This window comes from Protopterus annectens, chromosome 3.part0 (genome assembly GCF_019279795.1).
Source record: "Protopterus annectens isolate FY-2018-M chromosome 3.part0, PAN1.0, whole genome shotgun sequence".
In the NCBI taxonomy this organism is placed as follows: domain Eukaryota; kingdom Metazoa; phylum Chordata; order Ceratodontiformes; family Protopteridae; genus Protopterus; species Protopterus annectens.
This window is the reverse complement of record NC_056731.1, coordinates 757,270,450-757,342,538: the sequence shown is the minus strand read 5'-3', so window position 1 is coordinate 757,342,538 and position 72,089 is coordinate 757,270,450.

Sequence of the window (72,089 nt, the reverse complement as noted above, 5' to 3'; positions counted from 1 at the left end):
GACTGTGACTGAGGTTGGTGACTGTTAGAGGAGTAAGATGGGGGCAGTGTAGATGTGGTTTTGGGGAGAGAAGAGGGGCCAGGGTTGGGATGGATATCTTCAGAACAAAGTAGGTTTTTAGTGAGGAGAGAGTGTGTAGTAGATGCTAGATGGAGTTTGTATAGTATATACACACACACACACACACACACACACACACACACACACACGCACACACATATATATATATATATATATATATATATATATATATATATATTTATATATGTGGATCCCTATCAGTTGATCGAGTTTTCAGAAACTCAAAATTCATATGGTCGAGACCATATGATCGAGTTTTTGAAAACCTGAGGCTTTTGAAAAGTGATCGCAGTACAGAGAAGATCTGGAAATTTCCCCTTTTCTTCACTGTAGTGCGATCTCTGAGTTGGTATATATAATTTTCAAGGGTCATAAGGGGTGTAGGGGGGCTTGCCTCCCTGCAGAAATGTAAAAAATTAGATTTTTGTGGGTTTTTTTGATGTTTGAGTTTTCAGAAACATTATCATATGGTGTCATCTGTATGAATTTCAAGTTTCTGAAAACTCAGTCATCTGACATATATATATATATATATATGGTTCTACCTGACTTCGTCGACAGCGCAGAAGACCGACAGCGGAATTCGGAGCTCCAGAAGACCGAAAACGAAGAAGACCGACGCGAATCGCGAGTTGCAGAACATCGACAATGCAGAAGACCGACACGACGGATGACAACACCAACGCCGAGGATGCCGACATGGGGAAAGGCTGTGTGAGTATGCGGTAGTGACGGACGTTAGGGTGCGAGGCAGGTAAGTGTGGAGATTGACGGTCTGTGGGGATAGGGGTGGGTTAAGTGAGTTAGGGTTAGGGAGCGATAGGGGTGGGTTAAGTGAGTTAGGGTTAGGAGGCGATAGGGGTGGGTTAAGTGAGTTAGCATTAGGAGCGATAGGGCGGGTTAAGTGAGTTAGGGTTAGGAGCGGGTAGGTAAGTGTGCGATAGTGACGGACCTTAGGGTTAGGGTAAGGTTTAGTGTGGGCTTGTAAGGATTTTGGTGTGCTTGTGTTGTGTGTGTGGTTTGTGGAATGGGGATGTGTTTTGTTTTTAATAATTGTTATTGTGGTGTGTGCAGTGTATGGGGTTTCGTGTTTGTGTACCGTCGGTTATTTCGTTGTCGGTTATGTGTGGTTTCGTGTTTATGGACTGTCGAATATGTGGTGTCGGTGATGTGGTTGTCGGTGTTGTGTGGTTTCGGCTATGTCAGGTAGAACCATATATATATATATATATGTGTGTGTGTGTGTGTGTGTGTGTGTATATATATATATATATATATATATACTAAAGATTTATTTGTTGAAAGAATACTTATTCTGTAGCTAACTCAAACTAGTCCAAGCCCTATCTCAGTTACTCTGTGTTGAACTGCTGAACTGCTTTAATTGTTTCTTGCCGTGGAGTTTGGGTTACTAATTAAGGCTCTTAAACTGCTTAATGTTGAACTCTTTATCCAAGATACGACATGAACACATGACTTCTAGCCATGAAAGTCTACTGTAACCGATCTACAGCTTCATTTTGTGTATTTTACTTCATTCTGAAGAATTCATAATAAGTCTTATTTTTACAGCATTGTGAAATTCATTTTCATTTCATCGGTTTTGATGCTTGTCTTTTTTTATAATGAAACGCATTAGTAGTTATAATCTTGGATTACAGCATCTCTTTGTCTTACCAAGTTGTTATTATTCTTTCTTGTTCAAGGCTCTGAGACACAGAGAGGACTTCCTTAGTGAATATATTGCGTTTCAATATTACGCTCATGCTCCTTCCCTGGTTTTTCTATATTTGGCATCATGACTTACTACATTTTCCTTCTCTTTAAATATGGATCTCCAGCACCAAGCCTATAAGACACATGCAGACCACAAAACACACTCAATACAGCCATGAAGCTTTTCTGGGCTTAATTACTTCATTAGAGTAAAAAAAAAAAAAAAAAAGAATTCCAAATGCTGTCTCTGTGGCTTTGAGCACCGACTGCAGCTTGGGTGTGGATTCTTGCATTGCTACATTTATGTAGGAGTGTTTTTACTAATTTTATTGAAGGTTTTGTGCTTTTGTTAGATGGCCCTTGAACTTTTCCAGCTCCAGACAGGAATGACATCATGTCTGGGAAGATATTAGGATATTTTTATACAATGCAGTACAGTAATGTTTTGCTTTTTTTAGTTGCAAGAGAGAGAAAAATAAAACTATATTCAGGATTAATGAATTACTACTGGATTGGTTTTGTGGAAATTAAAGTAGTTGTCTCAGGCAAGAAAAAAGGGTCCTATTTTAGATTAAATGTGTAAAATTGAAGTACATGTTACAGGTAAGTAAAAAAACATGATTTTAATGGAGTTTTATTTGTACTGAGCAAATAAATTAACTGTAGTGAAGTATTATTGACAAAGGATAGTCCCTTTCATTTAATCCTTTGATTTCATAACATATAATACTTTCTGTTTTACCCTGTATCCCTTTCTACTATCCTAATTACTCTTTCTCCCACACTTCTCCTCTATCTATATTCTCAGTCTAATTCCAGATTTCATTTACTTTTCCCCATCGCAGTTATTTTCTTCTGACTGCCTTACCATGATTTAACCTTACCTACACATTCTCACCTGCTTTAACTACTGTCTGCATGCATACTAACACATTTGTACATATGCACATACATGTGTTCTTTTTACTTCATTTTAGTAAACAGAATTCCTGTCTAGTTATATAATCATGTGATTCTGTTTTGTCAGTATAGCATCTCATCTAAAATTTTAACTCTGCATTGCGTTTAATCTGCATACTTACTCATTTAATATGATGGAGCTTTTCTTCCCGGGCCTTCACTGAAAAAGTGTTTTTTACCCAGTCAGAATTTCCTGGTAAACAAATTTCAGTAAGTAAGTAAATAATTCGAAGATTTTTTCCACTATACTGCATTTGTTCATAATGTCTGACTGCAGTTAAGAAAGAAAAAAAAATCTGTTAAATTACAGTGACCTTATTTTAAGTTGAATGCTATTTACTTGCCACCAGTGAATTTATAGAAGATGAATTGTATTTTATTTTATTTTAGTTTTTGGGGGAGGAGTTGTGGTGGTTATTAAAGTAGGAAAATGAAGAAAAACTGGAGCTAGTTTTCTATATATTGTTATGTTCTACAGGTCCACTTGGTTTGCGGAGATTGCCAGAGTGGTTTACAGGACTTAAAATTATTGCTTCTTGGAAGGTTTTTGTATATATGCATGTTTGTGTCTCACTATGTCATACAGGGCATTTAGAGACAGCCATCTCTGAGAATGTTTGGGGTTCTCAAAGAGCAGCAAAGAAACATTGGACTACCTGTACAGGCGATTGTATAGCAACGATGAATGTACTAATTGGTTCTCTGAGAGAGTTGCTGATGCTTGGAATAGACTACTACCACATTATATTAAAGCAACTCTGGTATCAATATTTTTAAGAACAGTTTGGAAATATATTTATGGGATAACTGTTTTAGTGTACTGGCATGTTAGAAGGGCATTATTGCCCTGTCTGAAATATTTCTATATACGTACGTACACATGTATGGAGCTTATCATAACAAGTCAATTGGTAATGTTCTAAGTTTTCTGTCCTACATTCACTGTGCAGTGGAATGCTTGTGGTACTCAAAGAAGACATTAAACATTCATGAAACCTTTGGCTGTGGAGACTGCCAGATTGTCTGCAACTGTATGGGACCCCACAAAGGCTATAGTTCCTTGTCAGTTGTCAGGGAAAAATAGGAATTTTCATTTCATGACTACATAGCTTGCAGTCTTAAAGCACAATGCCAGGTATAATTAATTAACATGATAACGTATCCCCCACACACACAGTTAAACAGCTGCCTGCTGTTACTAGGCCTTACTGTCCCATCTTTTTCCACTGTCTTCCTGTTATTTTTTTTGTTTTTGTTAACTGACTCAGCTATGATATTTGTGGCGTTGCAGTAAGGTTTGCTTCTTTGTAAAATTTGACTAATTGGATAATAAGACTTTTGCATCTTCCCAGAGGCACAGCTGTATGGGGGAGTGCAGTTACTTTTATATCTGATTTATTGGCAATAGTGAAACTAAGTCTTCCCTGTCCAAGTCTGCTCCGCTACTGGCATATTTTCAATAACTGGAAGTCAGCCCCTTAACATTGCCAGACTTCATATCACTGAGTTACATAGCTAGTCATGTTTTATCCAAGTATAGTTTGCCAGTTTAATTTGCTACCGGATTAGAATGGAAGCAGACTGATACTATCTCAGAGCATGTCTACACACATATAAAGTTAAAATCCTATTCCCTTTGGAAATAAGCAGTGCATACACATGGTTGTGCTAGAAACTATGAGAAGATAATGTGCAATGCTCAGCTCTCACCTGTCAAGTGCCTTACTGGGAACATTCCTCATTCTGAGTCTTAATGAGTCAACGTACCTCACTGTTCCATGTTGAGAGGGTCTGTCACACAGTCAGTACCAGGATTTTTTTAACTATCTCTGCTAAATAACATTGAATCATATGAATTAATTTAATCAAAAGAGCATTTTATAAGTATAAAGTAAGACATTTTAAGTATACCGTGAGATTCCTAGTTAAAGCTGTTAGCAAGTTTTCACATTCTGCCCATTCATTCCACATTATGACAGGTAGTCTTCCTCATTTTGGAGATGAAAGGTTGAGAGCTGTGGTTCAGCTCAAAAGAAAACATGCATTCCACATGTATAGAAATTACAAAGGTATGTTAACCTTGATACCTCACTGTGAATAATAAAAATGCTAATCATTGAGAGTTAATTTATGGCATTTTATGAGTGTGGGATAATTAGAAACAGAAACCATGCTACAAGAAAGAAATATAATGGATATAATCTGAACCTTTTCTCAGTTTCATGCAGTCTCTGAGTCCCTCATGGTTTTGCCAGCAGAAGTTTGTCTTTGAATTACTTATAGAACTACTGAATAAGTAAATGCAGAAATTATACTAGAATTACTAAAACTGTAGGAGATGCGTAGTCTGACAAGTGGAGGATGGGTATCCCTCCAAACAGATGCATTTTCTCACTCAGGAATTCATACAAAAAGTAAGACATCCCTGAGAATGACTGAGTAAGAGTAAAGAGTGCTAATGGTGAGAAACAAATTCAGATTCTGCATAGAAGTCTAATTAGCAGCAACATTGCTAAATTAAAAAGAGTTCAAAGGTGACTAAATTAATGTAGAAATTAAAAGAGAATTGTGGGAAAATGCTGCTTGTATATGATGATCTACATCAGCATTAAACTGAGAAATTTGCAAAGGAGGTGCATACCTGTCTAATTTTTTTCTGTGTATGTTTGTGAGACTATGTGTGTTTGTGTGTGTGTGTGTGTGTGTGTGTGTGTGTGTGTGTGTGTGCGCGCGCGCGAGTGAGTGCGAGTGAGTGCGAGTGTGTGCGTGTGTGTGTGTGTATGTGTGTGCGTGTGTGTGTGTGTGCGTGTGTGTGTGTGTGTGTGTGTGAGTCACACCTTTCAACTGTCCAGATTTTCGCAGAATGTCCAGATTTTTGGCTCATAATTTTGGTCCATTCCTCATAACATTTGTGGTTTTCTAGTAAATCGTTGGGATGATCTGAGAATTTAGTTCACTAAATAATGACATACATTTAAGTTTCAGACTTCAAATCCTACAGAAAATGTATGTTAAACCAAACCCTGTTACTCTAGCAACTTTCTAAGTTTATCAGAGCAATATTTAAAATATGTCCCTATTTTTGGGCCTCTGCCCCCGATTTTGTTAGGCTTTGTACAGATTTCTTGCACTAAGAGGTTGAGAGGTATGGTGTGAGTGTGTGTAAACCCCTGAAGTGTACCTCACTATGAAGAATGTTCCTAATTTTGAGTCTTAAAATGACTATGTTCCTTGCAGTTCCACATTGAAAGGGTATGTCACACATTCACATCTAAGACTGTTTTAACTAACATCCATTACAGATAATACTGAATTATATTAATTAATTGAAATTGCTTTTTATACACTTTTTAAGGACTCTGTGAGCTTCCTAGCTGAAGTTGTTAGTAATAAATAATCCAAAACAGCTACTACTGTCTGTGTTGGCTTTCCAAACCCACTGGAGGTGATCATGCTCCCCTGGGACCAACAAATAAAACTAAGGAAGGAAAAGCCAGTTACATTGCAGATTCTGTCAAATTTTTGATTGGTTTGCAGTGGAATTCTTGTAAACGGACCCTTTTCTAAAAGATTCTATCTAAAAGATAAAAATAATAACGTGGGAAAATGTGACTGCTTCTTGATGCTGTCCGGTTTATTGAGTTTCCTTATGAGTACTTTTGTCCAGTAGACTTCATCAAGCTTTTATCGAATGAAATGTAAGAGCACATTCAATATATGATATTATGGTATATATGATGGTTTACCACTTTCTCAAGAATTTTGGTAAATGGGCTTAATATGCCTTCTGGTGTACAATTTTCTTCTTTGGAAGAATCCCTTCACCCAGTTTAGAAAATGTACTAAATCTGTATCTATGCTGCTCCTGTGGCAGTTCCAGGAATTTACAGAAGGGAGGGAGATGCAGAACAGAAAAATACACCAGAGGGGTGGGGTGGGAAGTAGAACACTGGGATTGGGGGTTAGTGTGGGTGTATTTCAGAAATGAGTGAGATTATATCACTGATGTTCACAGCATGCTGATCCCTGGGATTGTTATCAAGCATGATAAGTGGGTATAAGGCCACAAAAACCCTGATGACTGTCTCAGTTATGGTCCGTCTAAGTCATCTCTTTTACTGTTGGATGGGAAATGAATGAGCCAGTAGACTAAAATGAGCCTGATGATTGGCAAATCCCACAGCGTGAACAAAACAACAGCAACAACAAAAAACTAGGTACCATGTAGTACCATTGGAAGACATAGGAGTGGTAGTCATCCTAGTAAGTAAAAGTTGCTTGGTTTAGTTTCATAGTAACTAGCTAACTGAGCTGTTTGTCATTTAAAAAAAAATATCAGTCTCAGGAAACTTACAAAGTGCAAAACAATTACTTAACACACATGTTAAGTATTAAATCTAAGATTTTTCAAATATGCACCCATGTCTTACCCCATGCTGTGTACACCATAAAGTATAAATATGCAAGTTAACTTATCATAAGAGTTCATGTTTGAATAGATCACTGCAGCAGTAGCTTAAGATATATGACAACCAGCCAGCCTCTAAAGCCTTAGGGAAGCTTCCATGCTCCCTAGCAACTGAAGGGTTTGAGGAGAGCTGTATAAAATCAGTGGTTAAGGTGCCAAGCTTTTAGAGTTTTCTTATCTCATTGTAGGGCAGGTTATAGTTTTGCCTTTTAGGAATATACTTGGAAAAAATGGTAAGTAAAAATTTGCCGTTCCTAACAAAGAAACATGCCCAAAAAAGGGGAGATGGAGGGAGGGAGGGTGTCCCTACTGCAGCAGAGTTCTACTTGAACATCTGTTGTTACGGTAAGTTAGCTTACACAATTGCACTATGTTCGTCATTAGATCACGGTTCCAGTAATCTAAGATAGATGGGTATATTACCAAAACGTATAAAGATATGAAGGAAGAAGAAGAAGGATCAGAGTGTAGCAGCCCCTGGAGAATGGCCCAAGCAGAAGTTGTTCTGGACCTGGAAAAGGAGTCTAATTTGTAATGTTTTGTAAAGTTGTGCACAGAGGGCCAAGTTACTGCTACCAGAATACTTCTAGAGTCCACAAGTTTCCAAAAATCCACAAAAGAAGCCAAAGCCCTGGTAGAGTAGTTCCCGACTTTGCCAGGAAGTGACTTGTCATGGTGAGAATAGTAGAAAAATAATAGCATGAAACAACCATTTGGAAATTGTCTGTTTTGACATTGCTTGTCCATTTTCTTACTTTCATTGGAAATAAACAGTTGATCTGAACTTCTGAGGTCTTAGTCCTATCAATATAGTATCTGAGTTGCTTGTAGGCATCCAGAGTGTGTAAAATCCTTTCACCCTTATTTCTGGGATCTGGAAAAACAGGGAAATGAATAGCTTGATTCAAAATAAACTCTGAAACCACTTTAGGCATAAATGAGGGGACTATTTCTTAAATATAACCTTTCCTTACAGAATATGGGATAAGGTTGACTCACCATAAGAGCTTGTAACTCATATACTTTTTTACAGATGTCAGAAGAATGAGCAAATTGTTTTCTAATTTAAGAACTTCAAATCAGCCTGATGGGCTGGCTCAAATGGAGACAGTATAAATTTAACAAGCACAAAGTTGAGATTCCAAGAAGGAGCCACCTGTTTTCTAGGTTGACTGATATGCAGAACCCAGAATATGCAGATATCCAGATATGCAGAACTCAGTGGGGAGTCTTACTGGGGATCTGAAGAAAGAGGGAGAAACCAGCCCCAGACTGACTGTGGTCTCTGTGTGCTCTTAAGGGAAATTTCACTTGATGCAGTGAGCTGCATCTGGGAATACTGTGTGTGTACCTGCCATTCTCCCAATGTACATCCCCCACTGCTGCTAGTGGTGAGGATTGAGGCTCCTTGATTACTGGGCGAGAGGTGGGGCATTGCACCCTCTTGTAGGATGTTGACATCATTTGGAGATTCTAATACCACTCCCAGTTTGCAATCATCAGCAAACTTTGTCAGCCACAAACCTTTAGTTTTTGCTTGTACTTCAGAGAAATAGATTCCAAACAATGGAGGTCCCAGGACTGATCCCTGTGGAACATCACTGGTTACAGGTCTGTTGTTGGAGATGGATTCACACACACATACATGCACACACTCTCGCGTGTGCGTGCACACACACACACACACACACATACACACACACACACACACACACACACACACACACACACACACACACACACACACTCATGTGCCTTCTGTGTGGAGTCTGCACATTGTTCTTGTGTTTGCATAGGTTTTCATCAGGTACTCCAATTTCTTCCCCATCCCAAAGATGTGCTATTGGTGAAATGGCTTTCATCCAATACTGTATATGGTATGTGAGAATGTGTATATATCTATCTATCTATATATATATATATATATATATATATATATATATATATATATATATATATATATATATATCATGATGGTCTGGTTCTCACATAAAAGATTACTTCCTCTGTCTTGTGCCCAGTGAAAGCTGGAATTGACTGTACCTCTCATGACTCTCTGATGGATTACATGATTAAATGAAGAACAGTGAATGAATTAATGAATATATTATTAAAATTATATACTGTATTAAACTAATGTAGTCACTACTGAGGCTTGAAGACAGTAGCATCACAACTCTTCACCATAAATAACATAAATTAAAATTAGAACCTGTAGTTGCTGCCAGTTTTAAGTGGTCATTAATGCCGATAATTCAGTCTTAAAATTACATACAGCTGAATTTATAATGATTTATACAGGCACCCATCCCATTTTACACATTCAGAAAATGTTGTTAATATTCAGAAATAATTGTGGGGTAATATAACTGACAACAGGCACAACCATCACTTCTGCATTGAGTCTGCAATGCATGGAATGTGCCAAGAGTAAGTAAAGCACTAATATGGTAACGGGTGAAAATAGGACTTATGAGGGAGGATTCCAGTAGAAAGTGAGCCTCAATCAAAGCCCCCTTATCTCTGATGGTCAACATGCTCTCTGGTGCATCTTTGTCACTAACATACATTTTTCAACATTTTTGCAGGGAGAGCAATATCCCCTGTACCCCCTCACTCCTGCAAATTTCATATATATATATATACCAACTCCGAAATTGCACTACAGTGGGGAAAAGGGTAAATATCTCCATCCTCACCGTACTGCAATCTCTATTAACAAGCATTGAAAAAGGTAAATTTTTATTAAAGTTAAGTATTTAAATGTAGTACCTACATTTATGTACATTTATGTGTAGGTTGACAGATGAGATCAGACAGGAGGCCCCATGGACTATGATGTTTGCAGATGACATTGTGATCTGTAGTGAGAGTAGGGACCAGGTTGAGGAGACTCTGGAGAGGTGGAGATATGCTCTAGAGAGAAGAGGAATGAAGGTCAGCAGGACTAAGACAGAATATATGTGTGTAAATGAGAGGGAGGGTAGAGGAATGGTGAGGATGCAGGGAGTAGAGTTGGTAAAGGTAGACAAGTTTAAGTACTTGGGATCAACAGTTCAGAGTAATGGTGAATGTGGAAGAGAGGTGAAGAAGAGAGTACAGGCAGGGTGGAATGGGTGGAGAAGAGTGTCAGGAGTGATTTGTGACAGACGGTTATCAGTAAGAGTGAAAGGGAAGGTCTACAAGAGGGTAATGAGACCAGCTATATTATATGGGTTGGAGACAGTGGCATTGACAAAAAGGCAGGAGTCAGAGCTGGATGTGGCAGAGTTAAAGATGTTAAGATTTGCACTCGGTGTGACTAGGATGGATAGGATTAGGAATCAGTATATTAGAGGGTCAGCTCATGTTGGACAGTTTGGAGACAAAGCAAGAGAGACGAGATTGCATTGGTTTGGACATGTGCTGAGGAGGGATGATGGGTATATTGGGAAAAAGATGCTAAGGATGGAGCTGCCAGGTAAGAGGAATAGAGGAAGGCCTAAGATAAGGTTTATGGACGTGGTGAGAGAGGACATGCAGGCAGTTGGTGTGACAGAGCAAGATGCAGAGGATAGGAAGAAATGGAAAGAGATGATCCGCTGTGGCGACCCCTAACGGGAAAAGCCGAAAGATAATGATGATGATGATGATGTTTAAATGTAGTACCTGTTTTTGTATGTGTCTGCAATCTCCATTCAGAAGTTCTTGCTGATATTTGGCATGCGTAGTTGTGTTTCATTGTTTGTAGTTTTAGAAAAGTAAACTTCCTCTATTTTGACTTTCCCATCTTTTTGTCTTGATCATTTCAATTTTGGTTATGTGTTAATTCAATTTACTGAAGTGGATCCATATATATATATATATATATATATATATATATATATATATATATATATATATAAAATGCCTAAGTATAGCACTCTAATTAACTTGAAGCTATATGTATCTTAGTGAAACTAGATATGCACTAAAGAACACACTCAACAGAATTCCATTATATTTAAAAGAGACCATTGGAAAGTTATGCCATAAGTTAGCAAGTGCTGACCATAGTCTATAGAAGTGGTGAATGGGAATTACACCAGATTGTTTCAAGTTTTGGGTCTCAAAGGTAAGTTATTGATAAGGGACATGAAACCTAGGGAAACTGTGAAAAACATTTAAGAAGTGCTCATCAAAGAGATGTACTTTGGCCATTTGCTAGACAAGTGAGTTTAAAAGAACAGCCTGGCCCATCTAATTTCTAAATGCATCTCCATTAAATCTAAAGAAGTTTTAATTCCCCTTTACTTGTATCACATCAGACCCATGACTGAATATAATGCATCTTTTCACATGCATTTATCTAACTGTATTACTCAGCTTGAGAGACCTCAGAAATGCATAACTAAAACATCAGTGGCCTTAAAAATCATAGTTACCAGAACAGACTGACAACTCTTTCTCTCTGTATTCACTTTCATACAGATTCCTCCATGGAGATCTGTGTTTAGCCTTTCCAGACATGAAAGACCCAACCCTCTTGGACCTTGTATTTCTTCACAGAATAAATGGTACCTGAAATACCTGGTTAGAGGAACTAAACCTTCATCAGCAGATAAATATGACAGGCTGGCATGATAGATTTCCTATCACAACATTCTTCACCTCTGGAACAAACTTCCTCTACAAGCCAAGCAGAGTGGCATCCTTGCCACCTTCAGGTAAACCTAGATAATTGGATGGGCAGCCTCAAATTCTCACCAGTCTTTCTTTTTTTTTCCCCCAAACACCTTTATTAAATTATCACTTGTGACATAGGCAAATTCACATCCATATAAAATAATCAGACTATATTAACATAAACATTATATGTCACATATATTACTATATATCATATAACCTATGCAATATTACATAAATTATTCAATTCCTACTTTTTTAAACAAGAAACATCCTCATTAAACCATCACTTACTACACAAGCAATCATACATTTATATAAACAAACCACCCCGACACAATCCTAGTCGTAAGCATTTTGCATGATAAACCTGATAAACCATAATGACACACTCCCAAATGCAAACATTATACATCACTTATAATCTACCCAATCTTTCTCACTCAAACATTACATAGCTCATTTAAGTCCTGCTGCCTTTTAGGCCTTATTCCTCCCTCGTATATACTATTCCCACAATTCCCATTTTTTCTTATGTAGTTTGTTCCTACACTTTTCTAAAGATCTCAGTTCAAGTTGTTTTATCTCTGTTACTATATTCACTACTTCCAGTATGTTTGGTTTAGATTTTAATTTCCATTTTCTAGTAATTGCTTTTTTGGCAGCCACCATTATTAGATACAGCAAGGCCTTATCATGTCTTTCTTGTCTTGCCCTACTTAAGGCAGCTAGAGGGAGCTCTTGAATAGAGTTTTTTTATTAGGCTTGTAACTGTCTACAGACTGATTGCCTAGGTCCTAGTATTTACTTCTGAATCTGTGAACCTATGAACCTGACAAGCAAGATTAAAGCACAGAAGTGATGAGTGATGACACACAATCCTTGATGAGACAAACAACTCTTAGAGCCTGTATCTCTAGATAAATGTATGAGCAGATCTTCAACCATATAAGGAAGGATGACCATGAATGTTTCCAGTGGAACATAACTTGACTAGTTTCACAACCGGTGGTGGATCTTAGCCCAGACTATTAACTGAAAAGATGGTTGGATTTTTCCAAGTCATGTAGCAACCCGAATACTGGTAACCTACCATGCCTAAGAGAACGCACCTACAAAGGCCCTGTCTAGGATTCTGTTCCAAGCCCTGTGACACTACAGTGATGCTACCCTGAGTCTCAGAGAAGGAATCCTTGGAAGTCTAAATGTACTGGGAGAGTGGCTACTTAATCAGAAAAAGATTACAAGAGTTATTGAAGTGAATACTACAGATTTCTACTGTTAGTGATATGAAGCACAACTAAATAAGATACCTGTTTTTGTATATTTCCATCGCAGAAAAATGTACTGTATGATGTACCTTGAGTGCAAGATTTACGGATAATATTACTGACTACATCTAGTTAACATGAATATTTGGCTATACATGTAAAGAATCATACAGTTTCAAGTAAAACACCTTCTGATAATGTATGTTTGTTCTTTCACCTAAGCTACAGAGAAAGTTGGGTGTAGAGACAGCAAATGCTCTCAAATATCCAAATTCATGCACCTGTATGGAAGGATGTCTCAGCTGAAGGCACAATTGTATGCCTGCAAGCAGTAAGTGCAGCTTTGGATCTAAGTATTTATTATGTGCTAACATAATCATTCTGTGTAATGCAAATTTACACAAGATAGAGTGATGGCCTTTCCTTCTGAAGTATATCATCCCTTGGGGTTCTGTTATGGCCTTGATGCCAACACAGGTGCAGATTATTGCACTTAGCACCACTGGCAGACCAGCTACCCTGTTGCACTCTTGCATGGCAGTGAGGCATTCATTAGAGAAGGTGAGTTAAACAGGGAACACTATATGCTCTTCTACATGTGACAGCATGCAATTAAGGACTGTATCCAGTAGCCAGGATATGCAGGATTGTGTGATGCATACAGCATGCTGTTAAGGACTGTATCCAGTACCCAGCATGTGGACAGCTGTGTGATATGTATGGCATGTAGTTAAGGCCTGTATCCAGTACCCAGGTTATGCATGCATGTTTGAAGTGTACAGCATGCAATTAAGGACTGTATCCAGTACCTGGATATAGCTGACTGCGTTATATGTAAAGCATACAGTTAAGAACTATATCCAGGACCCAGAATATGGATAAGTGCGTGATATGTGCAGCATGCAGTTAAGAACTGTATCCAGTCCCCAGGATATGCATCGCTGTGTGATACAACAGCATGCAGTTAAGGACAATATCTAGTACCCAGAATTTGGATGGCTCTCTGATATGTACAGCATCTTAAGTGGTCACTTAAATGTTCCTTTTGCTAGGATGCAGAAGGCTGTAACAATTTTTCCTGTAGTTTGATGGGCCATCCACATTGTCCTGTAGAGATCAGATGCACATAACATATGTCACAAATGTGTCACAGAGTGGCTTTGATGAACCTACTGCCATACAGAAGCACCTGACTAGTTAGGCTGACAAACCTGTGCCTTTCACAGAGCTTCATTGTGCACCATACCTAGCTGGGTATGCAGTGCCCATATCCACTACAGTATCCTTTCACTAGAATGCCAGCACTGAAATATCGAAAGCTAAAAAAACCCATCTCACTGCCAGTTGGGTTGATACACTTCAAATTTTTTTACATACAGTGCCATTTACTTGCCATTACCGACATCCTTCTGTGCCGACTGTGAACTGAGTGTGGATGTAGAAATTAGCAGCTACAATCAGTGTAAATTTGCATGGCTTTAGTGTCAGTTTATTTGGTGTAGACATGCAGGAACTGCCTTTGGCATGATATTCATAGGGTCATAGGTTGGTACTAGGCTATCAGCCCTAGGGCCTGTACAAGCTTAGACATAACAATTCCCTGGCTATTTCTTCCCAGAATATTTACTTCCCTGGTCCCCTGTATAGCAGGGCGGCTGATGTGATCCCTGGGGTGAGTTTCCTATCTCCCATCCAATTGTCAAGGTTCCTTTTGAAGAGGGCCAAAGAGGCGCTCAGCTTGACATGTATGGGCAGTCAATTCCAGTGTATGGGGAGTCTCTGGGTCAGGAACCTATTCCTCCAGCATGTTTTGTTCATTGTGATGACCAGGTTTAGATCTCTGGAGCGTGCAGACACACATCTATCTCGCTCTTACACACATACCTCCATCTCACACACACACACACACACACACACACACACACACACACACACACACACACACACACACACACACACACACACACACACACACACACACACACACACACACACACACACACACAGCTCTCACTTGTCCATTCCTGTTCCGCATTTCAAATGTCTTCTGAAATTCAAATTCCATGCATGGAGAAGATGAAGATGTAAACAGCAGGTCGCACATACGCAGAAGACGAAAACAGGTCACACAACCTGTTGTGTCTGTGTGACCAGATGCAAAGGGCATTCTTCTAATTAAAAAATTAAATCTCCCGGCCAGTGACCCCTCTTCCAGACAATGGTCCCTTAGGCAATTGGCTCTGCATCAATCTGTATGTTATGTGGTACATGTTTTAGAGAATTCTGTCCGAATACTTACCGTAGTGAAACTAGACCATATCCTTAGTGTCTATATTTTGCTTATCCTATATCCTAACATTGCAGCCATTTCCACCACCCAAATAACATTTTAAGTTCAAGAATTATGTCTAATTATAGTGACCTTTCTTCTGCCTCTGTTCGCTAGTGCCATTAAAAAAACTCTACATTCTCAATAAAAAAAATCTAAATCCTTCTGTCAATGCACAATCACTAAAGTTCTTAGGCAGTAATGACTGGTCCTTCCTCTATCACTAACTCTGCAGTTGATCTCTTACCTTACTCTCTACTCTAAACAGCATGGCCCTAACAAGGCACAAAAAAATAAATGCAAGGAAATAAGAATCATGATGCTTGCACAAGATCAATCAAGGAAGCGGTTTCAAAATCCACAACACATTCACTGTCCCTATAAAGGACTCAATGCAGTCAAATCACGATCTACAGCAGCAGGAAAGAACAATTCCATATTCAACACACAGCTGCCCAGCTCAACACCAAGAAGTTTTGGCAATATGGCTCTAAAATACTCAAAGACTAGTCAGCTTAACCCTTCCTGTCAATACCACCCCTTAAAATTCTTCCTGCTAATTACAATGACTTTTTATCAGTGTTGTGCAGTCACTCAGCATTTCATCACGAGTTTTCAAATATTCCTCATACTGCCTTTCCATCTCCACTCCATTAATACTTCAACCACTCCCTTCACCAGCCTCTTCAAGCAACTTGTCAAAAAGCTTAAAACCTCAGCTGTATCAAAACAGGATCGCCCCTCACAGTTATCTGTGGTCACAGCTGACACAATAGCTTTATGCAACTTTATTTCTGTTACTTATTCCACAGACTGTTCTTACAGTCCTCATCTTAACAAGGACCTCCTAGTTCACAATACATTTTCATTCACATCACCCTTCTGTCCCGATACACATATTTCTAGAAAATGTGTCAAACTACAAATGACAACATCTAGCCAAGAACAAAATCCTCTCTGCATGCCAGCATGGATTCCATTCTGTTCATAGCTCTGACACTGCACTTCTTTAGTATTGTGACTAGACACAAAATGCTTCATAGCCAGCCCTCTATTCACAGACGTATCTAAAGCCTCTGACACCATTAGTCATCATCTTTTAATGCAATACTTACTCAGTGTGGTCTAACTTAGTTCCTGGTTTAACAGTTAACTGGTTATCTAATTCCAATTTATGAAAGTGGGCTAAATTACTTCCCCCCTTCCTAAATACACAAGAATCTTAAAAAAGGTTAATCATCAGCCCACATCTCTTCAGCATATTCATATATTCTGGAACCAAAACAGTAAAGAAACTGGCGAAAACACAACCGTCAGGAGACCAGGTCCAAAAGAGCAACAAAAATTGAGCTTTAACGCAGTTTTTTATTGTTAAAACACCCCAAAATAGCATTTTCGCTACTGATTATACAGTAGCTTCATCAGAAGTACGACCAAGTTGACGCCAAAGTCCATTTAAAAAACTATATATTCCACTGAAGACTTGACCAACCCAACAGCTACTATAATGACCATGGCTTCAAACTCAATGCCAAAAAATGTAGTGACGTTACATGTGGGAACTGGGAAGTCAGACTTTTGTTGACAATGGCCTATCCTTCAATTACCATGCATCAGTCATGGTTTGAAAATCTTTCTAACATAAACCAATTTCTAAAGGCATCTTCTCTGGTCCCAAAAAAATTCATAGTCCCTCTATAATACAATGGTTCTTTGGCATGTATCTCTGCACACACTTTGACCAAATTCGGAGACCTTGGAGATTCCTAAGAATATTAATGGAGTAGGCTCCCCGAGCCACCAGACAGATAAAAAAACCTTCTCATTATACCCAGGGATGAGACTAAAATTGGTGAAAACTGATCAGTGCTGTTCCCCAGTAAGTAAATTAAAATAAATAAATAAAAATAAAATAAAATAAATAAATAAAAATATAATAAAAATAAAATAAAATACCTCATAGAGACTCTTGCAAGGTGATCTCTGCCTAACTTTTCCTGTTATGAATGACCCCACCCTTCTGGATCTTCTCCAAGTCAAAAAAAAAAAAAAAGAAAGAACTGGCAGCACCATGAAAACTCAGATCAAAACTTTAAACAGCAACCATGTATAAAAATGACTCGCTGTCATAATAGGTATTAAACCCAACACATTCCCATTCTTTGGATTCAACTAACTTGGCAAACAAAATAATACCCTGGTTACGTTTATGTCTGCACTTGAGGAGTGCATGTGAAATCATAAATTCATCCCTATAGTATAGAGTATAGCTCTCCTTGACTGAGATGGCTAATACATCACAATTCTACTGAATTACCTCACTGGGCACTTAAACCGAAACAGAGTAACTACCCATGATCCTATGAATGATGTAAGCTCCCTATGTATGCCGGCCAGCCTAGTTCAATATGCAGATCACCTTACTCTAATGATTCTGACATTAGATTCCCAAACACATCCAATAACGTTTTTCCAGTACTGAAGACTTGATCTCACACAATGGCCCCTATCTTGAGGAAAAGAAAAAAACGGAGAAACTACTTCTGACCTAGCAAAAGTGCAGTTTCCTTCAGTTACACACTTATCGTCACATTAGCGTCTGCCCTTACACTTGATTTCATAATCAAATCTGTAATTCTGAAAACTAAAACCAAAAAATAAAAAAGCACACTGAAACAAGGGCATATAGGGCCAAACCCCACATATTTGCAGGTTACTACACGATATTAATTCTGTTAATGAATAACTAAATATTTGCAGGTTACTACACTGCAAAAATGAGTTATTTTTTTCACATCATACTCACGAATTGCATCGCAGGAATAGAAAGATCACACTTGAACAGTTAAAGCCAGGTAAGCTCACACTCACTGTAATTAAATATCCTGTCCAGGTATTTGGTGTTACTCTACATAGAATTATACTGAATTAATTGGAAGAGCAGTTAGGGATACACAAAACAATTACCTTACAGTAAAAAGATGTTATTGATTTTCAAGTTTCAGTATTATATAAGCACAAAGCAAATTATTTCTAACTTTGACATACAGAACTTTATGGAAAAAAAAAACACTAGTTTTTGGATCACTTTTTGAGTTACATTTGTGACTGCTTCCATGGCTCAGTCTGTAAATTAATTACTTTTCAGAGTGCAAGTGGAGAAGGTTGAGGGTTCAAATGCCCCCGTGGTTGAGTGCTTTGAGGGTGAGAGGTTGGTATAATGGGTAAAATGTTTCCCTTGCAGACATAAGATGCAGGATTTGATTCTCACATGGAGTAATTGGCTAGGCTTAAAATGGCCCACAAGGACAGTTAGCCTAGTACTAACCTATGTACCTATTTGCATGCTGATTATCTCTAGTAAATCTGTTATTGCTCTGAAAGGGAATGTTACCAAAGCATGCCAAATGAAAACTCTTGCCTTTTCTTATTAAATATTCTCTTCGCATGCTGCATCTGTTTATTTTCCAGGGAAATACACTTGACCTTGACACCTTACATGTTTCTCTTTCCCTTATGACGTGAAAAACCTTTCCATGCAGGAATAGCTCATCTGTAATCAGATTAAATGCGTATAAATTTTGAGTACTAGAATAAAATTTAATTATGTTTGACAGTCATATGGGGATGCATTACATGAGCTCTCCTGTTAAACAGGTGGTGCCCACTAAATTACGCTTCTTATATACCTTACACCTCTAAATATTCTAGCAAACATAGCATGATGTCTGTCATTGAGATTTACTGTCCCAAATACAGTATTGGATTTTTTATTATAAGTTAACAGTTCACAGAATATACTGACATTAATGTTTTGTTTAAAAGCTAATAATAAATCCTTTGTTTGTTATTATTATTATTATCGGGGTGCATTATGTTCAGCTTTTGCTTCTGGCTAGGTTATCTACACTCAACAGATGTAGTCTCTGGCTATGAACAGGTGCTCTGAGCCATTTTCTGCTGTCTCTGGATTACTGTGTAACATAATACAATAAATTATAAGGACAAAGTGTAGGGAAAACTACTCTACCAGCCCTGTGAACGACTGCTCTTGGCCTTATCACCCAGCACTATGTAGTGAGGACGTGAAGTAGCTGACGTGGGCTTCCATGCAAACAATGGTGCTTTATGTAGCGGGAGAACAGCTGCAGGGAAATATGGAGTCACATTCTGCTGCTGACGCTTTACTTAAGGCACAAAAAGACAACGTGGTGAAGATTGGCCATGCGCTCATTTCATGGTAATTAAGCAGTAACAGCTGACAGAAGGACCTCAGACCTGAATTTTTTTTTTAGTGCATATCACTTTCTGACTGCTTTTCTATGTACTTCTGAAGGTATCCCAAAATCATTCTCTGTCAGCAAAAATATACTAGAGATTAGGTAGAACCGGGAGGTATTAGCCCTGTAAAGGGGTATAATAAGGTTTACTATCACAGACAAAAGGCCGTATACACCATGGGGATGTGGTATTAAACATTGATGACTTTATTAGAGGGTGTTAAAGCATTCAGAAAAGAGGAAAGAAAAAAATGTCCTCATCAAGTGTTATTAATCTGACTTACAGTAAGGGTTGCATAAAATCTTCATGTTGCTTTTTGAGGGCTAGGAAGTGACCCAGTGGAGATTCTGCAGTCTTCTGTACTTGCCATCTTTATGTTCGCCTGTGCCCATAACCCTGAAAAAATACACAAGTACACAGTGGTCAGCTGTTAAACAACTAAATGAATTGCTGGATATCTTACTTCTCAAAAAATGCTACCTGTAGAGTACGGTGTATGCATGAGATTGAGTTTGTTTTATCTTCATTTTCATACACACTACACAATACCGTTGTCTGTCTGTCTGTCTGTCTGACTCTGATACTCACACACCACATATACTTATATACATAATTAGTCAGAGGAAGCTGGTTACAGCTTCTTAAACTTTTCTGAAAGAAATGGTATTTTATTTTGAATCTTGTGCTGTTTTGAAGTCCGAACAACACACAGTGTTTAGATGGTGTTAATTTACTCTTTTTATTCTATGGTTGTTTTTCAGTAACTTGCATTTTAAACTGAATTTGTAAACCACTCTGGGGATTTACTAAAGGAACATCCACTTCCCATGAGCATACGTAATCCCAATGTAGCATGCTAAATCTGTTACCATGTTAAAGAAAACATTGATAAATTATTTTATGTTCTTATGACTGATGTTAGAATGATGCAGAAGAAAAATGTAGGTGAAGGAGAGGGTAGATGCCTTTGCATGATACTAAGTGAGACATTTTGAAAATTACAATTGCTATTAGATGAAATTTTAGGATTAAATGATAAGAGAGGTAATAAATTATTTACTTCTTAGTCTGTTTTTAATTTTAGGTCAGTTGATTGGGGCTTTTAGCTACTGAGGGATGAGAATGTGAATTGATTATTTTATACATGTTAACTAATAAGTCATTTTATTTATTCATTTATGTTTACTGACTGTATATGTCCAACAGGGCAGAACCCACTATTATTGGAGATCTGTGAAGATAAGGGATGGCATTTATGACACTCTGTAAATGTCATCTTTGCAATATAAAAAGCTAAGGCTCTATGACCCAGAAATGCTGAGTTTGAGTGCTGAAGGAGCTGATGTAGGGTGAGGGAAGAATGATGTGATAATACCCACACCCTTTACTCTCTGGGTACTGCTGAAAAAACATTTGACAGCCCTTCTTTACCCTGAGTCAGTAATCAAGGAGCCTCAACCCTCACCACTGACACTGGTTGAGAGGTGATCACTAAAAACAGGAGTAGATTTACACAGTATTTCAAATGCAGTACTCTGCTCTCTGCATCAAACACAATTTTCCCCAAGAGCATACAGGGAACACTCTCCACTGGGACTGGACTCTCCATCTCTCCAGATCCCTAACAAGACTTACCTTGGAGAACTGTGTCCCAGCTGCAAGTATGTGATGCACACACTTGAATATCTGATTTTTCACACACACACACACACACACACACACACACACACACACACACACACACACACACACACACACACACATCTGGGAAAGGTTGGCACAGCTGTATCTCCTCTCTCCAGATTATAAAGTAGATTGCTGCAATCAGTCAAATACACTAAGGCTCTTACCAAGGGTAACCAATTACACTGTGTCAAATTAATACTGATATAAATGGTTGAGTGTAACCAAAGCAGTAAGGCTTATTGGAGTGGCCACAGTGTCACTAAAATAAGCACAAGTACTCTCAATGTTGTTAAAAGTATTCACTACAAGACCAGCCACAATGAAAAGGCATAAAAGTATTTAATAATGGATAATAAAAATAGAAAACAGGGAAATACTTAATATTTAGTTACAATAAACATCAGAGTTTTCAGTCACAGGAAATATAAAAATAACACAGTTGGCTAGAATCTCACAGATACAGAAAAAGGAATAAAACTCAATTAATCTCACTGTACTTTTACTAACTGAACTAAAGGGAAACTGTCCCTAGTTAACTCACTCAGTATTGCAAGGCAAAATGTACTGCTGAGATGCTCACTTCCACAAGGCAAGATGAGATACTACACACTACCTGAACTGTACAATAAACTACTAACAACTCAAGTGTGATAACTGATGTAGATCTTTTATATCAGGTTCCAAAGGAAAATAAAAACAATCAAACAACAAAATGCTGCTGCCAGAGTTCCATCCTTCAACTGGTTATAGAATGACATCACATCTAGTCACCTGACTCTGGCACAATATACATTCACAACTCTGTTAAGATTCTGTTGCAGTGTTTTTAACATAAACAACTTTTACAAATACATTTTTAATGCAAGAATCTGTACAAATCAATGTGAAAGTCAAATGACAAAAGATTATTTACAGACTTCAGTCAGCCATGCTGGCATACACCACACATGCATTGTCCCACTTCTCTTGGTACAGCTGGCAATACCTCAGAATGTTACATCACTGATGTGGGGTGAGGGAAGAATGATGTGACAATACCTGTACCCCTCACTCTCTGGGGTACTGCTGAAGGTGCTGATATGGCGTGAGGGAAGAATGATGTGGCAAGACATGCACCCCTCACTTTCTGGGATGCTGCTGAAGGAGCTGATGTGGGGTGAGGGAAGAATGATGTGACAATACCTGCACTCCTCACTCTCTGGGGTACTGCTGAAAGAGCTGATGTGGGGTGAGGGAAGAATGATGTGACAATACTGCACACCTCACTCTCTGGGGTACTGCTGAAGGAGCTGATATGTGGTGAGGGGAAAAATTATGTGACAATACTCCACCCACCCTTCACTCACTGGGGTACTGCTGAAGGAGCTGATGTGGGGTGAGGGAAGAATGATGTGACAATACCTGTAACCTCACTCTCTGCGGTACTTCTGAAGGAGCTGATGTGGGGTGAGGGAAGAATGATGTGACAATACTCACACCTCTCACTCTCTGGGCTGCTAACAGTGGGCCTAGTGCATAGCTTATAGTGTAGATTGGGAGCTGATGACAGGGATATCACACTGTAATCAGTGTGGGCAGGGCAGTAAAGAAGTGTGCCACTACATAGGTCAAGGTAGCTCACCCAAACCAACAATTACACACGGACCCCTACGCATACACATATCACCTACCACATTGTGGGCAGGGGGTAAGATTCATTAAGGTAAAATCCTGCTAACAGCCTAAGCACTCACTTACCTCCTAGGTTACAGGCCCGGTCACAGCCCAGTAGCTGTGAATCTTCCTTCTATGGGCATCAAAGACTGAGCCACAAAGGGTTATTATGCTCCATTACATGATACCCTGGTGGAGAGTACAGTATTACTGGGAATGGAACTGAGCTCAGCTGAGGCTGGGCCAAAAAAAAAAAAAAAAAAAAAAAAAAGAAATTAAACAATATAACCCTTATTGTGTTAAAAAAAACTGCACAGTAAAGTTTGGTATACAAACACAAAAGAAATGATGATGCAATACTTTGTACGTGAGTAGGCAAACTGCAGCACATTACAACACATGGCACTGTATAATGCAGATGGAACTACATTAACCTTTAATGCAGAGTATCCCCATATAAAAGTATTAAAAATTAGAAAGAGACAGTAAAGAGGGGCAAAAAGTGAAAAAAAACATACTATTGATATATGTGTGTGTTATGGAAGACAAGCAGTAAGTAACAAAGAATATTTAGCAAACATTTATTTACTGTGAGGGATAGCACAGTGTTACAACACTTAGCATTGCTGTATCACAGTAGTTGGACGTCCAACTTCATTCCTGACTGGAGTGCCTTATGTGTGGGGTCTATTCCTTCCCTGTGTCTGCATGTTTTTTGCGGGGTGATCCAGATTCCTCTCTCTTCACAAGTGTAAGCAGATAGTATGAACTGGTGATCCTTCAAGTTGCAAATTGGGGTTTGTGTGAGTGTGTGTGTGTGTGTGTGTGTGTGTGTGTGTGTGTGTGTGTGTGTGTGTGTGTGTGTGTGTGTGTGTGTTGTTTGTGAGAGACTAATATACTGTCCAGGATTTGTTATCAGCTTTTCACCCACCGGTTACCTGGTAAGATGCAGCACCTCCCAAATCCCTGAATAGGATAAGGCAGGTACCAAAAAAAAGAATAAAATTAAAATTACACAGCCTGCAGAAATACCAGTCTAGCATAACAGGGGAAACAAATCAGTTATATGAAAGGTTCAATAAACAAGTTCACAAATACATTATTGAAATCAAATGACTGCAATACAGCACATGGTTAAAATATAAGTGCAGCACAAGGAATGTCAAACAAAGTATTCAGTGGCATGCCTCATTTCCCATTCAAATGTCCATTCCCTCGATCATAAGATGTTGTACTAAATATGATATCATGTCAGAAGCATGACATCTAAGTTGTGGAATGTACACACTAAAACACTCTTCTTCAAACAAGGTCACTGTGGACATTTTTTTTGCTCCACGGTTCACTGACCTCTGAGTTGATTATTTTACATTCAGGGATGCAGGGAGTGAAGCCACTTTGTCAATGGACCACACCTACCAAAAGCAGTTTATATCACATCACAATTTATCATTTACAAACACATGTACACCCCCTTAAAACTAAACAAAATTAGTCTGTTGTATCAAAATGATTTTAAAACTACTATATTTCAGACTGGGACTCAGAAAAGAGAGACGTTTGCTGCCGGTAGTTCATGCAGTATGTAAGTTGTTTGACTGCTCATACCAGTAGCCAAATATATAACAGTAATAATTATGCTTTGTATATATTGTGGTAAATGGGTATAGTGGTGTTCATGACATCAGAACATGGGCTTGATACCCTTTATACATGGGGATCATTTTAAACCTGCTATATCCTTTTAGACTGGGGACATAATTATGTGGCTATTTGTAAACACACAACTGCATCAAAACAGAAATTTTACAGATTGGGAGTAATTTCACTGCAATACTTTATGTTGTAGTAATTTGGCTTACTTTGCATTTTCTTTCATTTTGTGTTTAATGCAGGTAAAATATATTATTACTAGTCACCATTCAGTTATTCTTTCTTTACTTACTTACCTGTCTAATCCATTTGAGGATAACAGGTAAACTAGAGCTTATTCTGTCACTCATTTGGCACAAGGCAGAGAAACTAATGCTGGACAGGATGTCAGTTCAGTGCATCATATATAATACACACAGATACAGACAGACAGGTAGGCAGACAGATGGATAGACAGACACACACACATTCATATCTACAGGTAGTTTGGAGGATCACCAATTCATTTATGACATTACCAGTACAGTGCAAATAGTGTATAAGGAGCATGCTGGCCTGTGTGCAAAGAAATGCATTGTTGTTATAAACTTTAACACCAGACACTGCATAAAGCAGAACACTACAGTTCTGTTGAGTGTTATAGCTATAGGCTTATTTGCAGACACACATAAAGTAACTTCATGGTGATATAAAGTCAGTCATGAATTAATGGGACTCAACATATTCATGGCACAGTACCTCATAAATATACAAGGCAAATAATATAATTCCTTTAGAATTGCACAGAAAAGCTGTTTTACACATTGCTAAATTGTGGAGAAAATACTGAAGCTGGAGAGACAAGTGCATACTGGGTTAACATTTTTGAGGTTGTAATTCAACTATATGTGTCTGTAGTGACTAATACGAACCAGTTATATCACAGTCATTGCAATGAAGGTTAGATTCATATTGTAATCGCATATTTCACTGCTGTGAATGCTAGTATGTGTGAAACAGTTTTTTTAACTTCTGTTTTCTTGCTGGGGTTGTAATTCTGTCTGCGCTTCATTACATGGCAGAAAGTCCCCACACTCCAGATCTGTCTATATATATTAACTTCAGGATTGCTGTATGCCATGGCAAAGGGAAAACACAAATATCACAAAAAGACACATTTTACACATACTGGTATTTGTAACAGAGAGGCTCACAATTAAAATTGGGAGGTGTAATGGCTAAGGTTACAGGAATGCTTGGCATTAGCACAACATTTTGTAGTACAGTGAGACATACTAAATATTGCAGACACTGCTGTCTGGTAGTATGCAGTTAAGCAGTGGGTACATTGTAGTCAGTAAAATAATACACAGAGGAAAATGGCAAGTGTGAGAGGTCCCACTATTATTACAGGGCTGTCTCTGAGGCAGGCTCGGTGTGTTGCATACAGTGGGAGACGAGAATCCATGATGAATCTCTGCTCATTCTGCAATTTCCTACCATTACAGCTTGCAGAATGTAACACTCCCTAGCACTGTTTGCCTGACAGTTCCTTCCACATGACTGTCTTAATGCTAAATCATATTGTTATTAGGTGCAGATTTGCTGACTGGCATGTTCTATAGGGCTGCATGTACTTGTCACTGATAGGTTTCCAGAGCAAAAGGTCAGGCAGGTCCATTTGGCTGGATACAAGGGAGTAGTGACTGATATGGAGACGAGTGATCTGAAGAGGAATACAGTGGAAGCACTGGGAAGGGCTGTGGATACAAGCAACTACTAATGTTAGTGCATTTGGTGGTCCATCACTGGTGTTGCTGGCACTGTCATACCAACATGCATGACCACACCAGGGAGAGGTACCAGGCCACTAGTGTGGACTAGCCATTCACCATCTGTCACACCTGAGAAGAAGTGACTCTTTACCCCTGATGGACATTCATAAGTAGAGATCACACCTGGAAGGATAACAAAGTGGATATTTCTTATGTTTCAAGAGTTAGGGCCATATTTCAAGATGTAGGCCAATACCCCATAGACGTCCACACATCTCTTCATATGTTACAGTATTAAGTATAGCCAACACATTTGTTACAATCAGGCCACTGGATGGAGATTTGTTCCATATGTGACAGCTGTCAGTTAATTAGGTGCATGTGAACACAGAGTACTGGCATGCTATTTGAGTGTTATTCGATATGCATTTGTTTCAATAGGTGCCATTGCAGTTCCAGTATAGTAGCTCTGTTAAGGGACTTAGCCTTGCACCGTCTTGCCTACACAAATGTAGGTAGCAGTGAAGGCTAGCAGAGCCAGGATGTGTCAGTACATATAGATATGTCTGGTATTGTGCAAAAGTTAGACTGTTTGTCACAGTGGACTGAGTACAATATACACACACTGTAAAAAGTGTGTGACAGTTTGGTTTGTTGTATGACCCTTAATCAAAACCTGATTTTTGAAGAAAAATCATCTTCAAACTAATCAAACTAAAAACAAAACCACAAAATATTTTTTTAGCCAGGGAAAAACCCTGCACCCCTCTGGTTCTAAATATAGTAATTCTGAGATCAAGCAATAGACTATATAATGAAACCAGTAAATCATGATCTTGCAACACATGAAGAAACTACAAAACGAATCTGTAACAAGTGCAAAAAAAAAAAAAAGCAATATTTTGTAGTGGATAAGCCTCACCCCTACACCGCTGCATCTCCAAAAACTCTTGAGTGTAATCCAGCTGTTTAAAATAAGCATCTTCCAATAAAATGGAATTGATGAAAAAGATCCATTGATTTTTATTTTGACTAAAGACAGCTTAACTACTTGTTAGGATCCAGTGTAACATTCATTTCAGTTTATCCTAGCATTCAAGTAATATCCTGATGTGGACAGTATGTCCAGAATCATTCTGAAGGAAGTGGAACTTAGAGTTGTGGACAATCGTAGGCATAGACAGTGAATATAGGTTCACCTGATCCTGACATACAGCCAGAAAAACAGCACCTATGTTCCTGGACCATGCCATGCTACACAATAAGTGACTGCAGTGGAACCCGGCAGCTGGACAGGAAGTGACAGAGGTGAGTGATGATGATGGCAAGGAGGACATAGGGAAAAAAAAAACATAATGGATATAGCATGTCCATGCTGTGTCTGTACATCAGGATCTGGTAGACCTCTATTCACTGTCACATATGACAGATGCGCATAGGGTTTGTGTTACACTAGTGACCCCTGTGATAAATGTGTATGTCTTTCAACTATCGGTACCTTTAGTCTAACTGACAGCCCCATACATAAATCCTGTGGCCTAATTTTCTGTACACTGTTGCAGCGTCTGGCAGTAAAGCTTATGGAGTTAGCTACACTTTAATGTCGACATTGTCTCATTATTCATGTTTCCATACACCAGACTTATATCCTTCTTATGTGCCCAAGACTATTATGCAAAATGTAAGATGAAGTAAAACATGATCAAGATGCAGTTAAAATGTATAAATTGTAAGACAGATAGGGTGTCATTTCAGGAACTATCAGGTAACCAGAATGCTATCATCGGTAAAGAATATACAGTCCAAACAGCTGCATAGGACTCCACGGACAACTCATGAAATACAAACTGACCTCAAGTACAAATCAGTGAGGGTGGTGCAAATTTGCTGCAGTTATACAGGAGCTACCAGTGTGACAGCATATAAGGGTAGCAGCATGATTACTAACTCCATTTGCAATGGTAGACAATGCTGCAAATGCCTCACTGATACCAAAATCAACAGCATCATCATGAAACAACTCAGTAGCTGCCCACTGAACATAGTTCACTGCAGACCTAGATGCTTCTGTGGGATGGATGATGGATACATGCATATCATAAATAGATGACCATACTTCATACCCAGTCTGACTGTTCCAACATATCGTGTGCATGATGCACAGAGGCATCCTACCTGCAAGCTTGATTGCCAATCAGAGGTTGTAACTGATCCCTGCCACTATCTGTATCTAATTTTCTAGCATCATGCAACATGCCAAGAGTCCTGACTGATTATGGCAATGTGGCAGAATGGAACAACTAGATTAGTCTGTTGTACCAAGTATGGCTAGGCCCAGCGCAGGTGGGCTATGCCCTAAACAAACCACACCCTGCATATATACCTAGTGTATGTGGTACATGGCAGTGGCTGCCCAGATAGGGGCCACAGCCTGCCACCTGACTGCTTGTATCCATTGTCAGCCTTGTTTCAGCACTGTAAAAGGCAGCTCTGAATGCTTGTTCAGATACTCAAACAGGCATTTTAGATGATGTGGCTGAATCCAGAGGTATAGCTCTCTCACTCTCGGTATTCCCACCTAACACAAAAGATGCGATGGTCAGATACTGACACCAACACATCTGTGTAATCTTTAGCACCTATAACAGACTCTGTGGGTGCTTGCATGTGCAAATAATTGAGGCAATGAAAGGTAGGTATGCATTGCATAGCATGTGAAATATTCTGGCATATCCCTGAGGGTAGTATGCAGAAGACAACACCAACTGCAGGGTACTGTCCTGGGACCACTCTTGTTCGGCATCTACTTCTTTGAAGTTCAGATCAATACTAAGGGACTCTGGCTTACAAAGTTCACAGATGACTGCAAGCTGGGAACCATTATTGAATCCCCAAATGATGTGGATATACTACTAAAGGGCCTTACCAAAACAGATGCCTGGAGCCAGAGCCATGGGCTCAAGCTAAATGCCAGAAAATGTATAGTTGTCCCCTTTGGGAAAAAACACGTACCTGTACTGTCGATGTTTTCAACTGTCGGCGGTTTTGTTTCGCTGTAGTGACTTTCATTATTTTAACATGTCAATGTATTGACATGAACCCATATATATATATATATATATATATATATATATATATATATATATATATATATATGGTTATATGGCATTTATTCAAAGGTACCTTTGACTGAAAGAAAAATACATAGGTCAAATGACTGAAAGTACATTTCCTTGAAAAGCCATTCAAGCAAACACATTCTAAACTTCATATACACCATAGAAAGCACTTTTGCAGGGCAAGGGGTAAGCCCTCTTGCACCCATCACCACATTAATTATACATTCTAACTCCACAGTTGCACAACCATAGAGAAAAGAGAAAACACTATACACAGTGAAGTGGTGCTGGCACACAGACACAAACATCTACAAATCTATAAGTGGCAGTGGGCATTACCATTAAACACAAAATCTTCTAAATGACCCTAACAAATCACATGATCAACAATGACATCATAAGTACCATCTTTAGACATCCAACAGTTTTCAATGAAATGTCTTTTCAGTCAAATGCACTTTCTACCATTTCTTTGACTAAATGTAGTTCTGTCAAAAGTACCTTTGATCAAATATCACTTAATATATGTGTGTGTGTGTGTGTGTGTGTGTGTGTGTGTGTGTGTGTGTGTGTGTGTGTGTGTGTGTGTGTGTGTGTGTGTGTGTGTGTGTGCGTGTGTGTGTGTGTGTGTGTGTATAGATATTTATGTACTTAAATACATACAAATATACATATATAATAAAGCCATTTTAAGAAGGCTAATGGGCTGTCTAACCTACAGATTGTAGCTAGCAGCCTGCGTTTCCTTCCCCCCCTCATGTTTCCTCACATTTTCAGTCACTCTTTCTGTTTTAGTAGATTAAATTGCTCATTTTGTACTATCCTGTCCAGTAGTCCATTCCATTTATTTACCACTCTTGTACTGAAATAGAACTTTCACTTGTCCAAACTGAAACTTGAGCTGTCAGTCTGAAACTCATGACCTGTCTTTGGTCACCTCTATCCTTCCCCTTCACTTCTTCTACAATTTCCCAGTGAGTTTTGTGGACCCAAATCATATTCATTTTTTTCTCTTTGATTCTCTTGGTAGAACAGCTCTAAGTTCACAAACTACCATTTCCACTCACTGTCTTCAACCTTTATATTTCCTGTTTTTTTTAATAGGTTCATAGGTAGATACTAGGCTATCGGCCCTGAGGCCTATATAAGCCTAGCCAAAAAGGTACCCTGGTTTTCGCCACTCAAGGAAATTATTTTCCTGTGCCACTGTCGAGCAGAGCCACAGAAGTGATCCCTGGGGTGAATTTCCTATTACCCATCCAATCATCAAGATTTTTCTTGAAGAGTGCTAATGAGGAGCTTTGTTTGCTATAGATAGGTAGTTTGTTCCAAAGTATGGGAAGTCTCTGGGACAGGAATCTATCCCTCCAGCATATGCTGGAGTTTTTTGAGATGGTTTGCATAGGCCATCTCTTTGAGGCCAGTAATCTTCTTTGTGAAGCATTTCTGCTGCCTTTCCAGTTGTTGTAGATGTCTTGTGAGGTACATACCAAAAGGGGCGTTGTACTCCATAATGGGTCTAATGAGTGACGAGTAGAGGGAAACAGTGACCTCTTTTTTCCTGGATGAGAAACCTTTTGTGATGAGGTGTGCCACGTACAAGGATTTTCTGACTACTGTGGCAATGTGGTTATCAAAGGAGAGACTACTGTCCACCTGTGTACCAAGGTTTCTTTTCACGCTTTCAGTGTTAAGTAGACTATCACCTATGTGGTAGCTCATGGGTACAGAGTTTTTACCAAAGGGGATGACAATTAACTTTTTGGCATTGAGCTTGAGGCCATGGCTTTGACACCAGGCATCTGTCTCAGTGAGACCCTTTTGTAGGATGTCAACGTCATTAGGAGTTTCAATTATTGCTCCTAGTTTGCAGTCATCTGCGAACTTCATTAGCCAAAGACCTTCTGTGTTAGCCTGTACTTCAGAAAAGTAGATAACAAACAGGAGAGGACCCAGGACTGAACCTTGTAGTACTCCACTTGTCACTGTTCTGAAGTCGGATTTGGAGTCTGCTATTTTCACAGTGTTGGTTCTGTCAGTGAGCCAGTTGGCAACCCATCTTGTGACATAGGGATTTATACCTAGTTTAGTGTGTTTATCTATAATTCCAGAGTAGGGGATGGTGTCAAAAGCACTGGCGAGATCTAGAGAGGCACCACGGGCGGCCACGGTGGTGCAATGGTTAGCATTGCCACCTCACAGCAAGAGGTTCTCCGGTTCGATTCTCGGCTGGGGTGCCTTCTGTGCGGAGTCTGCATGTCCTCCCTGTGGTCACGTGGGTTTCCTCCGGGTGCTCCGGTTTCCTCCCACATCCCAAAGACATGCAGTAGGTGAAGTGGACACTCTAAATTGGCCCTAGGTGTGAGTGTGTGCATTTGTGTGCCTTCTGTGGAAGGTGGGTGCCGGGCTGGCAACTCGAAACCATAAAACTCCACTGCCAATCATGAGCAGACAGATGATCCGCTGTGGCGACCCCTAACCGGGAAAAGCCGAAAGAAGAAGAAGAAGTACCTGTTACGGTGGTGAATTTGTCATTTGAACCTTGCTTAAAAACGGCCTTATAGGGATGGCAAGAGCCTTAGCCAGTATCCGGAATCCCAAGGGTGACAGGTGCAGTTTTGCAGTTTTCTTACATTTATCACCTGACCTCCTTTTTTTCTGCTACTGTCAGCCTTCTGACCTGCACCTCAGCTGTTTTTCAGTAGTTTAGATATCACAAAGAATCCTCCTTTTATATTTTCTCATTATATTTTATACTCATTATTTTCCCCTTGTAATACAATTATAGCTCTATTATTTCAATATTGTAAGACAGTTTTACAAAATTTCATCATAGTGCACTGTTTTAAAATTATATTGTAAAGCATTATATAATATATATTTCTTTCTTTTAGACTTTGTACTGTTATCATTCATGATTCTGTATTGTTTTTATAACTCTCAATAAGTGTTATTATAAATTGTAACTTGTATTTCTCTACTGGAGTTTTTCTCCCAAGACCTCTGCTGAAAAATGATCTTTTTAGGTCCAGTTGGACTAAAAATGTAAACAACTGTCAATCAGTCTGTCAATCAAATAAATACAAACATCATATCTTTAGTCTCATTTTGCATAACTTCCTTTTCTTCCTTTTACCATCCTCATTACCTTTCTCTGTGCTCCCTCGCTCTCTCTCTCTCTCTCTCTCTCTAGACTCTTCACTTCCTTTTTCATAATGGTTTCCTTAACTGGCAAGAGTGCGCCAAATGATGCTTTATCGATGATTTACAGAGTGGCCCAATTACTTGTTTACCCCAGAACCTGTGCTATTACAGCTGAAGCCCCACATCATTTTTGGTGGTTCACTGCTGCATCTACAACTGCTTCTAAATCTTATTTCTCTTCATTTTGTTAAACTGAACCTCCTCAACAAACAGGTTTATTGCTCCTTAGCTGTGGTACTTCTTATCTTTTAATACTAAATCTTAGCTGTATCTCCCTGCTTATACTGCTAACTTTTTTCAGTCTCTTGACAGATCACTTCATCCTCCTTCTATTGCCCCTTGTTTAGAGAATGTGTTTTTTGCCAAATCCCTATTAATTCTTGCCCTGACCTTTGTGACCTCCCTTACTACCTTCTTTCTAGTTTATTTATATTCCCTGTCATCTTTGTGCTCTGATTTCTTCCACTTCTTATGAGCCCTCTCCTTTTCTATCATTTCTTTCTTTTCTTTGTCATTTAGCCACTTGAATCTTTCCTGTTTTTAATCTTCCCTTTCCTGCCAACTCTTTCCAACATTACCTTCCAAATACTACTCATAATTCTCCATTAGTGTCCATTTGGTAGTTGTGATTATTTTCATTTTCTCTTGTAACAGTTATTGCCCCGATTGTTCTGTAGCGCCCTTTGAATTCTTTCTGAATCCAACTTGTCATTTGTTTTTGAGGTTCCCCTTCTCTTATAATGCAACAGCACCATAGTCACTATTTGCCATTGGTGTATACATTCCATGTACCTCCTCTGCTCAGGAAACTTCTATACCAGGTATTCTACCCTTTCTAGCATTTTCTTGTGTCATATTTGCAAAGTCTTCTCTTCCTGTCGGTAATCTCAGCTATTTAACTTTCCCTCCTCACGTTTGATTAGGGTTTCCACCTCCGGAAGTGGAGAAGAGCAGACAGAAGACATACCCTTGGTTTGTCTCCTGTCCCAACCATTTTGATAAGTACATGTGTATCACTCCTCTTTCCAGGTAAATGTTCATGCTAGTACCAGTCTTAAAGGGACAGTCCCAGAGATTTTTTTTGTTTTGATTCTGGTCTTTGTTTACATTTTAAGTCTGGCTTTATGAGCATGTCCCACATTTGGCTGCAGGGGTGGGGGGAGGGGTGTTTACAGGAAGTTTTAATAGTCTTAGTCAAATTTCATCTCAAATTGCAGTTGTACTCACAACAGCTCTCACTCATTGGTTTCACCTGTGCTTTTTATTCCCAGAGAAAAGTAGTCTTTCAGGAATTTTATAACTTCACTTGCTACTACCTTGCAGGAAAGCAAATGAGCAATACATAGGTAAAACATTAGTTAACAGAGTTTTCTTTTCATTTCATGTCATATTTTATTTTGCGCAGATTTTTGCATGCTAGCGAAGTGCTATAATGTTATGCACGACTGCCACTTGCTCTGTAGGAAGCATCAGAGTGATGCAAGGTTTGAGCACTAGTAGAAGCAGTTTTGTTTTTTTGATTTTCTGAACTGCTGTAAAAGTAACATGTGTGACGCAAGCAATGTATTCATTTTAAACAATAAAGTCCAAAACTTACTGTCACAATGGGGGCTGTACAGTACGGCAACCTGCGATAGCTTTACATACTAATTCTGAGATTGCATTGCTACACAGAAAGGGGAATACATTAAGAGACTGCTAAGATTTAGTATGAATTCACTAAACTGTACTCTTTTGACTATACTGCTCACAGTTATGCTGTGCAGAATAAATAAAGGAAATACGAAGCTGCATAATTAAGATAAGATTTTTGACGAGTTCATAAAAAAGTAAACATTGAGAGTCTTGCCTAACCACCCCCTCTACAAACACACACAAAAATGTAATAACCTTATTGTTTCCCTTTGATGGGGAATGAAAGCTTTGATGGGAACTTAATATTATTAATTGTGTTCACCACAGGGAATGAAAACAGGGCTACATAAAGTAAACTGAAACCAGGATTACAGTTGATGATGATGTAGCAAGTGGGTGGTGACAACTGGGAGGTATCAGGACAAGTTTCTTTAGGTCAGAATATTAGACTCTGGGACTGTCCGTTTAAAGAAACATTAAAACATTTGTTTAATGCAGCAGACGAGCAGATATATAAACATTCTGCACAGGTTAAAATTTATTTACAGGAGTTTTTTATTGTTTCAGTACTCACTAAATCTTTTGAAATGTTTCCAATAGATAAGCAGGGAGGTCTAAAAAAATCCTGCTGAGGTGATTGTGGCAGGAGAAACAAATAGTACTTATACACTACTTTTCGCAGTGTGTACCTTACAGTATTTTGAAAATTTCTTTGTTCATAAATACAATATAGATTGTATCGAATCCCAAAATAATATATGCAGTTTAACTCCACATGACAATAAATGGAACTGCAGGACAGATGCATTATTTTGCTTAAAGAGAAAGTTCTAGCATTTTAGGCATTTTGTCCTTCCGAGATGGAATATAAAGACTTTTCTATCAGTCTAATACTTTGTTAGTGATCAGATTTCAGGCCTTTCAAGCTCATACTTAAATCAAATTTACTCTGACTGTATATTCGTTGCAACTAAGACATCAAGTAAAAGACATACATGTGGGAAATATACTTCAGAAGTGCTCTCAGAATGACTCAAAATACTTGACAAGTACTCATCAAAACTGGAGTTGCCATTAAAGACCCTTTTCTCCCTGGCTGCCAGGAGAAATAACTTTTAGCATCTGGCAAGCCTACCTCTGATGCTGTAATGTTCCAGAACAACATTCATCATTAACATCACTGTGCCCTTTGTCAGCTCATTGTCCTTCTGTTGTTTTTAAACACCTCTATTAAAATTCACGTATTATCTAGTAATGATACAGCACATAAACATTAACAGTAAAGAAAACACACAATTTAATTTTTCATTTGCATGCATTATACATATGTTTTCTTTTTAAACACTTAACATTATATAAAATGTTCAAATCCTGCTTTCCTTGAAATTTCACCACTCCTCTTCAGCATTATCCTGCATGCATTATTCCAACAAATTACATTTTATTTCAGTGCAGTTGCTCCTTTCCGTTAGAGATGCCACATCCAGTTCTTGTACTCCTTTACAACATTCAATATTTCACTTATGCTTGCTTTAGATTTTGGTTCCTTTTTTTGGCAGCCAGTAGCATTAAACTTAGTTTTACTGTCTAGGCAATTCAGTTTCTATATCCCAGCTCAAAGGACTCATTTTGTTGGCTAAAATAATTTGTTGCTCCAACATTTCTGGCAAAGTACACAGTAAGGAATTTTTTTAATCTTCCAACTCATTATAATCCTAAAATCATTTTCCCAGTTAGCCCTCTCCTTCCCATCAGATACCCAGCATTTGGTATCTGTCTGAGGAAAAATCATCTAAAGTGTGCTTAGGTATAAAAGTGTAAATATTTCATGCAAAAATCCAACACCTTCTGGATTTTTTGCCAACTTGGGAGACATACAAATGTCCTCCCACTGTTTTGTATATTGCCTTTCCATTCTCACTTCCTGGTATTTTCTAATCTCTTATGATTGATTCTTATAGTTATACTGCATTTTTATATACCCACCTAACTGTCCATTTATAACAGCAGCTTCTGTTCTAGACTCAATTAAAAACTCTACCGGAGCAGGTCCTTTTAATACTTCCCTACCACTTTCTCTTTGCATATACTGGGTTATAAATCCCTGCTAGAGAAGGCAGCCTAACACTTCCTCTTTGCTTATACTGTGTTATAAATCCCTGCTAGAAAAAGACACCCTAAAACTTTCTATTTGCTTATTCTGTGTTATAAATCCCTGCTAGAGAAGTCACCCTAAAACTTTCTCTTTGCTTATTCAGTATTATAAATCCCTGCTAGAGAAGGCACCCTAAAACTTTGTCTTTGCTAATACTGTTATAAATCCCTGCTAGAGAAGGCACCCTAACCCTTTCTCTTTGCTTATACTGTGTTATAAATCCCTGCTAGAGAAGGCACCCTACCAGTTTCTCTCTGCTTATACTGTGTTATAAATCCTTGCTAGAGAAGGCACCCTAACACTTTTCTTTGCTTATACAGTGTTATAAATCCCTGCTAGAGAAGGCACCCTAAAACTTTGTCTTTGCTAATACTGTTATAAATCCCTGCTAGAGAAGGCACCCTAACACTTTTCTTTGCTTATACAGTGTTATAAATCCCTGGTAGAGATGGCACCCTAACACTTTCTGTTTAGTTATACTGTGTTATAAATCCCTGCTGGAGAAGGCACCCTAACACTTTCTTTTTGCTTATACTGTGTTAGAAATCCCTGCGAGAGAAGCTCCCCAAACTTTCTCTTTGCTTATATTGTGTTATAAATCCCTGCTAGAGAAGGCAACCTAACACTTTCTCTTTGCTTATACTGTGTTATAAATCCCTGCGAGAGAAGCTCCCTAAAACTTTCTCTTTGCTTATACAGTGTTATAAATCCCTGCTAGAGAAGGCACCCTAACACTTTCTTTTTGCTTATACTGTGTTATAAATCCCTGCTAGAGAAGGCACCCTAAACTTTCTCTTTGCTTATACTGTGTATTAAGTCCCTGCTGAAGAACGCACCCTACGACTTTCGATTAACTTATACTGTGTTATAAATCCCTGCTGGAGAAGGCACCCTAAAGCTTTCTCTTTGCTTATACTGTGTTATAAATCCCTGTTAGAGAAGACACCCTAAAATTTTCTCTTTACTTAGATAAATCCCTGCTAGAGGAGGCACCCTAACACTTTCTTTTTGCTTATACTGTGTTATAAATCCCTGATAGAGAAGGCACCCTAACACTTTCTTTTTGCTTATACTGTGTTATGAATCCCTGATAGAGAAGGCACCCTAACACTTTCTTTTTGCTTATACTGTGTTATAAATCTCTGCTAGAGAAGGCACCCTAACACTTTCTTTTTGCTTATACTGTGTTATAAATCACTACTAGAGAAGGCACCCTAACACTTTCTCTTTGTTTTTCCTGTGTTATAAATCCTTGCTAGAGAAGGCACCCTAACACTTTCTCTTTGCTTATGCTGTGTTATAAATCCCTGCTAGAGAAGGCACCCTAAAACTTTCTCTTTGCTTATACTGTGTTATAAATCCCTGCTGGAAAAGGCACCCTAACACTTTCTCTCTGCTTATATTGTGTTATAAATCCCTGCTAGAGATGGCACCCTAACACTTTCTCTGTGCTTATAATGTGTTATAAATCCCTTCTAGAGAAGGCACCCTAACACTTTCTCTCTGATTATACTGTGTTATAAATCCCTGCTAGAGAAGGCACCCTAACACTTTCTCTGTGCTTATAATGTGTTATATTAGTTTCTATATCCCAGCTCAAAGGACTCATTTTGTTTGCTAAAATAATTTGTTGCTCCAACATTTCTGGCAAAGTACACAGCAAGGAATTTTTTTAATTTTCCAACTCATTATAATCCTAAAATCATTTTCCCAATTAGCCCTCTCCTTCCCATCAGATACCCAGCATTTGGTATCTGTCTGAGGAAAAATCATCTAAAGTGTGCTTAGGTATAAAAGTGTAAATATTTCATGCAAAAATCCAACACCTTCTGGATTTTTTGCCAACTTGGGAGACATACAAATGTCCTCCCACTGTTTTGTATATTGCCTTTCCATTCTCACTTCCTGGTATTTTCTAATCTCTTATGATTGATTCTTATAGTTATAATGCATTTTTATATGCCCACCTAACTGTCCATTTATAACAGCAGCTTCTGTTCTAGACTCAATTAAAAACTCTACCGGAGCAGGTCCTTTTAATACTTCCCTACCACTTTCTCTTTGCATATACTGGGTTATAAATCCCTGCTAGAGAAGGCAGCCTAACACTTCCTCTTTGCTTATACTTTGTTATAAATCCATGCTAGAGAAGGCACCCTAACACTTTCTCTTTACTTATACTGTGTTATAAATTCCTGCTGGAAAAGGCACCCTAACACTATTTCTCTGCTTATACTGTGTTATAAATCCCTGCTAGAGAAGGCACCCTAACACTTTCTCTCTGCTTATACTGTGTTATAAATCCTTGCTAGAGAAGGCACCCTAGCACTTTCATTTGCTTATACAGTGTTATAAATCCCTGCTAGAGATGGCACCCTAACACTTTCTGTTTAGTTATACTGTGTTATAAATCCCTGCTGGAGAAGGCACCCTAACCCTTTCTCTTTGCTTCTACTGTGTTATAAATCCCTGCTAGAGAAGGCACCCTAACCCTTTCTTTTTGCTTATACTGTGTTAGAAATCCCTGCGAGAGAAGCTCCCCAAACTTTCTCTTTGCTTATACAGTGTTATAAATCCCTGCTAGAGAAGGCACCCTAACACTTTCTTTTTGCTTATACTATGTTATAAATCCCTGCTAGAGAAAGCACCCTAACACTTTCTCTTTGCTTATACTGTGTTAGAAATCCCTGCAAGAGAAGCTCCCTAAAACTTTCTCTTTGCTTATACTGTGTTATAAATCCCCGCTAGAGAAGGCACCCTAACACTTTCTCTTTGCTTATACTGTGTTATAAATCGCTGCTAGAGAAGGCACCCTAACACTTTCTATTTGCTTATACTGTGTTATAAATCCCTGCTGGAAAAGGCACCCTAACACTATCTCTCTGCTTATACTGTGTTATAAATCCCTGCTAGAGAAGGCACCCTAAACTTTCTCTTTGCTTATACTGTGTTTTAAGTCCCTGCTGGAGAACGCACCCTACGACTTTCGATTAACTTATACTGTGTTATAAATCCCTGCTGGAGAAGGCACCCTAAAGCTTTCTCTTTGCTTATACTGTGTTATAAATCCCTGTTAGAGAAGACACCCTAAAACTTTCTCTTTACTTAGATAAATCCTTGCTAGAGGAGGCACCCTAACACTTTCTTTTTGCTTATACTGTGTTATAAACCCCTGATAGAGAAGGCACCCTAACACTTTCTTTTTGCTTATACTGTGTTATGAATCCCTGATAGAGAAGGCACCCTAACACTTTCTTTTTGCTTATACTGTGTTATAAATCTCTGCTAGAGAAGGCACCCTAACACTTTCTTTTTGCTTATACTGTGTTATAAATCACTGCTAGAGAAGGCACCCTAACACTTTCTCTTTGTTTTTTCTGTGTTATAAATCCTTGCTAGAGAAGGCACCCTAACACTTTCTCTTTGCTTATGCTGTGTTATAAATCCCTGCTAGAGAAGGCACCCTAAAACTTTCTATTTGCTTATACTGTGTTATAAATCCCTGCTGGAAAAGGCACCCTAACACTTTCTCTCTGCTTATACTGTGTTATAAATCCCTGCTAGAGATGGCACCCTAACACTTTCTCTGTGCTTATAATGTGTTATAAATCCCTTCTAGAGAAGGCACCCTAACACTTTCTCTCTGATTATACTGTGTTATAAATCCCTGCTAGAGAAGGCACCCTAACACTTTCTCTGTGCTTATAATGTGTTATATTAGTTTCTATATCCCAGCTCAAAGGACTCATTTTGTTTGCTAAAATAATTTGTTGCTCCAACATTTCTGGCAAAGTACACAGTAAGGAATTTTTTTAATTTTCCAACTCATTATAATCCTAAAATCATTTTCCCAATTAGCCCTCTCCTTCCCATCAGATACCCAGCATTTGGTATCTGTCTGAGGAAAAATCATCTAAAGTGTGCTTAGGTATAAAAGTGTAAATATTTCATGCAAAAATCCAACACCTTCTGGATTTTTTGCCAACTTGGGAGACATACAAATGTCCTCCCACTGTTTTGTATATTGCCTTTCCATTCTCACTTCCTGGTATTTTCTAATCTCTTATGATTGATTCTAATAGTTATAATGCATTTTTATATGCCCACCTAACTGTCCATTTATAACAGCAGCTTCTGTTCTTGACTCAAATAAAAACTCTACCAGAGCAGGTCCTTTTAATACTTCCCTACCACTTTCTCTTTGCATATACTGGGTTATAAATCCCTGCTAGAGAAGGCAGCCTAACACTTCCTCTTTGCTTATACTTTGTTATAAATCCATGCTAGAGAAGGCACCCTAACACTTTCTCTTTACTTATACTGTGTTATAAATTCCTGCTGGAAAAGGCACCCTAACACTATTTCTCTGCTTATACTGTGTTATAAATCCCTGCTAGAGAAGGCACCCTAACACTTTCTCTCTGCTTATACTGTGTTATAAATCCTTGCTAGAGAAGGCACCCTAGCACTTTCATTTGCTTATACAGTGTTATAAATCCCTGCTAGAGATGGCACCCTAACACTTTCTGTTTAGTTATACTGTGTTATAAATCCCTGCTGGAGAAGGCACCCTAACCCTTTCTCTTTGCTTATACTGTGTTATAAATCCCTGCTAGAGAAGGCACCCTAAAACTTTCCCTTTGCTTATACTGTGTTATAAATCCCTGCTAGAGATTGCACCCTAACACTTTCTTTTTGCTTATACTGTGTTATAAATCCCTGCTAGAGAAGGCCCCCTAACACTTTATTTTTGCTTATACTGTGTTATAAATCGCTGCTAGAGAAGGCACTCTAACACTTTCTATTTGCTTATACTGTGTTATAAATCCCTGCTGGAAAAGGCACCCTAACACTATCTCTCTGCTTATACTGTGTTATAAATCCCTGCTAGAGAAGGCACCCTATGACTTTCGATTAACTTATACTGTGTTATAAATCCCTGCTGGAGAAGGCACCCTAAAGCTTTCTCTTTGCTTATACTGTGTTATAAATCCCTGTTAGAGAAGGCACCCTAAAACTTTCTCTTAACTTATACTGTGTTATAAATCCCTGCTAGGGAAGGCACCCTAACAGTTTCTTTTTGCTTATACTGCGTTATAAATGCCTGATAGAAGGCACCCTAACACTTTCTTTTTGTTTATACTGTGTTATCAATCCCTGCTAGAGAAGGCACCCTAACACTTTCTTTTTGCTTATACTGTGTTATAAATCCATGATAGAGAAGGCACCCTAACACTTTCTTTTTGCTTATACTGTGTTATAAATCCCTGCTAGAGAAGGCACCCTAACACTTTTTTTTTGCTTATACTGTGTTATAAATCACTGCTAGAGAAGGCACCTTAACACTTTCTCTTTGTTTTTCCTGTGTTATAAATCCTTGCTAGAGAAGGCACCCTAACACTTTCTCTTTGCTTATACTGTGTTATAAATCCCTGCTGGAAAAGGCACCCTAACACTTTCTCTCTGCTTATACTGTGTTATAAATCTCTGCTAGAGATGGCACCCTAACACTTTCTCTTTGCTTATACTGAGTTATAAATCCCTGCTAGAGAAGGCACCCTAACACTTTCTCTGTGCTTATAATGTGTTATAAATCCCTTCTAAAGAAGGCACCCTAACACTTTCTCTCTGATTATACTGTGTTATAAATCCCTGCTAGAAAAGGCACCGTAACACTTTCTCTGTGCTTATAATGTGTTATAAATCTCTTTTAGAGAAGACACCCTAAACCTTTCTCTTTTCTTATACTGTGTTATAAATCCCTGCTAGAGAAGGCACCCTAACAATTTCTCTTTGCTTTTACTGTGTTATAAAGCCCTGCAGAGAAGGCACCCTAAAACTTTCATTTTGCTTATACTGTGTTATAAATCCCTGCTAGAGAAGGCACCCTACCAGTTTCTCTTTGCTTATACAGTGTTAAAACCCCCTGCTAGAGAAGGCCAGCTAAAACTTTCTCTTTGCTTATACTGTGTTATAAATCCCTGCTAGAGAAGGCACCCTAAAACTTTGTCTTTGCTAATACTGTGTTACAAATCCCCGCTAGAGAAGGCACCCTAACACTTTCTCTTTTCTTATACTGTGTTATAAATCCCTGCTAGAGAAGGCACCTTAACACTGTCTCTTTGCTTATACTGTGTTATAAATCCCTGCTAGAGAAGACACTCTAACACTTTCTTTTTGCTTATACTGTATTAGAAATCCCTGCGAGAGAAGCTCCCTAAAACTTTCTCTTTGCTTATACTGTGCTATAAATCCCTGCTAGAGAAACACACTAACATTTCCCTTTGCTTATACTGTGTTATAAATCCCTGCTAGAGAAGGCACCCTAAAACTTTCCCTTTGCTTATACTGTGTTATAAATCCCTGCTAGAGATTGCACCCTAACACTTTCTTTTTGCTTATACTGTGTTATAAATCCCTGCTAGAGAAGGCCCCCTAACACTTTATTTTTGCTTATACTGTGTTATAAATCGCTGCTAGAGAAGGCACTCTAACACTTTCTATTTGCTTATACTGTGTTATAAATCCCTGCTGGAAAAGGCACCCTAACACTATCTCTCTGCTTATACTGTGTTATAAATCCCTGCTAGAGAAGGCACCCTATGACTTTCGATTAACTTATACTGTGTTATAAATCCCTGCTGGAGAAGGCACCCTAAAGCTTTCTCTTTGCTTATACTGTGTTATAAATCCCTGTTAGAGAAGGCACCCTAAAACTTTCTCTTAACTTATACTGTGTTATAAATCCCTGCTAGAGAAGGCACCCTAACACTTTCTTTTTGCTTATACTGCGTTATAAATCCCTGATAGAGAAGGCACCCTAACACTTTCTTTTTGTTTATACTGTGTTATCAATCCCTGCTAGAGAAGGCACCCTAACACTTTCTTTTTGCTTATACTGTGTTATAAATCCATGATAGAGAAGGCACCCTAACACTTTCTTTTTGCTTATACTGTGTTATAAATCCCTGCTAGAGAAGGCACCCTAACACTTTTTTTTTGCTTATACTGTGTTATAAATCACTGCTAGAGAAGGCACCTTAACACTTTCTCTTTGTTTTTCCTGTGTTATAAATCCTTGCTAGAGAAGGCACCCTAACACTTTCTCTTTGCTTATACTGTGTTATAAATCCCTGCTGGAAAAGGCACCCTAACACTTTCTCTCTGCTTATACTGTGTTATAAATCTCTGCTAGAGATGGCACCCTAACACTTTCTCTTTGCTTATACTGAGTTATAAATCCCTGCTAGAGAAGGCACCCTAACACTTTCTCTGTGCTTATAATGTGTTATAAATCCCTTCTAAAGAAGGCACCCTAACACTTTCTCTCTGATTATACTGTGTTATAAATCCCTGCTAGAAAAGGCACCGTAACACTTTCTCTGTGCTTATAATGTGTTATAAATCTCTTTTAGAGAAGACACCCTAAACCTTTCTCTTTTCTTATACTGTGTTATAAATCCCTGCTAGAGAAGGCACCCTAACAATTTCTCTTTGCTTTTACTGTGTTATAAAGCCCTGCGAGAGAAGGCACCCTAAAACTTTCATTTTGCTTATACTGTGTTATAAATCCCTGCTAGAGAAGGCACCCTACCAGTTTCTCTTTGCTTATACAGTGTTAAAACCCCCTGCTAGAGAAGGCCCGCTAAAACTTTCTCTTTGCTTATACTGTGTTATAAATCCCTGCTAGAGAAGGCACCCTAAAACTTTGTCTTTGCTAATACTGTGTTACAAATCCCCGCTAGAGAAGGCACCCTAACACTTTCTCTTTTCTTATACTGTGTTATAAATCCCTGCTAGAGAAGGCACCTTAACACTGTCTCTTTGCTTATACTGTGTTATAAATCCCTGCTAGAGAAGACACTCTAACACTTTCTTTTTGCTTATACTGTATTAGAAATCCCTGCGAGAGAAGCTCCCTAAAACTTTCTCTTTGCTTATACTGTGCTATAAATCCCTGCTAGAGAAACACACTAACATTTCCCTTTGCTTATACTGTGTTATAAATCCCTGCAAGAGAAGGCACCCTAACACTTTCTCTCTGCTTATACTGTGTTATAAATCCCTGCTAGAGAAGGCACCCTACCAGTTTCTCTTTGCTTATACAGTGTTAAAACCCCCTGCTAGAGAAGGCCCGCTAAAACTTTCTCTTTGCTTATACTGTGTTATAAATCCCTGCTAGAGAAGGCACCCTAAAACTTTGTCTTTGCTAATACTGTGTTACAAATCCCCGCTAGAGAAGGCACCCTAACACTTTCTCTTTTCTTATACTGTTATAAATCCCTGCTAGAGAAGGCACCTTAACACTGTCTCTTTGCTTATACTGTGTTATAAATCCCTGCTAGAGAAGACACTCTAACACTTTCTTTTTGCTTATACTGTATTAGAAATCCCTGCGAGAGAAGCTCCCTAAAACTTTCTCTTTGCTTATACTGTGCTATAAATCCCTGCTAGAGAAACACACTAACATTTCCCTTTGCTTATACTGTGTTATAAATCCCTGCAAGAGAAGGCACCCTAACACTTTCTCTCTGCTTATACTGTGTTATAAATCCCTGCTAGAGAAGGCACCCTAACACTTTCTCTCTGCTTATACTGTGTTATAAATCCTTGCTAGAGAAGGCACCTTAACACTTTCTCTTTGCTTATTCTGTGTTATAAATCCCTGCTAGAGAAGGCACCCTAACACTTTGCCTTTTCTTATACTGTGTTATAAATCCCTGTTAGAGAACACACCCTAACACTTTCTTTTTGCTTATACTGTGTTATAAACCCCTGCTAGAGAAGGCACCCCACCTGTTTCTCTTTGCATAAACTGTGTTATAAATCCCTGCTAGAGAAGGCAGCCTAACACTTTCTCTCTGCTTATACTGTGTTATAAATCCCTGCTAGAGATGGCACCCTAACACTTTCTCTCTGCTTATACTGTGTTAGAAATCCCTGTTAGTGAAGGCACCCTAACAATTTCTCTTTGCTTACACTCTGTTATAAAGCCCTGCTAGAGAAGGCACCCTAAAATTTTCTCTTTGCTTATACTGTGTTATAAATCCCTGCTAGAGAAGGCACCCTAACACGTTGTCTTTTCTTATACTGTGTTATAAATCCCTGTTGGAGAAGGCCCCCTAAAACTTTCTTTTTGTTTATACTGTGTTATAAATCCCTTCTAGAGAAGGCACCCTAACTGTTTATCTTTGCTTATACTGTGTTATAAATCCCTGCTTGAGAAGGCACCCTAAAACTTTCTCTTTGCTTATTCTGTGTTATAAATCCCTGCTAGAGAAGGCACCCTAACACTTTCTCTTTGCGAATACTTTGTTATAAATCCCTGCTAGAGAATGCACCCTAACACTTTCTCTGTGCTTATAATGTGTTATAAATCCCTTCTAGAGAAGGCACCCTAACACTTTCTATGTGCTTATAATTTGTTATAAATCTCTTCTAGAGAAGGCATCCTAAACCTTTCTCTTTGCTTACACTGTGTTATAAATCCCTGCTAGAGAAGGCACCCTAACAATTTCTCTTTGCTTATACTGTGTTATAAAGCCCTGCGAGAGAAGGCACCCTAAAACTTTCATTTTGCTTATACAGTGTTATAAATCGCTGCTAGAGAAGGCACCCTACCAGTTTCTCCTTGCTGATACTGTGTTATAAATCCCTACTAGAGAAGGCACCCTAACACTTTCTCTCTGCTTATACTGCGTTATAAACCCCTGCTAGAGAAGGCACCCTAACCCTTTCTCTTTGCTTATACAGTGTTAAAACCCCCTGCTAGAGAAGGCCCCCTAAAACTTTCTCTTTGCTTATACTGTGTTATAAATCCCTGCTAGAGAAGGCACCCTACCAGTTTCTCTTTGCTTATACTGGTTTATAAATACCTGCAAGAAAAGGCACCCTAACACTTTCTCTTTGCTTAAACTGTCTTAGAAATCCCTGCTAGAGAAGGCACCCCACCAGTTTCTCTTTGCATAAACTGTGTTATAAATCCCTCCTAGAGAAGGCAGCCTAACACTTCCTCTTTGCTTATACTGTTTTATAAATCCCTGCTAAAGAAGGAACCCTACCAGTTTCTCTTTGCTTATACAGTGTTATAAATCCCTGCTAGAGATGGCACCCTAACACTTTCTTTCTGCTTATACTGTGTTAGAAATCCCTGCTATTGAAGGCACCCTAAAACTTTCTCTTTGCTTATTCTGTGTTATAAATCCCTGATAGAGAACAAACCCTAACACTTTCTTTTTGCTTATACTGTGTTATAAATCCCTGCTAGAGAAGGAACCCTAATACTTTGTCTTTTCTTATACTGTGTTATAAATCCCTGCTGGAGAATGCCCCCTAAAACTTTCTCTTTGCTTATACTGTGTTATAAATCACTGCTAGAGAAGGCACCCTAAAACTTTCTCTTTGCTTATTCTGTGTTATAAATCCCTGCTAGAGAAGGCACCCTAACACTTTGCCTTTTCATATACTGTGTTATAAATCCCTGCTAGAGAAGACACCCTAACACTTTTATTTTGCTTATACTGTGTTATAAATCCCTGTGAGAGAAGCTCCCTAAAACTTTCTCTTTGCTTATACTGTGTTATAAATACCTGCTAGAGAAGGCAGCCTAACACTTTCTCTTTTCTTATACTGTGTTATAAATCCCTGTTAGAGAAGACACCCTAACACTTTTATTTTGCTTATACTGTGTTATAAATCCCTGTGAGAGAAGCTCCCTAAAACTTTCTCTTTGCTTATACTGTGTTATAAATCCCTGCTAGAGAAGGCAGCCTAACACTTTCTCTTTTCTTATACTGTGTTATAAATCCCTGCTAGAGAAGACACCTAACAGTTTCTTTTTGCTTATACTGCGTTATAAACCCCTGCTAGAAAAGGCACACTAACACTTTCTCTTTTCTTATACTGTGTTATAAATCCCTGTTAATGAAGACACCCTAACACTTTCTTTTTGCTTATACTGTGTTATAAATCCCTGCTAGAGAAGGCACCCTAACACTTTCTCTTTGCTGATATTGTGTTATAAATCCCTGTTAGAGAAGACACCCTAACACTTTCTTTTTGCTTATACTGTGTTAGAAATCCCTGTGAGAGAAGCTCCCTAAAACTTTCTCTTTGCTTATACTGTGTTATAAATCCCCGCTAGAGAAGGCACACTAACATTTTCCCTTTGCTTATACTGTGTTATAAATCCCTGCTAGAGAAGGCACCCTAACACTTTCTTTTTGCTTATACTGTGTTATAAATCCCTGCTAGAGAAGGCACCCTAACACTTTCTCTTTGCTGATATTGTGTTATAAATCCCTGTTAGAGAAGACACCCTAACACTTTCTTTTTGCTTATACTGTGTTAGAAATCCCTGTGAGAGAAGCTCCCTAAAACTTTCTCTTTGCTTATACTGTGTTATAAATCCCCGCTAGAGAAGGCACCCTAACACTTTCTCTTTGCTTATACTGTGTTAGAAATCCCTGCGAGAGAAGCTCCCTAAAACTTTCTCTTTGCTTATACTGTGTTATAAAACCCTGCAAGAGAAGGCACCCTAAAACTTTCTCTTTGCTCATACTGTGTTATAAATCCCTGTGAGAGAAGGCACCCTAACACTTTCTCTCTGCTTATACTGTGTTATAAATCCATGTTAGAGAACACACCCTAGCAGTTTCTTTTTGCTTATACTGCGTTATAAACCCCTGCTAGAAAAGGCAACCTAACACTTTCTCTTTTCTTATACTGTGTTATAAATCCCTGTTAGAGAAGATACCCTAACACTTTCTTTTTGCTTTTACTGTGTTAGAAATCCCTGCAAGAGAAGCTCCCTAAAACTTTCTCTTTGCTTATACTGTGTTAGAAATCCCTGCTAGGAAAGGAACCCTAACACTTTCCTTTTGCTTATAATGTGTTATAAATCCCTGCTGGAGAAGGCACCCTAAAACGTTCTCTTTGCTTATACTGTGTTATAAATCCCTGCTAGAGAAGGCACCCTAACACTTTCTCTTTTCTTATACTGTGTTATAAATCCCTGCCAGAGAAGGCACCCTACCAGTTTCTTTTTGCTTGTACTGGTTTACAAATCCCTGCAAGGGAAGGCACCCTAACACTTTCTCTCTGTTTAAACTGTCTTAGAAATCCCTGCTAGAGAAGGCAGCCTAACACTTCCTCTTTGCTTATACTGTTTTATAAATCCCTGTTGAAGAAGAACCCTACCAGTTTCTCCTTGCTTATACAGTGTTATAAATTCCAGCTAGAGATGGCACCCTAACACTTTCTCTCTGCTTATACTGTGTTAGAAATCCCTGCTAGTGAAGGCACCCTAACAATTTCTCTTTGCTTACACTGTTAAAAATCCCTGCTGTAGAAGGCCCCCTAAAACTTTCTCTTTGCTAATACTGTGTTATAAATCCCTGCTAGAGAAGGCACCCTAACACTTTCCCTTTTCTTATACTGTGTTTTAAATCCCTGTTAGAGAACACACCCTAACACTTTCTTTGTGCTTAGACTGTGTTATAAATTCCCGCTAGAGAAGGCACCCTAACACTTTGTCTTTACTTATACTGTGTTATAAATCCCTCCTGGAAAAGGCCCCCTAAAACTTTCTCTTTGCTTATACTGTGTTATAAATCCCTTCTAAAGAAGGCACCCTAACATTTTCTCTTTGCTTATACTGTGTTATAAATCCCTGCTAGAGAAGGCACCCTAAAACTTTCTCTTTGGTTATTCTGTGTTATAAATCCCTGTTAGAAAAGGCACCCTAAAACTTTCTTTTTGCTAATACTGTGTTATAAATCCCTGCTAGAGAAGACACCCTAACAGTTTCTTTTTGCTTATACTTTGTTATAAACCCCTGCTGGAAAAGGCACCCTAACACTTTCTCTTTTCTTATACTGTGTTATAAATCCCTGTTAAAGAAGACACCCTAACACTTTCTTTTTGCTTATACTGTGTTAGAAATCCCTGTGAGAGAAGCTCCCTAAATCTTTCTCTTTGCTTATACTGTGTTTTAAGTCCCTGCTGGAGAAGGCACCCTAACACTTTCTCTTGCTTATACTGTGTTATAAATCTCTGCTAGAGAAGGCACCCTAAAACTTTCTCTTTGCTTATACTGTGTTATAAATCCCTGCTAGAGAAGGCACCCTAACACTTTCTCTTTGCTGATACTGTGTTATAAATCCCTGTTAGAGAAGACACCCCAACACTTTCTTTTTGCTTATACTGTGTTAGAAATCCCTGTGAGAGAAGCTCCCTAAATCTTTCTCTTTGCTTACACTGTGTTATAAATCCCCGCTAGAGAAGGCACCCTAACACTTTCTTTTTGCTTATACTGTGTTAGAAATCCCTGCGAGAGAAGCTCCCTAAAACTTTCTCTTTACTTATACTGTGTTATAAAACCCTGCAAGAGAAGGCACCCTAAAACTTTTTCTTTGCTCATACTGTGTTATAAATCCCTGTTAGAGAAGGCACCCTAACACTTTCTCTCTGCTTATACTGTTTTATAAATCTCTGTTAGAGAAGGTGCCGTAACACTTTCTCTCTGCTTATACTGTGCTATAAATCCATGTTAGAGAAGACACCCTAACAGTTTCTTTTTGCTTATACTGCGTTATAAACCTCTGCTAGAAAAGGCAACCTAACACTTTCTCTTTTCTTATACGGTGTTATAAATCCCTGTTAGAGAAGACACCCTAACACTTTCTTTTTGCTTATACTGTGTTAGAAATCCCTGAAAGAGAAGCTCCCTAAAACTTTCTCTTTGCTTATACTGTGTTAGAAATCCCTGCTAGGGGAAGGCACCCTAACACTTTCCTTTTGCTTTTAATGTGTTATAAATCCCTGCTGGAAAAGGCACCCTAAAACTTTCTCTTTGCTGATACTGTGTTATACATCCATGCTAGAGAAGGCACCCTATCAATTTCTTTTTTCTTATACTGTGCTATAATCCCCTACTAGAAAAGGCACCGTAACACTTTCTCTTTTCTTATACTGTGTTATAAATCCCTGCTAGAGAAGGCACCTTAACACTTTCTCTTTGCTTATACTGTGTTAAAAATCCCTGCTAGAAAAGACACCCTAAAACTTTCTTTTCGCTTATACTGTATTAGAAATCCCTGTGAGAGAAGCTCCCTAAAACTTTCTCTTTGCTTATACTGTGCTATAAGTCCCTGCAAGAGAAGAAACACTAACATTTTCGCTTTGCTTATACTGTGTTATAAATCCCTGCTAGAGAAGGCACCCTAACAGTTTCTATTTGCTTATACTGTGTTATAAATCCCTGCTAGAGAAGGCACCCTACCAGTATCTCTTTGCTTATACTGATATATAAATCCCTGCAAGAGAAGGCACCCTAACACTTTCTCTCTGTTTAAACTGTCTTAGAAATCCCTGCTAGAGAAGGCAGCCTAACACTTCCTCTTTGCTTATACTGTTTTATAAATCCATGCTGAAGAAGGACCCTACCAGTTTCTCCTTGCTTATACACTGTTATAAATTCCAGTTAGAGATGGCACCCTAACACTTTCTCTCTGCTTATACTGTGTTAGAAATCCCTGCTAGTGATGGCACCCTAACAATTTCTCTTTGCTTACACTCTTTTATAAATCCCTGCTAGAGAAGGCACCCTAACACTTTCCTTTTTGCTTTTACTGTGTTATAAATCCCTGCTAGAGAAGGCACCCTAAAACTTTCTCTTTGCTTATACTGTGTTGTAAATCCCTGCAAGAGAAGGCACCCTAAAACCTTCTCTTTGCTTATTTTGTGTTATAAATCCCTGCTATAGAAGGCACCCTAAAACTTTGTCTTTGCTAATACTGTGTTATAAATCCATGCTAGGGAAGGCACCCTAAAACTTTCTCTTTGCTTATTTTGTGTTATAAATCCCTGCTATAGAAGGCACCCTAAAACTTTGTCTTTGCTAATACTGTGTTATAAATCCATGCTAGGGAAGGCACCCTAACACTTTCCCTTTTCTTATACTGTGTTATAATACCCTGTTAGAGAACACACCCTAACACTTTATCTTTGCTTATACTGTGTTATAAATCCTCGCTAGAGAAGGCACCCTAACACTTTATCTTTTCTTATACTGTGTTATAAATCCCTGCTGGAGACGGTCCCCTAAAACTTTCTCTTTGCTTATACTGTGTTATAAATCCCTGCTAGAGAAGGCACCCTAACACTTTCTCTTTGGTTATTCTGTGTTATAAATCCCTGCTAGAAAAGGCACCCTAAAACTTTCTCTTTGCTAATACTGTGTTATAAATCCCTGCCAGAGAAGACACCCTAACACTTTCTTTTTGCTTATAGTGTGTTAGAAATGCCTTCGAGAGAAGCTCCCTAAAACTTTCTCTTTGCTTATACTGTGTTATAAATCCCTGCTAGAGAAGGCAGCCTAGCACTTTCTCTTTACTTATACTGTATTATAAATCCCTGCTAGAGATTGCACCCTAACAGTTTCTTTTTGCTTATACTGTGTTATAAACCCCTGCTAGAAAAGGCACCCTAACACTTTCTCTTTTCTTATACTGTGTTATAAATCCCTGATAAAGAAGGCACCCTAACACTTTCTTTTTGCTTATACTGTGTTAGAAATCTCTGCGAGAGAAGGCACCCTAACACTTTCACTTGCTTATACTGTGTTATAAATCCCTGCTAGAGAAGGCACCCTAACACTTTCTCTTTGCTTATACTGTGTTATAAATCCCTGCTAGAGAAGCCACCCTAACACTTTCTGTTTGCTTAAACTGTTTTAGAAATCCCTGCTAGAGAAGGCACCCTAAAACTTTCTCTTTGCTTATACTGTGTTATAAATCTCTGCTAGAGATGGCACCATAACACTTTCTTTTTGCTTGTACTGTGTTATAAATCCCTGCTAGAGAAGGCACCCTAACACTTTCTTTTTGCTTATACTGTGTTAGAAATCCCTGTGAGAGAAGCTCCCTAAAGCTTTCTCTTTGCTTATACTGTGTTATAAATCCCTGTTAGAGAAGGCACCCTAACACTTTCTCTCTGCTTATACTGTGTTATAAATCCATGCTAGAGAAGGCACCCTAACAGTTTCTTTTTGCTTATACTGCATTATAATCCCCTGCTAGAAAAGGCACCCTAACACTTTGTCTTTTCTTATACTGTGTTATGAATCCCTGTTAGAGATGGCACCCTAACAGTTTCTTTTTGCTTATACTGTGTTATAAATCCCTGCTAGAGAAGACACCCTAACACTTTCTTTTTGCTTATACTGTGTTAGAAATCCCTGTGAGAGAAGCTCTCTAAATCTTTCTCTTTGCTTATACTGTGTTATAAATCCCTGCTAGAGAAGGAACCCTAACACTTTCTCTCTGCTTATACTGTGTTATAAATCCCTGCTAGAGAAGCCACCCTAACACTTTCTCTTTGCTTAAACTGTGTTAGAAATCCCTGCTAGAGAAGGCACCCTAACACTTTCTCTTTGCTGATACTGTGTTATAAATCCCTGCTAGAGAAGGAACCCTAACACTTTCACTTGCTTATACTGTGTTATAAATGCCTGCTAGAGAAGCACCCTAACCCTTTCTCTTTGCTTATACTGTGTTATAAAGCCTTGCTAGAGAAGGCACCCTAACACTTTCTCTCTGCTTATACTGTGTTATAAATCCCTGCTAGAGAAGGCACCCTAAAACTTTCTCTTTGGTTAGTCTGTGTTATAAATCCCTGCTAGAAAAGGCACCCTAAAACTTTCTCTTTGCTAATACTGTGTTATAAATCCCTGCCAGAGAAAGCTCCCTAACACTTTCCCTTTTCTTATACTGTGTTGTAAATCCCTGCTAGAGAAGACACCCTAACACTTTCTTTTTGCTTATAGTGTGTTAGAAATGCCTGTGAGAGAAGCTCCCTAAAGCTTTCTCTTTGCTTATACTGTGTTATGAATCCCTGTTAGAGATGGCACCCTAACAGTTTCTTTTTGCTTATACTGTGTTAGAAATCCCTGCGAGAGAAGGCACCCTAACACTTTCTCTTTACTAATACTGTGTTATAAATCCCTGATAAAGAAGGCACCCTAACACTTTCTTTTTGCTTATACTGTGTTAGAAATCCCTGCGAGAGAAGGCACCCTAACACTTTCACTTGCTTATACTGTGTTATAAATCCCTGCTAGAGAAGGCACCCTAACACTTTCTCTTTGCTTATACTGTGTTATAAATCCCTGTTAGAGAGACACCCTAACACTTTCTTTTTGCTTATACTGTGTTATAAATCCCTGTTAGAGAAGACACCCTAACACTTTCTTTTTGCTTATACTGTGTTAGAAGTCCCTGTGAGAGAAGCTCCCTAAAGCTTTCTCTTTGCTTATACTGTGTTATAAATCCCCGCTAGAGAAGGCACCCTAACACTTTCTTTTTGCTTATACTGTGTTATAAATCCCTGCTGGAGAAGGCACCCTAACACTTTCTCTCTGCTTATACTGTGTTATAAATCCCTGTTAGAGAAGGCACCATAACACTTTCTCTCTGCTTATACTGTGTTATAAATCCATGCTAGAAAAGGCACCCTAACACTTTGTCTTTTCTTATACTGTGTTATAAATCCCTGCTGGAGAAGGCCCCCTAAAACTTTTTCTTTGCTTATACTGTGTTATAAATCCCTGCTAGAGAAGGCACCCTAAAACTTTCTCTTTGTTTATTCTGTGTTATAAATCCCTGCTAGAAAAGGCACCCTAACACTTTCTCTTTTTCTTATACAGTGTTATAAATCCCTGCTAGAGAAGGCACCCTAACACTTTCTCTTTTCTTATACTGTGTTATAAATCCCTGCTAGAGAAGACACCCTAACACTTTCTCTTTTCTTATACTGTGTTATAAATCCCTGCTAGAGAAGGCACCCTAAATCTTTCTCTTTGTTTATTCTGTGTTATAAATCCCTGCTAGAAAAGGCACCCTAACACTTTCTCTTTTTCTTATACAGTGTTATAAATCCCTGCGAGAGAAGCTCCCTAAAACTTTCTCTTTGCTTCTACTGTGTTATAAATCCCTGCTAGAGAAGGCACCCTAACACTTTCTTTTTGCTTATACTGTGTTAGAAATCCCTGTGAGAGAAGCTCCCTAAATCTTTCTCTTTGCTTATACTGTGTTATAAATCCCTGCTAGAGAAGGAACCCTAACACTTTCACTTGCTTATACTGTGTTATAAATGCCTGCTAGAGAATCACCCTAACACTTTCTCTTTGCTTATACTGAGTTATAAATCACTGCTAGAGAAGGCACCCTAACACTTTCTCTTTGCTTATACTGTGTTATAAATCCTTGCTAGAGAAGGCACCCTAACACTTTCTCTTTGCTTAAACTGTGTTAGAAATCCCTGCTAGAGAAGGCACCCTAACACTTTCTCTTTGCTGATACTGTGTTATAAATCCCTGTTAGAGAGACACCCTAACACTTTCTTTTGCTTATACTGTATTAGAAATCCCTCAGAGAAGCTCCTAAAGCTTTCTCTTTGCTTATACTGTGTTATAAATCCCCGCTAGAGAAGGCACCCTAACACTTTTTCTTTTCTTATACTGTGTTAGAAATCCCTGCGAGAGAAGCTCCCTAAAACATTCTCTTTGCTCATACTGTGTTATAAATCTGTTAGAGAAGGCACCCTAACACTTTCTCTCTGCTTATACTGAGTTATAAATCCCTGTTAGAGAAGGCACCCTAACACTTTCTCTCTACTTATACTGTGTTATAAATCCATGTTAGGGAAGACACCCTAACCCTTTCTTTTTGCTTATACTGTGTTAGAAATCCCTGCGAGAGAAGCTCCCTAAAACTTTCTCTTTGTTTATACTGTGTTAGAAATCCCTGCTAGAGAAGGCACCCTAACACTTTCTTTTTGCTTATAATGTGTTATAAATCCCTTCTGGAGAAGGCACCATAAAACTTTCTCTTTGCTTATACTGTGTTATAAATCCCTGCTAGAGATGGCACCCTAACACTTTCTCTTAGCTTATACAGTGTTATAAATCCCTGCTAGAGAAGGCACCCTAACACTTTCTTGTTGCTTATACTGTGTTATAAATCCCCACTAGAGAAGGCACCCTAACACTTTTTCCTTGCTTATACTGTGTTAGAAATCCCTGCAAGAGAAGCTCCCTAAAACTTTCTCTTTGCTTATACTGTGTTATAAATCCCTACTAGAAAAGGCACCCTAACACTTTCTTTTTGCTTATACTGTGTTATAAATCGCTAATAGAAGGCACCCTAACACTTTCTTTTTGCTTATACTGTGTTATAAATCCCTGCTAGAGAAGGCACCCTAAGACTTTCTCTTTGCTTATATTGTGTTATAAATGCCTGCTGGAAAAGGCACCCTAACACTTTCTCTCTGCTTATACTGTGTTATAAATCTCTGCTAGAGAAGGCACCCTAACACTTTTCTTTGCTTATACAGTGTTATAAATACCTGGTAGAGATGACACCCTAACACTTTCTCTTTGCTTACAATGTGTTTTAAGTCTCTGCTGGAGAAGGTACCCTACGACTTTCTCTTTATTTATACTGTGTTATAAATCCCTGCTGGAGAAGGCACCATAAAACTTTCTCTTTGCTTATACTGTGTTATAAATCCCTGTTAGAGAAGGCACCCTAACACTTTATTTTTGCTTATACTGTGTTATAAATCCCTGCTAGAGAAGACACCCTAACACTTTCTTTCTGCTTATACTGTGTTCTAAATCCCTGCTAGAGAAGGCACCCTAACACTTTCTTTTTGCTTACACTGTGTTATAAATCCCTGCTAGAGAAGGCACCCTACCAGTTTCTCTTTGCTTATACTGGTTCATAAATCCCTGCAAGAGAAGGCACCCTAACACTTTCTCTTTGCTTAAAGTGTGTTAGAAATCCCTGCTAGAGAAGGCGCCCCACCAGTTTCTCTTTGCATATGCTGTGTTTTAAATCCCTGCTAGAGAAGGCAGCCTAACACTTCCTCTTTGCTTATACTGTTTTATTAATCCCTGCTGAAGAAGGAACCCTACCAGTTTCTCTTTGCTTATACAGTTTCATAGTTTTATAGTTTAGTACTAGGCTATCTGCCCTGGGGCATTTATAAGCCTCGCCATAGTGATGTGGCTTTTGCCATCCCATGTAATGGTACAAAAGTGTACAGAATAGATTTAGAATACTGTGCCTCTGTCTAGTAGTGACACAGTGAAGACCCCCTTACATAATAGAATTAGTTTACTGTGCCTCTGTCTAGTAGTGACACAGAGATGACCCCCGGGGTAAACCTACGATCTCCCATCCACTCGTCAAGATTTCTCTTGAAGAGAGTCAGTGAGGGGCTCTGCCTAACATGGACTGGGATTCTGTTCCAGAGTATGGGAAGCCTCTGAGTTATGAATCTGTCCATCCAGTATGTCCTGTTCATATTTGTGCTGAAGTTTAAATCTTTAGCTCTCATGGTTCTGATGGATTTGGATTTTTTGAGGTGGAGCATGTCCATCAGTTCCTGATTGGACATGGTCTTGTAAGTCAGGCACAGATCACCACTGAGTAGGCGGTATGCTACTGAATAGAGCTGGAGTTTCTTTAGTCTGTCAGCATATGACATATGTTGGAGACCCTTGATCCTCTTGGTGAGGTACTTTTGGGGTTTCTCCAGCTGTTGCAAGTGCCGGGTGAGGTACATACCAAATGGGACATTGTACTCAATCATGGGCCTGATAAGGGAGGAGTATAGGGGTACAATGACCTCCTTTGATCTGGATGTGAATCCCTTCATGATAAGGTGGGCAAGGTAGAAAGTCTTTCTAACCACTTTGGCAACATGGGTGTCAAATGAGAGGTCACTATCGACTTGGGTCCCCAGGTCTCTGATTACTTTTTCTGTACTCAGTGGGTTACTGTCTATGTGATAATTTGTGGGTACTTTGTTTTTCTCAAAGGGGATGACTATACATTTTTTGGCATTTAGTTTAAGGCCATGGCTCCGGCACCAGTTGTCCGTTTCAGTGAGGCCTTTCTGTAGGATGTATGTGTCAGCTGGTGTATCGACTATGGCGCCTAGTTTGCAGTCATCTGCGAACTTTGTCAGCCACAGCCCTCCCATGTTTGCTTTCACATCTGAGAAATAAATGCCGAACAAGAGGGGTCCCAGGACAGAGCCCTGTGGGACACCACTTGTGACTGGCTTTGAGTCTGACATGGCTCCAGCGATTTTGACTTTATGGGTTCTATCCTTTAGCCAGTTTGCAACCCATCTTGTGACATATGGATTTACATTTAAGCTGTTAAGCTTGTCTATGATGCCTGAGTGGGGTATTGTGTCGAAGGCTTTAGCCAAGTCCAGGTAGGCTGTATGAACTGCTTTGCCCTCATCAATGGCTCTAGTGACTGTTTCAAAAAAGTCAACCAGATTCAAAAGGCAGGATCTGCCCTTTACAAAGCCAAACTGGGTGGGATCAAGTGTCTGTAGGTCCCCAATGTCTCTGTTTATGAGTTCCATAATGATTCTTTCCATAGCTTTGCAGACCAGGCTGGTTAAGCTTATGGGGCGGTAGTTACCAGGGTCTGTAAAGGTGCCTCCTTTGTGGAGTGGGACCACTGTTGCTGTACACCAGTGTTCAGGTACATATCTTGTAGTAAGGCTAAGGTTAAATAGCATTTTTATGTGCGGGTTTAGCTCCTCTTGGAGTTCACGTAGCACGCAACCCGGGATACCGTCAGGTCCCATTGATGCTGTGTTTTAGCTTTGCGAGGGCGGTTTTCACCTGGACATCTGAGATGACAGGGAGGTTACATTCAGCTGGGATAAGTATTTCTTCTTTTGGGGTGAGGGAGGGGAGAAATTTGCACTGAACCTGTCTGCCAGAATGTTGGCAATATCTGTGGGTTCAGTGTATTTTTTGTCATTGTGAACTAACTCTGAGCATATCTGAGGGTTTCCGCCCAGGTTTCTAACATAGCCGAAGAAGGCCTTGTGGTTATCTTTAGTGTCCATAGCGATTTTTCACTCAAAGTTGGCCTTGGATGTTTTTATGAGAGAATGTAGCTTTCTACTAGTGCTGATCAGAGATGCCTTTTCTTTATGGGATTTTGCTCTGTCGTGCAGTAGCTTCCTTCTTTTGTTATACAATTTATTTATGGCTGGGGTCCACAAGACAGGATGCCTGCCCTTGGTGGAGAGGGTCTTGGTTTTATTTGGGATTGCATGATCCATGCATTCTTGGAGATGTCCGTAGAAAGCATCTGTGAAGGATTCAGCATTGTGGGATGTGGTTTCTACTGGCCCAGTGGGCTTAAAGGATACCATCTCAGTCTTAAGAAGTGTAAAGTTGGCTTTTGAGAAGTTTTTCACTGTAGTCTTTTGTGTTACGGGTGGAGGTGGGATATTTATATCCAAGGTGATTAGTTTGTGGTCAGATCTCACTAGTGAGGGGTATACTTTCGGTGTGGAGCACTTTGTCCCCATGTTTGTGATGATCAGGTCTAGTATATTATCTCCCCTTGTGAGAGAGGTGACTAGCTGTTCCATTGCATTTGAATTTATGAATTCCAGGAACCTTTGGGCTAGGGTGTTAGGGCTAGAATAATCCACCCAGTCTATGTTAGGGTAGTTGAAGTCTCCTAATATGATGGTGTTTGGTGAGACATTCATATCCTCCAATGTCTTCAGGAAGGCTGAATGGGGTTCCTGAGATTGGGAGGGTGGTCTGTAACATGCTACCAGTTGTATAGCAGTTTTGCCTACGGTTAGTTGCACCTGGATGGTCTCTGATGCTTCATGTGTTGCCACTAACCTGGAGGTGTGGGTGTCCTTGATGAATATGGACACCCCCCCTCCCTTTTTGGTTTGACCCGAGATTTGGGGCCGAAAAGCATGATCGGTATAGCCTGGTAGCGCTGGGGTGCTCTCAGGAGCCTTGAAGCAGGTTTCAGTTACTGCACAGACATCGATGTTCTCCATACTGAGGAGTGCTTCGAGAGCCTGCATCTTGAGATTTAGACTTCTGGCATTGAGCAGCATTACCCTTAATTTTTTTCCATTTTTGTTTTCTAAGGAGGTGGGTTTGTCTTTTGAGCCTTGCCTAAAAAAGGCACTATGGGGGTGGCAAGAGCCTTAGCCAATATCCAGAAGCCCAGTGGTGACAGGTGCAAGCCGTCCCTTGCGAAGCAGCATGGCTTGTCCAGCATGTCATCCCAAGCAGACAGACATTGGATCCCCCTAGAATGACACCAGTAATTGAGCCAATTATTAAAGCTGATCATCTTGTCTTTGTATTGTGGCATCATTCTTGGTGAGGGCAAGCTGCTGCTCAGGGTCAGGGTCATACCAGCCTGGGCTACATAATCAGAGAGCTCCTCTATGTCTCTTTTCATGTAGTCCAGGGAGGTACTTCTCAGGTCATGCATGCCGGCATGGACAATGACAGACTCATATTTGTACTTGCTTTGGAGTGACCTGAGTGCGTGTGTTATGTGGCAGATCCTAGCTCCCGATAGGCAGCTCACCGTTACCCTCTCCTTGTTCAGCCTGGTAAGCGGAACGTCAGTGTGTCACCTATTACTAGTGTATCAGGCATGGTGTTTGGCCTTAAGGGCTGTGATTGTTTGACACACTGATTTATTGAAGTATGTGTTGCATGTGTTATGTTTTGAGGTGGTGGATTTTTGGGTGTCTGCTTTGGGAGCCTCTGTTGTTTTGGTAAGTTTTTTGTTAGAGCCTCTGAGTATGTCTTTGTGTTATTATGTGTTTGGTTTGCAGTTGTGGTAGGTCTATGTGGGACTAGGATTGCTGTGTGTGTGGTTACCTTCTCCTCCTGTCTGGTCCTGCCAGTCCTGAGTTGAGAGTGTTCAGCCTCCAGTTTGGCTATGTAGTTGCATCTCTCACATGTATATGTGTTTGTTGGGAGGAGGAGAGGGTTGTCTGTGTACATGAGACAATTGTAGCATTGTCTCAAGATTCCCAGATTAACCAGCTCAACCAGAGAGGATGCTAGTAATCTACCACTTGACATGCTAGAATATTATAAGGGAGTGCTATGCCTTTAAGGGAAGTGGGTACTCACAGGGGTGGTAGGTGGATGTAGTGCTTGCTTTAGTTTGAGAGTGCTTACTTAGAAGAGAGTTTTTGAGAACAAGTGCTAGGCTTATAATAAAGTGAATAGACTGAGTATTATAAGAGTAGAGCTTTCTTAAGGGAAAATTTGAAGAGCAGACTTGGCGGAGCCAGAAAAAGTTTAACCTTGCTTAACTGGCGCTGCGCTATGTGCACAATCACGCAAAGCCACGCAAACGCGGATTTTAAACAGGGAACTTCAAAAGAGCTAGAAATGGTCCAAAACAACCAATTACTACAAGCTCTTGTGCTGAGGTCACTCCTTCAGGGACAGATAGGCTGCTCAAGGCTCCCTACTCCCACTGGTGAGCAAAGAAACTTCCTTCTATCCAAGTAAGGCAATAGACAACACAGGAACTACACCACAGCCCAGAATACAGCAAAGCCTGTATACTGGTCTAAACTAGTCGAGGAGAGGCGGGAAAACAAGGATATTTTGTTTGTTTTTTTGTTTTGAGATAGAAAGCACACAGAAATGCAGGAAACAGTAATAAATCAGTTACACAGACTAGCACACTTTAGTGGGCAGCCTCAACAGTTAAATTTAACAAACAAACAAACAAACTTTCAACCAATTTTCGACTAAATGTAACTTTAAGTGCAGATAATATATAATGCAACAAACAGCTAAAAAAACAGTTTAAGCTTGTTCAAAGTAAGCAAGAGAAGGTATTTTAGGTAAAAAACAGCAAAAAATCAGGAAAGTAGTCGCTTTTCTCAATTCTCTGCTGCTAGGACCACTCTGCTGGACCACGAGGAGCTGTTTCTGAGTAGTATAGCCAGAAAAAAACGCTCAGAGGCGGATTTTAAACAGGGAACTTCAAAAGAGCTAGAAATGGTCCAAAACAACCAATTACTACAAGCTCTTGTGCTGAGGTCACTCCTTCAGGGACAGATAGGCTGCTCAAGGCTCCCCACTCCCACTGGTGAGCAAAGAAACTTTCTTCTATCCAAGTAAGGCAATGGACAACACAGGAACTACACCATATTGTTATAAATCACTGCTAGAGAAGGCATCCTAACACTTTATCTCTGCTTATACTGTGTTAGAAATCCCTGCTAGTGAAAGCACCCTAACAGTTTCTTTTTGCTTATACTGTGATATAAATCCCTGCTAATGAGGCATCCTAACACTTTATCTCTGCTTATACGGTGTTATAAATCCCTGTTAGCGAAAGCACCCTAACACTTTCTTTTTGCTTATACTGTGTTAGAAATCCCTGCGAGAGATGCTCCCTAAAACTTTCTCTTTGCTTATACTGTGTTATAAAGCCCTGCTAGAGAAGGAACCCTAACACTTTCTCTTTGCTTATACTGTGTTATAAATCCCTGCTAGAGATGGCACCCTAACACTTTCTATTTGCTTATACTGTGTTATAAATCCCTGCTGGAAAAGGCACCCTAACACTTTGTCTCTGCTTATACTGAGTTATAAATCCCTGCTAGAGAAGGCACACTAACACTTTCTCTGTGCTGATATTGTGTTATAAATCCCTGTTAGAGAAGGCACCCTAAACCTTTCTCTTTGCTTATACTGTGTTATAAATCCCTGCTAGAGAAGGCACTCTAACAATTTCTCTTTGCTGATACTGTGTTATAAATCCCTGCTAGAGAAGGCACCCTAACACTTTCTCTCTGCTTATACTGTGTTATAAACCCCTGCTTGAAAAGGCACCCTAACAGTTTGTCTTTGCTTATACAGTGTTAAAAACCCCTGCTAGAGAAGTCCCCCTAAAACTTTCTCTTTACTTATACTGTGTTGTAAATCCGTGCTAGAGAAGGCACCCTAAAACTTTGTCTTTGCTAATACTGTGTTATAAATCCCTGCTAGAGAAGGCACCCTAACACTTTCTCTTTCCTTATACTGTGTTATAAATCCCTGCTAGAGAAGGCACCCTAACACTTTCCCTTTTCTTGTACTCTGTTATAAATCCCTGCTAGAGAACGCACCCTAACACTTTCTTTTTGCTTATACTGTGTTATAAACCCCTGCTAGAAAAGGCCCCCTAACACTTTCTCTTTTCTTATACTGTGTTATAAATCCCTGCTAGAGAAGGCACCTTAACACTTTCTCTTTGCTTATACTGTGTTATAAATCCCTGCTAGAAAAGACACCCTAACACTTTCGTTTTGCTTCTACTGTATTAGAAATCTCTGCGAGAGAAGCTCCCCTAAAACTTTCTCTTTGCTTATACTGTGCTATAAATCCCTGCTAGAGAAGGCACACTAACATTTTCTCTTTGCTTATACTGTGTTATAAATCCCTGCTAGAGAAGGCACCCTAACACTTTCTTTTTGCTTATACTGTGTTATAAATCCCTGCTAGAGAAGGCACCCTAACACTTTCTCTTTGCTTATACTGTGTTTTAAGTCCCTGCTGGAGAAGGCACCCTACGACTTTCGATTAACTTATACTGTGTTATAAATCCCTGCTGGAGAAGGCACCCTACGACTTTCGATTAACTTATACTGTGTTATAAATCCCTGCTGGAGAAGGCACCCTAAAGCTTTCTCTTTACTTATACTGTGTTATAAATCCCTGCTAGAGAAGGCACCCTAACATTTTCTTTTTGCTTATATCGTATTATAAATCCCTGCTAGAGAAGGCACCCTAACACTTTCTTTTGCTTATACTGTGTTATAAATCCCTACTAGAGAAAGCACCCTAACACTTTCGTTTTGCTTATACTGTGTTATAAATCCCTGCTAGAGAAGGCACCCTAACACTTTCTTTTTGCTTATACTGTGCTATAAATCACTGCTAGAGAAGGCAACTTAACACTATCTCTTTGTTTTTCTTGTGTTATAAATCCTTGCTAGAGAAGGCACCCTAACATTTTCTCTTTGCTTATACTGTGTTATAAATCCCTGCTGGAAAAAGACCCTAACACTTTCTCTCTGCTTATACGGTGTTATAAATCGCTGCTAGAGATGGCACCCTAACACTTTCTCTTTGCTTATACTGAGTTATAAATCCCTGCTAGAGAAGGCACCCTAAACCTTTCTCTTTGCTTATACTGTGTTATAAATCCCTGCTAGAGAAGGCACTCTAACAATTTCTCTTTGCTTATACTGTGTTATAAAGCCCTGCGAGAGAAGGCACCCTAAAACTTTCTCTTTGCTTATACTGTGTTATAAATCCCTGTTAGAGAAGGCACCCTACCAGTTTCTCTTTGCTGATACTGTGTTATAAATCCCTGCTAGAGAAGGCACCCTAACACTTTCTCTTTGCTTATACTGTGTTAGAAATCCCTGCTAGGGGAAGGCACCCTAACACTTTCCTTTTGCTTTTAATGTGTTATAAATCCCTGCTGGAAGAGGCACCCTAAAACTTTCTCTTTGCTGATACTGTGTTATACATCCATGCTAGAGAAGGCACCCTATCAATTTCTTTTTTCTTATACTGTGTTATAATCCCCTACTAGAAAAGGCACCGTAACACTTTCTCTTTTCTTATACTGTGTTATAAATCCCTGCTAGAGAAGGCACCTTAACACTTTCTCTTTGCTTATACTGTGTTAAAAATCCCTGCTAGAAAAGACACCCTAAAACTTTCTTTTCTTATACTGTATTAGAAATCCCTGTGAGAGAAGCTCCCTAAAACTTTCTCTTTGCTTATACTGTGCTATAAGTCCCTGCAAGAGAAGAAACACTAACATTTTCGCTTTGCTTATACTGTGTTATAAATCCCTGCTAGAGAAGGCACCCTAACAGTTTCTATTTGCTTATACTGTGTTATAAATCCCTGCTAGAGAAGGCACCCTACCAGTATCTCTTTGCTTATACTGATTTATAAATCCCTGCAAGAGAAGGCACCCTAACACTTTCTCTCTGTTTAAACTGTCTTAGAAATCCCTGCTAGAGAAGGCAGCCTAACACTTCCTCTTTGCTTATACTGTTTTATAAATCCATGCTGAAGAAGGACCCTACCAGTTTCTCCTTGCTTATACACTGTTATAAATTCCAGTTAGAGATGGCACCCTAACACTTTCTCTCTGCTTATACTGTGTTAGAAATCCCTGCTAGTGATGGCACCCTAACAATTTCTCTTTGCTTACACTCTTTTATAAATCCCTGCTAGAGAAGGCACCCTAACACTTTCCCTTTTTGCTTTTACTGTGTTATAAATCCCTGCTAGAGAAGGCACCCTAAAACTTTCTCTTTGCTTATACTGTGTTGTAAATCCCTGCAAGAGAAGGCACCCTAAAATCTTCTCTTTGCTTATTTTGTGTTATAAATCCCTGCTATAGAAGGCACCCTAAAACTTTGTCTTTGCTAATACTGTGTTATAAATCCATGCTAGGGAAGGCACCCTAAAACTTTCTCTTTGCTTATTTTGTGTTATAAATCCCTGCTATAGAAGGCACCCTAAAACTTTGTCTTTGCTAATACTGTGTTATAAATCCATGCTAGGGAAGGCACCCTAACACTTTCCCTTTTCTTATACTGTGTTATAATACCCTGTTAGAGAACACACCCTAACACTTTATCTTTGCTTATACTGTGTTATAAATCCTCGCTAGAGAAGGCACCCTAACACTTTGTCTTTTCTTATACTGTGTTATAAATCCCTGCTGGAGACGGCCCCCTAAAACTTTCTCTTTGCTTATACTGTGTTATAAATCCCTGCTAGAGAAGGCACCCTAACACTTTCTCTTTGGTTATTCTGTGTTATAAATCCCTGCTAGAAAAGGCACCCTAAAACTTTCTCTTTGCTAATACTGTGTTATAAATCCCTGCCAGAGAAGACACCCTAACACTTTCTTTTTGCTTATAGTGTGTTAGAAATGCCTTCGAGAGAAGCTCCCTAAAACTTTCTCTTTGCTTATACTGTGTTATAAATCCCTGCTAGAGAAGGCAGCCTAGCACTTTCTCTTTACTTATACTGTATTATAAATCCCTGCTAGAGATTGCACCCTAACAGTTTCTTTTTGCTTATACTGTGTTATAAACCCCTGCTAGAAAAGGCACCCTAACACTTTCTCTTTTCTTATACTGTGTTATAAATCCCTGATAAAGAAGGCACCCTAACACTTTCTTTTTGCTTATACTGTGTTAGAAATCTCTGCGAGAGAAGGCACCCTAACACTTTCACTTGCTTATACTGTGTTATAAATCCCTGCTAGAGAAGGCACCCTAACACTTTCTCTTTGCTTATACTGTGTTATAAATCCCTGCTAGAGAAGGCACCCTAACACTTTCTCTTTGCTTATACTGTGTTATAAATCCCTGCTAGAGAAGCCACCCTAACACTTTCTGTTTGCTTAAACTGTTTTAGAAATCCCTGCTAGAGAAGGCACCCTAAAACTTTCTCTTTGCTTATACTGTGTTATAAATCTCTGCTAGAGATGGCACCATAACACTTTCTTTTTGCTTGTACTGTGTTATAAATCCCTGCTAGAGAAGGCACCCTAACACTTTCTTTTTGCTTATACTGTGTTAGAAATCCCTGTGAGAGAAGCTCCCTAAAGCTTTCTCTTTGCTTATACTGTGTTATAAATCCCTGTTAGAGAAGGCACCCTAACACTTTCTCTCTGCTTATACTGTGTTATAAATCCATGCTAGAGAAGGCACCCTAACAGTTTCTTTTTGCTTATACTGCATTATAATCCCCTGCTAGAAAAGGCACCCTAACACTTTGTCTTTTCTTATACTGTGTTATGAATCCCTGTTAGAGATGGCACCCTAACAGTTTCTTTTTGCTTATACTGTGTTATAAATCCCTGCTAGAGAAGACACCCTAACACTTTCTTTTTGCTTATACTGTGTTAGAAATCCCTGTGAGAGAAGCTCTCTAAATCTTTCTCTTTGCTTATACTGTGTTATAAATCCCTGCTAGAGAAGGAACCCTAACACTTTCTCTCTGCTTATACTGTGTTATAAATCCCTGCTAGAGAAGCCACCCTAACACTTTCTCTTTGCTTAAACTGTGTTAGAAATCCCTGCTAGAGAAGGCACCCTAACACTTTCTCTTTGCTGATACTGTGTTATAAATCCCTGCTAGAGAAGGAACCCTAACACTTTCACTTGCTTATACTGTGTTATAAATGCCTGCTAGAGAAGCACCCTAACCCTTTCTCTTTGCTTATACTGTGTTATAAAGCCTTGCTAGAGAAGGCACCCTAACACTTTCTCTCTGCTTATACTGTGTTATAAATCCCTGCTAGAGAAGGCACCCTAAAACTTTCTCTTTGGTTAGTCTGTGTTATAAATCCCTGCTAGAAAAGGCACCCTAAAACTTTCTCTTTGCTAATACTGTGTTATAAATCCCTGCCAGAGAAAGCTCCCTAACACTTTCCCTTTTCTTATACTGTGTTGTAAATCCCTGCTAGAGAAGACACCCTAACACTTTCTTTTTGCTTATAGTGTGTTAGAAATGCCTGCGAGAGAAGCTCCCTAAAGCTTTCTCTTTGCTTATACTGTGTTATGAATCCCTGTTAGAGATGGCACCCTAACAGTTTCTTTTTGCTTATACTGTGTTAGAAATCCCTGCGAGAGAAGGCACCCTAACACTTTCTCTTTACTAATACTGTGTTATAAATCCCTGATAAAGAAGGCACCCTAACACTTTCTTTTTGCTTATACTGTGTTAGAAATCCCTGCGAGAGAAGGCACCCTAACACTTTCACTTGCTTATACTGTGTTATAAATCCCTGCTAGAGAAGGCACCCTAACACTTTCTCTTTGCTTATACTGTGTTATAAATCCCTGTTAGAGAAGACACCCTAACACTTTCTTTTTGCTTATACTGTGTTAGAAGTCCCTGTGAGAGAAGCTCCCTAAAGCTTTCTCTTTGCTTATACTGTGTTATAAATCCCCGCTAGAGAAGGCACCCTAACACTTTCTTTTTGCTTATACTGTGTTATAAATCCCTGCTGGAGAAGGCACCCTAACACTTTCTCTCTGCTTATACTGTGTTATAAATCCCTGTTAGAGAAGGCACCATAACACTTTCTCTCTGCTTATACTGTGTTATAAATCCATGCTAGAAAAGGCACCCTAACACTTTGTCTTTTCTTATACTGTGTTATAAATCCCTGCTGGAGAAGGCCCCCTAAAACTTTCTCTTTGCTTATACTGTGTTATAAATCCCTGCTAGAGAAGGCACCCTAAAACTTTCTCTTTGTTTATTCTGTGTTATAAATCCCTGCTAGAAAAGGCACCCTAACACTTTCTCTTTTTCTTATACAGTGTTATAAATCCCTGCTAGAGAAGGCACCCTAACACTTTCTCTTTTCTTATACTGTGTTATAAATCCCTGCTAGAGAAGACACCCTAACACTTTCTCTTTTCTTATACTGTGTTATAAATCCCTGCTAGAGAAGGCACCCTAAATCTTTCTCTTTGTTTATTCTGTGTTATAAATCCCTGCTAGAAAAGGCACCCTAACACTTTCTCTTTTTCTTATACAGTGTTATAAATCCCTCAAGAGAAGCTCCCTAAAACTTTCTCTTTGCTTCTACTGTGTTATAAATCCCTGCTAGAGAAGGCACCCTAACACTTTCTTTTTGCTTATACTGTGTTAGAAATCCCTGTGAGAGAAGCTCCCTAAATCTTTCTCTTTGCTTATACTGTGTTATAAATCCCTGCTAGAGAAGGAACCCTAACACTTTCACTTGCTTATACTGTGTTATAAATGCCTGCTAGAGAATCACCCTAACACTTTCTCTTTGCTTATACTGAGTTATAAATCACTGCTAGAGAAGGCACCCTAACACTTTCTCTTTGCTTATACTGTGTTATAAATCCTTGCTAGAGAAGGCACCCTAACACTTTCTCTTTGCTTAAACTGTGTTAGAAATCCCTGCTAGAGAAGGCACCCTAACACTTTCTCTTTGCTGATACTGTGTTATAAATCCCTGTTAGAGAGACACCCTAACACTTTCTTTTGCTTATACTGTATTAGAAATCCCTGCGAGAGAAGCTCCCTAAAGCTTTCTCTTTGCTTATACTGTGTTATAAATCCCCGCTAGAGAAGGCACCCTAACACTTTTTCTTTTCTTATACTGTGTTAGAAATCCCTGCGAGAGAAGCTCCCTAAAACATTCTCTTTGCTCATACTGTGTTATAAATCTGTTAGAGAAGGCACCCTAACACTTTCTCTCTGCTTATACTGAGTTATAAATCCCTGTTAGAGAAGGCACCCTAACACTTTCTCTCTACTTATACTGTGTTATAAATCCATGTTAGGGAAGACACCCTAACCCTTTCTTTTTGCTTATACTGTGTTAGAAATCCCTGCGAGAGAAGCTCCCTAAAACTTTCTCTTTGTTTATACTGTGTTAGAAATCCCTGCTAGAGAAGGCACCCTAACACTTTCTTTTTGCTTATAATGTGTTATAAATCCCTTCTGGAGAAGGCACCATAAAACTTTCTCTTTGCTTATACTGTGTTATAAATCCCTGCTAGAGATGGCACCCTAACACTTTCTCTTAGCTTATACAGTGTTATAAATCCCTGCTAGAGAAGGCACCCTAACACTTTCTTGTTGCTTATACTGTGTTATAAATCCCCACTAGAGAAGGCACCCTAACACTTTTTCCTTGCTTATACTGTGTTAGAAATCCCTGCAAGAGAAGCTCCCTAAAACTTTCTCTTTGCTTATACTGTGTTATAAATCCCTACTAGAAAAGGCACCCTAACACTTTCTTTTTGCTTATACTGTGTTATAAATCGCTAATAGAGAAGGCACCCTAACACTTTCTTTTTGCTTATACTGTGTTATAAATCCCTGCTAGAGAAGGCACCCTAAGACTTTCTCTTTGCTTATATTGTGTTATAAATGCCTGCTGGAAAAGGCACCCTAACACTTTCTCTCTGCTTATACTGTGTTATAAATCTCTGCTAGAGAAGGCACCCTAACACTTTTCTTTGCTTATACAGTGTTATAAATACCTGGTAGAGATGACACCCTAACACTTTCTCTTTGCTTACAATGTGTTTTAAGTCTCTGCTGGAGAAGGTACCCTACGACTTTCTCTTTATTTATACTGTGTTATAAATCCCTGCTGGAGAAGGCACCATAAAACTTTCTCTTTGCTTATACTGTGTTATAAATCCCTGTTAGAGAAGGCACCCTAACACTTTCTTTTTGCTTATACTGTGTTATAAATCCCTGCTAGAGAAGACACCCTAACACTTTCTTTCTGCTTATACTGTGTTCTAAATCCCTGCTAGAGAAGGCACCCTAACACTTTCTTTTTGCTTACACTGTGTTATAAATCCCTGCTAGAGAAGGCACCCTACCAGTTTCTCTTTGCTTATACTGGTTCATAAATCCCTGCAAGAGAAGGCACCCTAACACTTTCTCTTTGCTTAAAGTGTGTTAGAAATCCCTGCTAGAGAAGGCGCCCCACCAGTTTCTCTTTGCATATACTGTGTTTTAAATCCCTGCTAGAGAAGGCAGCCTAACACTTCCTCTTTGCTTATACTGTTTTATTAATCCCTGCTGAAGAAGGAACCCTACCAGTTTCTCTTTGCTTATACAGTTTCATAGTTTTATAGTTTAGTACTAGGCTATCTGCCCTGGGGCATTTATAAGCCTCGCCATAGTGATGTGGCTTTTGCCATCCCATGTAATGGTACAAAAGTGTACAGAATAGATTTAGAATACTGTGCCTCTGTCTAGTAGTGACACAGTGAAGACCCCCTTACATAATAGAATTAGTTTACTGTGCCTCTGTCTAGTAGTGACACAGAGATGACCCCCGGGGTAAACCTACGATCTCCCATCCACTCGTCAAGATTTCTCTTGAAGAGAGTCAGTGAGGGGCTCTGCCTAACATGGACTGGGATTCTGTTCCAGACTATGGGAAGCCTCTGAGTTATGAATCTGTCCATCCAGTATGTCCTGTTCATATTTGTGCTGAAGTTTAAATATTTAGCTCTCATGGTTCTGATGGATTTGGATTTTTTGAGGTGGAGCATGTCCATCAATTCCTGATTGGACATGGTCTTGTAAGTCAGGCACAGATCACCACTGAGTAGGCGGTATGCTACTGAATAGAGCTGGAGTTTCTTTAGTCTGGCAGCATATGACATATGTTGGAGACCCTTGATCCTCTTGGTGAGGTACTTTTGGGGTTTCTCCAGCTGTTGCAAGTGCCGGGTGAGGTACATACCAAATGGGACATTGTACTCAATCATGGGCCTGATAAGGGAGGAGTATAGGGGTACAATGACCTCCTTTGATCTGGATGTGAATCCCTTCATGATAAGGTGGGCAAGGTAGAAAGTCTTTCTAACCACTTTGGCAACAAGGGTGTCAAATGAGAGGTCACTATCGACTTGGGTCCCCAGGTCTCTGATTACTTTTTCTGTACTCAGTGGGTTACTGTCTATGTGATAATTTGTGGGTACTTTGTTTTTCTCAAAGGGGATGACTATACATTTTTTGGCATTTAGTTTAAGGCCATGGCTCCGGCACCAGTTGTCCGTTTCAGTGAGGCCTTTCTGTAGGATGTATGTGTCAGCTGGTGTATCGACTATGGCGCCTAGTTTGCAGTCATCTGCGAACTTTGTCAGCCACAGCCCTCCCATGTTTGCTTTCACATCTGAGAAATAAATGCCGAACAAGAGGGGTCCCAGGACAGAGCCCTGTGGGACACCACTTGTGACTGGCTTTGAGTCTGACATGGCTCCAGCGATTTTGACTTTATGGGTTCTATCCTTTAGCCAGTTTGCAACCCATCTTGTGACATATGGATTTACATTTAAGCTGTTGAGCTTGTCTATGATGCCTGAGTGGGGTATTGTGTCGAAGGCTTTAGCCAAGTCCAGGTAGGCTGTATGAACTGCTTTGCCCTCATCAATGGCTCTAGTGACTGTTTCAAAAAAGTCAACCAGATTGAAAAGGCAGGATCTGCCCTTTACAAAGCCAAACTGGGTGGGATCAAGTGTCTGTAGGTCCCCAATGTCTCTGTTTATGAGTTCCATAATGATTCTTTCCATAGCTTTGCAGACCAGGCTGGTTAAGCTTATGGGGCGGTAGTTACCAGGGTCTGTAAAGGTGCCTCCTTTGTGGAGTGGGACCACTGTTGCTGTACACCAGTGTTCAGGTACATATCTTGTAGTAAGGCTAAGGTTAAATAGCATTTTTATGTGCGGGTTTAGCTCCTCTTGGAGTTCACGTAGCACGCAACCCGGGATACCGTCAGGTCCCATTGATGCTGTGTTTTTAGCTTTGCCGAGGGCGGTTTTCACCTGGACATCTGAGATGACAGGGAGGTTACATTCAGCTGGGATAAGTATTTCTTCTTTTGGGGTGAGGGAGGGGAGAAATTTGCACTGAACCTGTCTGCCAGAATGTTGGCAATATCTGTGGGTTCAGTGTATTTTTTGTCATTGTGAACTAACTCTGAGCATATCTGAGGGTTTCCGCCCAGGTTTCTAACATAGCCGAAGAAGGCCTTGTGGTTATCTTT